The 72,089-nt window shown below is 45.1% G+C and overlaps 4 long non-coding RNA genes across 5 annotated transcripts; all 4 read right to left on the bottom strand.

The window, feature by feature from the left end:
* Positions 1 to 21,120: 21,120 nt before the first annotated feature.
* Positions 21,121 to 26,128, bottom strand: LOC140693088 (uncharacterized). Its single transcript, XR_012068744.1, has 3 exons — positions 25,956 to 26,128; positions 21,513 to 21,583; positions 21,121 to 21,304 (listed from the first exon to the last, which is right to left on the bottom strand). It is a non-coding gene; the product is annotated as an uncharacterized lncRNA (long non-coding RNA).
* A 5,529-nt stretch (positions 26,129 to 31,657) lies between these two features.
* LOC140693076 (uncharacterized) lies at positions 31,658 to 36,684 on the bottom strand. Its single transcript, XR_012068731.1, has 3 exons — positions 36,551 to 36,684; positions 32,108 to 32,220; positions 31,658 to 31,899 (listed from the first exon to the last, which is right to left on the bottom strand). It is a non-coding gene; the product is annotated as an uncharacterized lncRNA (long non-coding RNA).
* A 135-nt stretch (positions 36,685 to 36,819) lies between these two features.
* LOC140693085 (uncharacterized) lies at positions 36,820 to 37,626 on the bottom strand. 2 transcript variants are annotated; one of them, XR_012068740.1, is made up of 3 exons: positions 37,405 to 37,626; positions 37,106 to 37,196; positions 36,820 to 36,975 (listed from the first exon to the last, which is right to left on the bottom strand). It is a non-coding gene; the product is annotated as an uncharacterized lncRNA (long non-coding RNA). The 2 variants fall into 2 exon arrangements; XR_012068741.1 differs by having other exon boundaries at positions 36,824 to 37,023.
* Positions 37,627 to 63,497: 25,871 nt separating this feature from the next.
* LOC140693087 (uncharacterized) lies at positions 63,498 to 68,493 on the bottom strand. The gene is made up of 3 exons (XR_012068743.1): positions 68,333 to 68,493; positions 63,890 to 63,960; positions 63,498 to 63,681 (listed from the first exon to the last, which is right to left on the bottom strand). It is a non-coding gene; the product is annotated as an uncharacterized lncRNA (long non-coding RNA).
* Between the last annotated feature and the right edge of the window lie 3,596 nt (positions 68,494 to 72,089).

Here is a 72,089-nt window from a genome sequence, read left to right on the forward strand (position 1 = left end):
ATTCATGAGACCTATTGAAACTCACTGATACAGGCAGAAACATACGGAGTGCCAACGTGGACTTGAGGAAGTTCCTCAATTCTCTTCTCCAATAACGGGTCCAAGGTCCCTGACGTCTGAAGGAGAAGAAATGGCAGAGATGATCAAAACGCTCCTGTTCTTGGAAGAGGTCGTGAGAATCCACACGTCCCAAGGGGCATTCCCAAGCCATTCAGACCAAAATTCAACAAGCCCAGGTAAGCCTTTTCCCAGGTTTGGGCCTAGCTAGTGAGCACTTGCCCTTGCCTCCCCTCCACTCAGGCATCCATTTTGAAGGATCAGTACCTGAGCTGCAATGAAGCCATTACGAGAAGAGCAAGCCCCTCCTAGAATCAGAGTTCCTCCAGCTTCACTCTCTGTGAACAACAGTGAACACCTTAAAGGTCAAATAGTCTCGGCTGAAATAGATAAAATTGAATACTTAGCTCACACCTAGAAACGATGTCCTTCCGCTAGATTCAGCAAATGTTGTGTTTCTGTCTTCCCTGGGGTGAAGGGAGTGTGGTAAGTGAGGGGAATCTTTGACTGAACATGAATCTGTATTAGGCTTCAGTTTTTCAAGACAGTGAAGGTAAATAGTACAAGTCAGAAAGTGAACTGAACTGTAAAAGTCGCCAATGACATTAAAGACACAGCTTATGTGGATCGTCTTTCACTTGAGTCAAGCCCCCGGGGGCACTATATCATGGGGCTGCAGACTTGGTTGCGTTAAATGGCTTTAAACTACAGGATCGGATGATTAAGCGTTCTCAACACTGATAGAAAAACACCTGGTTCTCAATAGACTAGCATAACTGCAGCAGGATTCTCCTAGCTAGAATGCCTCTAGGTGCTTTTGGATTCAAACCTAAATGTATATATTTGGTTTGTTTCCTCTTGTATTTTCCTAGAGAGGGATGTTACCCCTTGAAATGCCAACATTGGCCAGTAGGTGTCATTGGGATACAGGGCACCACATGCACAAGTGTATCCAAGGTTGGGGGTTATTCCATGTTTCCAAAAGTTGTTTCATGGTTCCTGTTGGTTTCGGAGGCTTCAACCTTAAAGAGCTGACATGACCCCTTGAACACTTTGGACTGCTAGTTTGCATTCTATCTGTCTAGCTTTTCCGTAGAGCTGACAAAATGTTACCAAAATTGACAAGTCTGGCTTCTAGGTCGATTGAGTGTGTTTCAAAAAATAACTCCATTTTCGTATAACTCCCAAAACATGTAAATGAGTTCTGTTAAACTTCTTAAAGACTGCAAATGGGATATCAACACAATGTCAAAATAGTTGTCTTCGGACAATCCCTCCCACCACGGCTGTATAGAAACCAAGAGCTAAGCAAATATCACATTTCTGTGAAATGTATCTGGATAGTGTTGATTCATCGATGCCCAGTTGGCAGAGAAGAAGTGCAACCTGCACTCACTCGCTCCCATGTACAGAGCAATGGAAACATCCACTCACCCAGCCCTTAGCATAGGACACTGGCCGAAGAGAGGTCTGTTACTCCCAAAGACAGGATGAGGCCTCAGGACACCTGGAAGCAGGAGAATGCAAAGCAGGGAATGGAAACCAGTGCAGGTTCGGACCCCTGGTGATGGAGCAACAAGGGTGAAACTCTGTTTAACTTGGACGCACACTCTCAAGCGGACAGGAGACATGGGTTTGAAGGTGATGCGCTGAGATTTACAAGAGTGCACAGCAGATGCTTGGCTGAGAGAACTCAAAGAAACCAGCGCAAAATATCCCCACAGTTAATTCTGAGACCAAGATCCCAGCTGCCAAATTTGAGGTAGCAGAGGCAATGGTCAGTGAGGCATAGAGCTACGGATGATGGCACACGCTGAGTCTCAGGGATCTGGAGTGCGTTGTGGGATGTGGTGGGTCGAATCAAGAGAGCAAACCGAACTGTGTACCAATAATAAATCAACCACACTGGTCGCGCGGTTGCGATTACCGATATGTCCCATGGCCACACCCAGTACATCTGCAGGACCAGGGACCAATTGGGAATTTTGCCAATAGAGCACGTGTGGGGCTGAATCAGAGATATCGTGCATCTGGTCTGAGGGATCCAGGGGGCCTTGAATTTGAAATCAGAATGAAAAGCCTTAGGATATGCTACATTCATAACCTGGGCTGGGATTATGGTTTGGTTTGAGTCACAGGATGCGCAACAACTCTGTGGTTGCCTTCGTGCACCCGTGCCACAAGGATGAGAGGACAAGGGAGAGTGGTCCAAGTCCACAGCGTGAGAAGAGGAAGCATTCCCTTCAGCACTATCTCCCAAAAGCGGATGCTACATTTTGGATGGCACCGGCACGGTACGGCACCTAGGACAACAAGGAAGGTCTGCGGGATCATTCCAGCAGGCCCTGATATGTGACATCCATAGATATGCTTCCACTGGTGTTTCTGTAGACAGAGAAGCTCTGGAAAGAACTCATTTCATTGGGACATTGCCGTGGCAATAAAAAGCAGAAGAGCACTCTCAGTTTGCTGTTTTGGAAACACTCCAAAATGACATAGAGAAGAATGCAGAGCTGAGAACTTTTAGAAGCTTCATTTCCACAAGAGGAAGTGTCCTGTGCACTTTCAGAAGTGTGAGATAAGTATAATCAAAATGAAGTTATGCTAATCGAAGTAGAATGGGTTGTTCATCACAACTAATGCAACACCAGCAATTGGAGATATACCAAACAACACACACAGGTACAGGTTATGGCATCAATGCCTAGGAGAAATTGTCCTCACAGAAATCCCATGGAATTGCGTAGAGACAAGAGTCTAAATTTTTCAATTAACAAAGCCCTAGAAGTCTACAATAGATACCTGATATTACCTGACCAGTAGAGTTGAAGAAGAACAGTAAAAGAAACAGGAAGTACCATTTTCAGTTCCAAAGATATTGAAGGCGCAAAAGATAAGCTTTCAAACAACTAGTCTGCAAAACGCTATTCAGAACAAGTGTTGAAAATGAAGGTCAGGAAAACACTGAAGAACACCAGTGTCTCAGAATCACAAAAGGCAGAATACCAGAAAAGGGGAAGAGAAAGTCTCAACACGAGCCAAAAATATCAGGAAACTCAATGGTTGTGATAATATCAGGGCTAAAATTCAGTCCTTAGCAGACTAGATAATGCAGAGGGACGCGTGAATGACTGTGAAGACAGGGGAAGAGAAAAACCTCGGTCAGAAGCAGACATAGGAAAGCAAGTGCAAACAAATGAAAACATTGCAGTTGAACCCTGGGTTAAGACAGGGCATGAAAGAATAGAAATCATGAGTCCCAGATGGAAAAGCAAGAGATAAAGAAACAAAAAGTGTCTGAAAATTTATCTGTAGAAAAATCAGACTGAAACTTGCTGAAAGCCAAGAAAGAATCATCTATGCGAATTCAGGAATTACACAGCATCCGAAGGAGGTGGAATCCCAATAGACCTACCAGCAGCTGTATGATTCAAATCAACAAAGTTCACGAATATCCGAGTGATTTAAAATGCACCTGGAGGAAACAACATAGTCACAAGGAAACCTCCAGAGGGCTTTCAGCTGATATCTCGGCAGCAATATTGCAGGACAGGGAGGAGTGCCAGGACACAGACCATATCCTGAATGGCCAAATGCTGCCACCTAGGGTAGCCTATGCCACATGAACACCATTTCAAATAACGGCAGAGCTAGAGAATTCTACAGACCGGCAAATCTTAAAAGAATTCAGCAGTTCAAAAGTTTTTCTAAAAGAAAGGTTGAGAAAACTCCCCTGAATAGAAAAGCAGCAAGATGGAATGGAAAGAAGAAACCATTATTGGAAATGCAAGAAGAGCATGTGTGGCAGAGAAGAAAGAAGAAGAACTTAAGGAGGACATCAAAACCCTAAAGATGGGAGAGGGAAGCAGGAAATCATAGGTGATTGGAAGCACTCTCTTAAGTGAATCAGCTTATTTGACTCTGTTTGAAGCGAAAGGAGAGATGCATGGCCTGACGTGTTTGCAAAACAAGCGAGAAGAAGACCAACAAAGAATCAAACCAACAAACAAGCACCAAAATGGTATGGTTGGCTGACATATACAAAGGGAACCATGATTATTCAAAAGAAAATACTCAAGGTGAGGTCAAGGGTCATTCAGAACGCATCGACCCAGTATCGTGGCTTGCATGTACTCAGCACACTTGTATTCGGAAATCAGAAGCGTGCATTCATATTCGTAAATTTTGATTCATAAGAGCATATCGTGACCTAACACTAATGCCGATTTGGAATCAAATGGTTTCCTAGTCCGTGATGTAGACTTGTATGTCTTCCAACAGGATGAAGGAATGCCATATTCTAGGCTACGTAGAGAAGAAATGTAAGAAGCCTATAACAAAGGCAAGTAGCTCTGCCAAAGTGTACTAAGTGCAAAAGAGACCGACAGCAAAGTGCACATTGGGGTTGGTTTCATTTCTTGGAATTTCAGCCCCCATGAATCCAATGGATCCATGTCCTGAGAGTGTGGGTGTTTCAGCAGAAATCAGGCGACGCATATGTATTCCGGGTGTACGGATATTATAGGAACATAAGTCTCCTTTAGTGGGTCCCTGTGTACTGTGAACTGTTAGAAAGTTTAAAGACGTGTGAAACCATCAACTGAAAAGGGACACACTTCCCTCCATTGGTACGGTGCATAGAGCTCTGAACCAAAGGAAAGAGGGAAGAAGAAAGGCCCATGGGACGCTAGTGGGTAGAATCACATTTACCTTAGGAACCTCTCGTCGGATGCAGCCCCTCCCCCAACACTGACAAGATGCAGCAGCCATTGGGGATGGCAGTTAGCGGTTGGATTCCAGGTGGAATGTTGGTGTTTACCGCGAGGCTTGTTGTGGCTGTTGGATCCTAGGTAACCGGGCAGAGTTCTGTGGCTGGATCAGTGTGGTGGAGGGGCTGCCGCCCTCTGTGGAGCTTGGCTTAGGTGTTTGGTCCGGGAAGCTGTGTAAGTTCGAGATACTGCTGCTGCCCAAAGACCTGAGGTCACAGGTCAGTTTCCAGAACCTGAAAGGGCAGACAGTGGAAGATCTGCCTGTCATCAGCTTACTGGTCAGGCTCCGAGGTACTTTCAGACTTGCCCAGTCCTGGTGAAGTCGACTTTAGGGGAGACACGAAGAGAAGCTGGCCGATAAGCTGGCTGCACGGATTGAGGAGAGATGCGAACACATGGATGAGAGATGTTCTGCTACAATGGAGAATACTGGCGTGGAGACAGCTGTAGAGGATACCAGGCTCAAAAGACATTCATGAGACCTATTGAAACTCACTGATACAGGCAGAAACATACGGAGTGCCAACGTGGACTTGAGGAAGTTCCTCAATTCTCTTCTCCAATAACGGGTCCAAGGTCCCTGACGTCTGAAGGAGAAGAAATGGCAGAGATGATCAAAACGCTCCTGTTCTTGGAAGAGGTCGTGAGAATCCACACGTCCCAAGGGGCATTCCCAAGCCATTCAGACCAAAATTCAACAAGCCCAGGTAAGCCTTTTCCCAGGTTTGGGCCTAGCTAGTGAGCACTTGCCCTTGCCTCCCCTCCACTCAGGCATCCATTTTGAAGGATCAGTACCTGAGCTGCAATGAAGCCATTACGACAAGAGCAAGCCCCTCCTAGAATCAGAGTTCCTCCAGCTTCACTCTCTGTGAACAACAGTGAACACCTTAAAGGTCAAATAGTCTCGGCTGAAATAGATAAAATTGAATACTTAGCTCACACCTAGAAACGATGTCCTTCCGCTAGATTCAGCAAATGTTGTGTTTCTGTCTTCCCTGGGGTGAAGGGAGTGTGGTAAGTGAGGGGAATCTTTGACTGAACATGAATCTGTATTAGGCTTCAGTTTTTCAAGACAGTGAAGGTAAATAGTACAAGTCAGAAAGTGAACTGAACTGTAAAAGTCGCCAATGACATTAAAGACACAGCTTATGTGGATCGTCTTTCACTTGAGTCAAGCCCCCGGGGGCACTATATCATGGGGCTGCAGACTTGGTTGCGTTAAATGGCTTTAAACTACAGGATCGGATGATTAAGCGTTCTCAACACTGATAGAAAAACACCTGGTTCTCAATAGACTAGCATAACTGCAGCAGGATTCTCCTAGCCAGAATGCCTCTAGGTGCTTTTGGATTCAAACCTAAATGTATATATTTGGTTTGTTTCCTCTTGTATTTTCCTAGAGAGGGATGTTACCCCTTGAAATGCCAACATTGGCCAGTAGGTGTCATTGGGATACAGGGCACCACATGCACAAGTGTATCCAAGGTTGGGGGTTATTCCATGTTTCCAAAAGTTATTTCATGGTTCCTGTTGGTTTCGGAGGCTTCAACCTTAAAGAGCTGACATGACCCCTTGAACACTTTGGACTGCTAGTTTGCATTCTATCTGTCTAGCTTTTCCGTAGAGCTGACAAAATGTTACCAAAATTGACAAGTCTGGCTTCTAGGTCGATTGAGTGTGTTTCAAAAAATAACTCCATTTTCGTATAACTCCCAAAACATGTAAATGAGTTCTGTTAAACTTCTTAAAGACTGCAAATGGGATATCAACACAATGTCAAAATAGTTGTCTTCGGACAATCCCTCCCACCACGGCTGTATAGAAACCAAGAGCTAAGCAAATATCACATTTCTGTGAAATGTATCTGGATAGTGTTGATTCATCGATGCCCAGTTGGCAGAGAAGAAGTGCAACCTGCACTCACTCGCTCCCATGTACAGAGCAATGGAAACATCCACTCACCCAGCCCTTAGCATAGGACACTGGCCGAAGAGAGGTCTGTTACTCCCAAAGACAGGATGAGGCCTCAGGACACCTGGAAGCAGGAGAATGCAAAGCAGGGAATGGAAACCAGTGCAGGTTCGGACCCCTGGTGATGGAGCAACAAGGGTGAAACTCTGTTTAACTTGGACGCACACTCTCAAGCGGACAGGAGACATGGGTTTGAAGGTGATGTGCTGAGATTTACAAGAGTGCACAGCAGATGCTTGGCTGAGAGAACTCAAAGAAACCAGCGCAAAATATCCCCACAGTTAATTCTGAGACCAAGATCCCAGCTGCCAACTTTGAGGTAGCAGAGGCAACGGTCAGTGAGGCATAGAGCTACGGATGATGGCACACGCTGAGTCTCAGGGATCTGGAGTGCGTTGTGGGATGTGGTGGGTCGAATCAAGAGAGCAAACCGAACTGTGTACCAATAATAAATCAACCACACTGGTCGCGCGGTTGCGATTACCGATATGTCCCATGGCCACACCCAGTACATCTGCAGGACCAGGGACCAATTGGGAATTTTGCCAATAGAGCACGTGTGGGGCTGAATCAGAGATATCGTGCATCTGGTCTGAGGGATCCAGGGGGCCTTGAATTTGAAATCAGAATGAAAAGCCTTAGGATATGCTACATTCATAACCTGGGCTGGGATTATGGTTTGGTTTGAGTCACAGGATGCGCAACAACTCTGTGGTTGCCTTCGTGCACCCGTGCCACAAGGATGAGAGGACAAGGGAGAGTGGTCCAAGTCCACAGCGTGAGAAGAGGAAGCATTCCCTTCAGCACTATCTCCCAAAAGCGGATGCTACATTTTGGATGGCACCGGCACGGTACGGCACCTAGGACAACAAGGAAGGTCTGCGGGATCATTCCAGCAGGCCCTGATATGTGACATCCATAGATATGCTTCCACTGGTGTTTCTGTAGACAGAGAAGCTCTGGAAAGAACTCATTTCATTGGGACATTGCCGTGGCAATAAAAAGCAGAAGAGCACTCTCAGTTTGCTGTTTTGGAAACACTCCAAAATGACATAGAGAAGAATGCAGAGCTGAGAACTTTTAGAAGCTTCATTTCCACAAGAGGAAGTGTCCTGTGCACTTTCAGAAGTGTGAGATAAGTATAATCAAAATGAAGTTATGCTAATCGAAGTAGAATGGGTTGTTCATCACAACTAATGCAACACCAGCAATTGGAGATATACCAAACAACACACACAGGTACAGGTTATGGCATCAATGCCTAGGAGAAATTGTCCTCACAGAAATCCCATGGAATTGCGTAGAGACAAGAGTCTAAATTTTTCAATTAACAAAGCCCTAGAAGTCTACAATAGATACCTGATATTACCTGACCAGTAGAGTTGAAGAAGAACAGTAAAAGAAACAGGAAGTACCATTTTCAGTTCCAAAGATATTGAAGGCGCAAAAGATAAGCTTTCAAACAACTAGTCTGCAAAACGCTATTCAGAACAAGTGTTGAAAATGAAGGTCAGGAAAACACTGAAGAACACCAGTGTCTCAGAATCACAAAAGGCAGAATACCAGAAAAGGGGAAGAGAAAGTCTCAACACGAGCCAAAAATATCAGGAAACTCAATGGTTGTGATAATATCAGGGCTAAAATTCAGTCCTTAGCAGACTAGATAATGCAGAGGGACGCGTGAATGACTGTGAAGACAGGGGAAGAGAAAAACCTCGGTCAGAAGCAGACATAGGAAAGCAAGTGCAAACAAATGAAAACATTGCAGTTGAACCCTGGGTTAAGACAGGGCATGAAAGAATAGAAATCATGAGTCCCAGATGGAAAAGCAAGAGATAAAGAAACAAAAAGTGTCTGAAAATTTATCTGTAGAAAAATCAGACTGAAACTTGCTGAAAGCCAAGAAAGAATCATCTATGCGAATTCAGGAATTACACAGCATCCGAAGGAGGTGGAATCCCAATAGACCTACCAGCAGCTGTATGATTCAAATCAACAAAGTTCACGAATATCCGAGTGTTTTAAAATGCACCTGGAGGAAACAACATAGTCACAAGGAAACCTCCAGAGGGGTTTCAGCTGATATCTCGGCAGCAATATTGCAGGACAGGGAGGAGTGCCAGGACACAGACCATATCCTGAATGGCCAAATGCTGCCACCTAGGGTAGCCTATGCCACATGAACACCATTTCAAATAACGGCAGAGCTAGAGAATTCTACAGACCGGCAAATCTTAAAAGAATTCAGCAGTTCAAAAGTTTTTCTAAAAGAAAGGTTGAGAAAACTCCCCTGAATAGAAAAGCAGCAAGATGGAATGGAAAGAAGAAACCATTATTGGAAATGCAAGAAGAGCATGTGTGGCAGAGAAGAAAGAAGAAGAACTTAAGGAGGACATCAAAACCCTAAAGATGGGAGAGGGAAGCAGGAAATCATAGGTGATTGGAAGCACTCTCTTAAGTGAATCAGCTTATTTGACTCTGTTTGAAGCGAAAGGAGAGATGCATGGCCTGACGTGTTTGCAAAACAAGCGAGAAGAAGACCAACAAAGAATCAAACCAACAAACAAGCACCAAAATGGTATGGTTGGCTGACATATACAAAGGGAACCATGATTATTCAAAAGAAAATACTCAAGGTGAGGTCAAGGGTCATTCAGAACGCATCGACCCAGTATCGTGGCTTGCATGTACTCAGCACACTTGTATTCGGAAATCAGAAGCGTGCATTCATATTCGTAAATTTTGATTCATAAGAGCATATCGTGACCTAACACTAATGCCGATTTGGAATCAAATGGATTCCTAGTCCGTGATGTAGACTTGTATGTCTTCCAACAGGATGAAGGAATGCCATATTCTAGGCTACGTAGAGAAGAAATGTAAGAAGCCTATAACAAAGGCAAGTAGCTCTGCCAAAGTGTACTAAGTGCAAAAGAGACCGACAGCAAAGTGCACATTGGGGTTGGTTTCATTTCTTGGAATTTCAGCCCCCATGAATCCAATGGATCCATGTCCTGAGAGTGTGGGTGTTTCAGCAGAAATCAGGCGACGCATATGTATTCCGGGTGTACGGATATTATAGGAACATAAGTCTCCTTTAGTGGGTCCCTGTGTACTGTGAACTGTTAGAAAGTTTAAAGACGTGTGAAACCATCAACTGAAAAGGGACACACTTCCCTCCATTGGTACGGTGCATAGAGCTCTGAACCAAAGGAAAGAGGGAAGAAGAAAGGCCCATGGGACGCTAGTGGGTAGAATCACATTTACCTTAGGAACCTCTCGTCGGATGCAGCCCCTCCCCCAACACTGACAAGATGCAGCAGCCATTGGGGATGGCAGTTAGCGGTTGGATTCCAGGTGGAATGTTGGTGTTTACCGCAAGGCTTGTTGTGGCTGTTGGATCCTAGGTAACCGGGCAGAGTTCTGTGGGTGGATCAGTGTGGTGGAGGGGCTGCCGCCCTCTGTGGAGCTTGGCTTAGGTGTTTGGTCCGGGAAGCTGTGTAAGTTCGAGATACTGCTGCTGCCCAAAGACCTGAGGTCACAGGTCAGTTTCCAGAACCTGAAAGGGCAGACAGTGGAAGATCTGCCTGTCATCAGCTTACTGGTCAGGCTCCGAGGTACTTTCAGACTTGCCCAGTCCTGGTGAAGTCGACTTTAGGGGAGACACGAAGAGAAGCTGGCCGATAAGCTGGCTGCACGGATTGAGGAGAGATGCGAACACATGGATGAGAGATGTTCTGCTACAATGGAGAATACTGGCGTGGAGACAGCTGTAGAGGATACCAGGCTCAAAAGACATTCATGAGACCTATTGAAACTCACTGATACAGGCAGAAACATACGGAGTGCCAACGTGGACTTGAGGAAGTTCCTCAATTCTCTTCTCCAATAACGGGTCCAAGGTCCCTGACGTCTGAAGGAGAAGAAATGGCAGAGATGATCAAAACGCTCCTGTTCTTGGAAGAGGTCGTGAGAATCCACACGTCCCAAGGGGCATTCCCAAGCCATTCAGACCAAAATTCAACAAGCCCAGGTAAGCCTTTTCCCAGGTTTGGGCCTAGCTAGTGAGCACTTGCCCTTGCCTCCCCTCCACTCAGGCATCCATTTTGAAGGATCAGTACCTGAGCTGCAATGAAGCCATTACGAGAAGAGCAAGCCCCTCCTAGAATCAGAGTTCCTCCAGCTTCACTCTCTGTGAACAACAGTGAACACCTTAAAGGTCAAATAGTCTCGGCTGAAATAGATAAAATTGAATACTTAGCTCACACCTAGAAACGATGTCCTTCCGCTAGATTCAGCAAATGTTGTGTTTATGTCTTCCCTGGGGTGAAGGGAGTGTGGTAAGTGAGGGGAATCTTTGACTGAACATGAATCTGTATTAGGCTTCAGTTTTTCAAGACAGTGAAGGTAAATAGTACAAGTCAGAAAGTGAACTGAACTGTAAAAGTCGCCAATGACATTAAAGACACAGCTTATGTGGATCGTCTTTCACTTGAGTCAAGCCCCCGGGGGCACTATATCATGGGGGTGCAGACTTGGTTGCGTTAAATGGCTTTAAACTACAGGATCGGATGATTAAGCGTTCTCAACACTGATAGAAAAACACCTGGTTCTCAATAGACTAGCATAACTGCAGCAGGATTCTCCTAGCTAGAATGCCTCTAGGTGCTTTTGGATTCAAACCTAAATGTATATATTTGGTTTGTTTCCTCTTGTATTTTCCTAGAGAGGGATGTTACCCCTTGAAATGCCAACATTGGCCAGTAGGTGTCATTGGGATACAGGGCACCACATGCACAAGTGTATCCAAGGTTGGGGGTTATTCCATGTTTCCAAAAGTTATTTCATGGTTCCTGTTGGTTTCGGAGGCTTCAACCTTAAAGAGCTGACATGACCCCTTGAACACTTTGGACTGCTAGTTTGCATTCTATCTGTCTAGCTTTTCCGTAGAGCTGACAAAATGTTACCAAAATTGACAAGTCTGGCTTCTAGGTCGATTGAGTGTGTTTCAAAAAATAACTCCATTTTCGTATAACTCCCAAAACATGTAAATGAGTTCTGTTAAACTTCTTAAAGACTGCAAATGGGATATCAACACAATGTCAAAATAGTTGTCTTCGGACAATCCCTCCCACCACGGCTGTATAGAAACAAAGAGCTAAGCAAATATCACATTTCTGTGAAATGTATCTGGATAGTGTTGATTCATCGATGCCCAGTTGGCAGAGAAGAAGTGCAACCTGCACTCACTCGCTCCCATGTACAGAGCAATGGAAACATCCACTCACCCAGCCCTTAGCATAGGACACTGGCCGAAGAGAGGTCTGTTACTCCCAAAGACAGGATGAGGCCTCAGGACACCTGGAAGCAGGAGAATGCAAAGCAGGGAATGGAAACCAGTGCAGGTTCGGACCCCTGGTGATGGAGCAACAAGGGTGAAACTCTGTTTAACTTGGACGCACACTCTCAAGCGGACAGGAGACATGGGTTTGAAGGTGATGTGCTGAGATTTACAAGAGTGCACAGCAGATGCTTGGCTGAGAGAACTCAAAGAAACCAGCGCAAAATATCCCCACAGTTAATTCTGAGACCAAGATCCCAGCTGCCAACTTTGAGGTAGCAGAGGCAACGGTCAGTGAGGCATAGAGCTACGGATGATGGCACACGTTGAGTCTCAGGGATCTGGAGTGCGTTGTGGGATGTGGTGGGTCGAATCAAGAGAGCAAACCGAACTGTGTACCAATAATAAATCAACCACACTGGTCGCGCGGTTGCGATTACCGATATGTCCCATGGCCACACCCAGTACATCTGCAGGACCAGGGACCAATTGGGAATTTTGCCAATAGAGCACGTGTGGGGCTGAATCAGAGATATCGTGCATCTGCTCTGAGGGATCCAGGGGGCCTTGAATTTGAAATCAGAATGAAAAGCCTTAGGATATGCTACATTCATAACCTGGGCTGGGATTATGGTTTGGTTTGAGTCACAGGATGCGCAACAACTCTGTGGTTGCCTTCGTGCACCCGTGCCACAAGGATGAGAGGACAAGGGAGAGTGGTCCAAGTCCACAGCGTGAGAAGAGGAAGCATTCCCTTCAGCACTATCTCCCAAAAGCGGATGCTACATTTTGGATGGCACCGGCACGGTACGGCACCTAGGACAACAAGGAAGGTCTGCGGGATCATTCCAGCAGGCCCTGATATGTGACATCCATAGATATGCTTCCACTGGTGTTTCTGTAGACAGAGAAGCTCTGGAAAGAACTCATTTCATTGGGACATTGCCGTGGCAATAAAAAGCAGAAGAGCACTCTCAGTTTGCTGTTTTGGAAACACTCCAAAATGACATAGAGAAGAATGCAGAGCTGAGAACTTTTAGAAGCTTCATTTCCACAAGAGGAAGTGTCCTGTGCACTTTCAGAAGTGTGAGATAAGTATAATCAAAATGAAGTTATGCTAATCGAAGTAGAATGGGTTGTTCATCACAACTAATGCAACACCAGCAATTGGAGATATACCAAACAACACACACAGGTACAGGTTATGGCATCAATGCCTAGGAGAAATTGTCCTCACAGAAATCCCATGGAATTGCGTAGAGACAAGAGTCTAAATTTTTCAATTAACAAAGCCCTAGAAGTCTACAATAGATACCTGATATTACCTGACCAGTAGAGTTGAAGAAGAACAGTAAAAGAAACAGGAAGTACCATTTTCAGTTCCAAAGATATTGAAGGCGCAAAAGATAAGCTTTCAAACAACTAGTCTGCAAAACGCTATTCAGAACAAGTGTTGAAAATGAAGGTCAGGAAAACACTGAAGAACACCAGTGTCTCAGAATCACAAAAGGCAGAATACCAGAAAAGGGGAAGAGAAAGTCTCAACACGAGCCAAAAATATCAGGAAACTCAATGGTTGTGATAATATCAGGGCTAAAATTCAGTCCTTAGCAGACTAGATAATGCAGAGGGACGCGTGAATGACTGTGAAGACAGGGGAAGAGAAAAACCTCGGTCAGAAGCAGACATAGGAAAGCAAGTGCAAACAAATGAAAACATTGCAGTTGAACCCTGGGTTAAGACAGGGCATGAAAGAATAGAAATCATGAGTCCCAGATGGAAAAGCAAGAGATAAAGAAACAAAAAGTGTCTGAAAATTTATCTGTAGAAAAATCAGACTGAAACTTGCTGAAAGCCAAGAAAGAATCATCTATGCGAATTCAGGAATTACACAGCATCCGAAGGAGGTGGAATCCCAATAGACCTACCAGCAGCTGTATGATTCAAATCAACAAAGTTCACGAATATCCGAGTGATTTAAAATGCACCTGGAGGAAACAACATAGTCACAAGGAAACCTCCAGAGGGCTTTCAGCTGATATCTCGGCAGCAATATTGCAGGACAGGGAGGAGTGCCAGGACACAGACCATATCCTGAATGGCCAAATGCTGCCACCTAGGGTAGCCTATGCCACATGAACACCATTTCAAATAACGGCAGAGCTAGAGAATTCTACAGACCGGCAAATCTTAAAAGAATTCAGCAGTTCAAAAGTTTTTCTAAAAGAAAGGTTGAGAAAACTCCCCTGAATAGAAAAGCAGCAAGATGGAATGGAAAGAAGAAACCATTATTGGAAATGCAAGAAGAGCATGTGTGGCAGAGAAGAAAGAAGAAGAACTTAAGGAGGACATCAAAACCCTAAAGATGGGAGAGGGAAGCAGGAAATCATAGGTGATTGGAAGCACTCTCTTAAGTGAATCAGCTTATTTGACTCTGTTTGAAGCGAAAGGAGAGATGCATGGCCTGACGTGTTTGCAAAACAAGCGAGAAGAAGACCAACAAAGAATCAAACCAACAAACAAGCACCAAAATGGTATGGTTGGCTGACATATACAAAGGGAACCATGATTATTCAAAAGAAAATACTCAAGGTGAGGTCAAGGGTCATTCAGAACGCATCGACCCAGTATCGTGGCTTGCATGTACTCAGCACACTTGTATTCGGAAATCAGAAGCGTGCATTCATATTCGTAAATTTTGATTCATAAGAGCATATCGTGACCTAACACTAATGCCGATTTGGAATCAAATGGATTCCTAGTCCGTGATGTAGACTTGTATGTCTTCCAACAGGATGAAGGAATGCCATATTCTAGGCTACGTAGAGAAGAAATGTAAGAAGCCTATAACAAAGGCAAGTAGCTCTGCCAAAGTGTACTAAGTGCAAAAGAGACCGACAGCAAAGTGCACATTGGGGTTGGTTTCATTTCTTGGAATTTCAGCCCCCATGAATCCAATGGATCCATGTCCTGAGAGTGTGGGTGTTTCAGCAGAAATCAGGCGACGCATATGTATTCCGGGTGTACGGATATTATAGGAACATAAGTCTCCTTTAGTGGGTCCCTGTGTACTGTGAACTGTTAGAAAGTTTAAAGACGTGTGAAACCATCAACTGAAAAGGGACACACTTCCCTCCATTGGTACGGTGCATAGAGCTCTGAACCAAAGGAAAGAGGGAAGAAGAAAGGCCCATGGGACGCTAGTGGGTAGAATCACATTTACCTTAGGAACCTCTCGTCGGATGCAGCCCCTCCCCCAACACTGACAAGATGCAGCAGCCATTGGGGATGGCAGTTAGCGGTTGGATTCCAGGTGGAATGTTGGTGTTTACCGCAAGGCTTGTTGTGGCTGTTGGATCCTAGGTAACCGGGCAGAGTTCTGTGGGTGGATCAGTGTGGTGGAGGGGCTGCCGCCCTCTGTGGAGCTTGGCTTAGGTGTTTGGTCCGGGAAGCTGTGTAAGTTCGAGATACTGCTGCTGCCCAAAGACCTGAGGTCACAGGTCAGTTTCCAGAACCTGAAAGGGCAGACAGTGGAAGATCTGCCTGTCATCAGCTTACTGGTCAGGCTCCGAGGTACTTTCAGACTTGCCCAGTCCTGGTGAAGTCGACTTTAGGGGAGACACGAAGAGAAGCTGGCCGATAAGCTGGCTGCACGGATTGAGGAGAGATGCGAACACATGGATGAGAGATGTTCTGCTACAATGGAGAATACTGGCGTGGAGACAGCTGTAGAGGATACCAGGCTCAAAAGACATTCATGAGACCTATTGAAACTCACTGATACAGGCAGAAACATACGGAGTGCCAACGTGGACTTGAGGAAGTTCCTCAATTCTCTTCTCCAATAACGGGTCCAAGGTCCCTGACGTCTGAAGGAGAAGAAATGGCAGAGATGATCAAAACGCTCCTGTTCTTGGAAGAGGTCGTGAGAATCCACACGTCCCAAGGGGCATTCCCAAGCCATTCAGACCAAAATTCAACAAGCCCAGGTAAGCCTTTTCCCAGGTTTGGGCCTAGCTAGTGAGCACTTGCCCTTGCCTCCCCTCCACTCAGGCATCCATTTTGAAGGATCAGTACCTGAGCTGCAATGAAGCCATTACGAGAAGAGCAAGCCCCTCCTAGAATCAGAGTTCCCCCAGCTTCACTCTCTGTGAACAACAGTGAACACCTTAAAGGTCAAATAGTCTCGGCTGAAATAGATAAAATTGAATACTTAGCTCACACCTAGAAACGATGTCCTTCCGCTAGATTCAGCAAATGTTGTGTTTATGTCTTCCCTGGGGTGAAGGGAGTGTGGTAAGTGAGGGGAATCTTTGACTGAACATGAATCTGTATTAGGCTTCAGTTTTTCAAGACAGTGAAGGTAAATAGTACAAGTCAGAAAGTGAACTGAACTGTAAAAGTCGCCAATGACATTAAAGACACAGCTTATGTGGATCGTCTTTCACTTGAGTCAAGCCCCCGGGGGCACTATATCATGGGGGTGCAGACTTGGTTGCGTTAAATGGCTTTAAACTACAGGATCGGATGATTAAGCGTTCTCAACACTGATAGAAAAACACCTGGTTCTCAATAGACTAGCATAACTGCAGCAGGATTCTCCTAGCTAGAATGCCTCTAGGTGCTTTTGGATTCAAACCTAAATGTATATATTTGGTTTGTTTCCTCTTGTATTTTCCTAGAGAGGGATGTTACCCCTTGAAATGCCAACATTGGCCAGTAGGTGTCATTGGGATACAGGGCACCACATGCACAAGTGTATCCAAGGTTGGGGGTTATTCCATGTTTCCAAAAGTTATTTCATGGTTCCTGTTGGTTTCGGAGGCTTCAACCTTAAAGAGCTGACATGACCCCTTGAACACTTTGGACTGCTAGTTTGCATTCTATCTGTCTAGCTTTTCCGTAGAGCTGACAAAATGTTACCAAAATTGACAAGTCTGGCTTCTAGGTCGATTGAGTGTGTTTCAAAAAATAACTCCATTTTCGTATAACTCCCAAAACATGTAAATGAGTTCTGTTAAACTTCTTAAAGACTGCAAATGGGATATCAACACAATGTCAAAATAGTTGTCTTCGGACAATCCCTCCCACCACGGCTGTATAGAAACAAAGAGCTAAGCAAATATCACATTTCTGTGAAATGTATCTGGATAGTGTTGATTCATCGATGCCCAGTTGGCAGAGAAGAAGTGCAACCTGCACTCACTCGCTCCCATGTACAGAGCAATGGAAACATCCACTCACCCAGCCCTTAGCATAGGACACTGGCCGAAGAGAGGTCTGTTACTCCCAAAGACAGGATGAGGCCTCAGGACACCTGGAAGCAGGAGAATGCAAAGCAGGGAATGGAAACCAGTGCAGGTTCGGACCCCTGGTGATGGAGCAACAAGGGTGAAACTCTGTTTAACTTGGACGCACACTCTCAAGCGGACAGGAGACATGGGTTTGAAGGTGATGTGCTGAGATTTACAAGAGTGCACAGCAGATGCTTGGCTGAGAGAACTCAAAGAAACCAGCGCAAAATATCCCCACAGTTAATTCTGAGACCAAGATCCCAGCTGCCAAGTTTGAGGTAGCAGAGGCAACGGTCAGTGAGGCATAGAGCTACGGATGATGGCACACGCTGAGTCTCAGGGATCTGGAGTGCGTTGTGGGATGTGGTGGGTCGAATCAAGAGAGCAAACCGAACTGTGTACCAATAATAAATCAACCACACTGTTCGCGCGGTTGCGATTACCGATATGTCCCATGGCCACACCCAGTACATCTGCAGGACCAGGGACCAATTGGGAATTTTGCCAATAGAGCACATGTGGGGCTGAATCAGAGATATCATGCATCTGGTCTGAGGGATCCAGGGGGCCTTGAATTTGAAATCAGAATGAAAAGACTTAGGATATGCTGCATTCATAACCTGGGCTGGGATTATGGTTTGGTTTGAGTCACAGGATGCGCAACAACTCTGTGGTTGCCTTCGTGCACCCGTGCCACAAGGATGAGAGGACAAGGAAGAGTGGTCCAAGTCCACAGCGCGAGAAGAGGAAGCATTCCCTTCAGCACTATCTCCCAAAAGCGGATGCTACATTTTGGATGGCACCGGCACGGTACGGCACCTAGGACAACAAGGAAGGTCTGCGGGATCATTCCAGCAGGCCCTGATATGTGACATCCATAGATATGCTTCCACTGCTGTTTCTGTAGACAGAGAAGCTCTGGAAAGAACTGATTTCATTGGGACATTCCCGTGGCAATAAAAAGCAGAAGAGCACTCTCAGTTTGCTGTTTTGGAAACACTCCAAAATGACATAGAGAAGAATGCAGAGCTGAGAACTTTTAGAAGCTTCATTTCCACAAGAGGAAGTGTCCTGTGCACTTTCAGAAGTGTGAGATAAGTATAATCAAAATGAAGTTATGCTAATCGAAGTAGAATGGGTTGTTCATCACAACTAATGCAACACCAGCAATTGGAGATATACCAAACAACACACACAGGTACAGGTTATGGCATCAATGCCTAGGAGAAATTGTCCTCACAGAAATCCCATGGAATTGCGTAGAGACAAGAGTCTAAAATTTTCAATTAACAAAGCCCTAGAAGTCTACATTAGATACCTGATATTACCTGACCAGTAGAGATGAAGAAGAACAGTAAAAGAAACAGGAAGTACCATTTTCAGTTCCAAAGATATTGAAGGCACAAAAGATAAGCTTTCAAACAACTAGTCTGCAAAACGCTATCCAGAACAAGTGTTGAAAATGAAGGTCAGGAAAACACTGAAGAACACCAGTGTCTCAGAATCACAAAAGGCAGAATACCAGAAAAGGGGAAGAGAAAGTCTCAACACGAGCCAAAAATATCAGGAAACTCAATGGTTGTGATAATATCAGGGCTAGAATTCAGTCCTTAGCAGACTAGATAATGCAGAGGGACGCGTGAATGACTGTGAAGACAGGGGAAGAGAAAAACCTCGGTCAGAAGCAGACATAGGAAAGCAAGTGCAAACAAATGAAAACATTGCAGTTGAACCCTGGGTTAAGACAGGGCATGAAAGAATAGAAATCATGAGTCCCAGATGGAAAAGCAAGAGATAAAGAAACAAAAAGTGTCTGAAAATTTATCTGTAGAAAAATCAGACTGAAACTTGCTGAAAGCCAAGAAAGAATCATCTATGCGAATTCAGGAATTACACAGCATCCGAAGGAGGTGGAATCCCAATAGACCTACCAGCAGCTGTATGATTCAAATCAACAAAGTTCACGAATATCCGAGTGATTTAAAATGCACCTGGAGGAAACAACATAGTCACAAGGAAACCTCCAGAGGGCTTTCAGCTGATATCTCGGCAGCAATATTGCAGGACAGGGAGGAGTGCCAGGACACAGACCATATCCTGAATGGCCAAATGCTGCCACCTAGGGTAGCCTATGCCACATGAACACCATTTCAAATAACGGCAGAGCTAGAGAATTCTACAGACCGGCAAATCTTAAAAGAATTCAGCAGTTCAAAAGTTTTTCTAAAAGAAAGGTTGAGAAAACTCCCCTGAATAGAAAAGCAGCAAGATGGAATGGAAAGAAGAAACCATTATTGGAAATGCAAGAAGAGCATGTGTGGCAGAGAAGAAAGAAGAAGAACTTAAGGAGGACATCAAAACCCTAAAGATGGGAGAGGGAAGCAGGAAATCATAGGTGATTGGAAGCACTCTCTTAAGTGAATCAGCTTATTTGACTCTGTTTGAAGCGAAAGGAGAGATGCATGGCCTGACGTGTTTGCAAAACAAGCGAGAAGAAGACCAACAAAGAATCAAACCAACAAACAAGCACCAAAATGGTATGGTTGGCTGACATATACAAAGAGAACCATGATTATTCAAAAGAAAATACTCAAGGTGAGGTCAAGGGTCATTCAGAACGCATCGACCCAGTATCGTGGCTTGCATGTACTCAGCACACTTGTATTCGGAAATCAGAAGCGTGCATTCATTTTCGTAAATTTTGATTCATAAGAGCATATCGTGACCTAACACTAATGCCGATTTGGAATCAAATGGTTTCCTAGTCCGTGATGTAGACTTGTATGTCTTCCAACAGGATGAAGGAATGCCATATTCTAGGCTACGTAGAGAAGAAATGTAAGAAGCCTATAACAAAGGCAAGTAGCTCTGCCAAAGTGTACTAAGTGCAAAAGAGACCGACAGCAAAGTGCACATTGGGGTTGGTTTCATTTCTTGGAATTTCAGCCCCCATGAATCCAATGGATCCATGTCCTGAGAGTGTGGGTGTTTCAGCAGAAATCAGGCGACGCATATGTATTCCGGGTGTACGGATATTATAGGAACATAAGTCTCCTTTAGTGGGTCCCTGTGTACTGTGAACTGTTAGAAAGTTTAAAGACGTGTGAAACCATCAACTGAAAAGGGACACACTTCCCTCCACTGGTACGGTGCATAGAGCTCTGAACCAAAGGAAAGAGGGAAGAAGAAAGGCCCATGGGACGCTAGTGGGTAGAATCACATTTACCTTAGGAACCTCTCGTCGGATGCAGCCCCTCCCCCAACACTGACAAGATGCAGCAGCCATTGGGGATGGCAGTTAGCGGTTGGATTCCAGGTGGAATGTTGGTGTTTACCGCAAGGCTTGTTGTGGCTGTTGGATCCTAGGTAACCGGGCAGAGTTCTGTGGGTGGATCAGTGTGGTGGAGGGGCTGCCGCCCTCTGTGGAGCTTGGCTTAGGTGTTTGGTCCGGGAAGCTGTGTAAGTTCGAGATACTGCTGCTGCCCAAAGACCTGAGGTCACAGGTCAGTTTCCAGAACCTGAAAGGGCAGACAGTGGAAGATCTGCCTGTCATCAGCTTACTGGTCAGGCTCCGAGGTACTTTCAGACTTGCCCAGTCCTGGTGAAGTCGACTTTAGGGGAGACACGAAGAGAAGCTGGCCGATAAGCTGGCTGCACGGATTGAGGAGAGATGCGAACACATGGATGAGAGATGTTCTGCTACAATGGAGAATACTGGCGTGGAGACAGCTGTAGAGGATACCAGGCTCAAAAGACATTCATGAGACCTATTGAAACTCACTGATACAGGCAGAAACATACGGAGTGCCAACGTGGACTTGAGGAAGTTCCTCAATTCTCTTCTCCAATAACGGGTCCAAGGTCCCTGACGTCTGAAGGAGAAGAAATGGCAGAGATGATCAAAACGCTCCTGTTCTTGGAAGAGGTCGTGAGAATCCACACGTCCCAAGGGGCATTCCCAAGCCATTCAGACCAAAATTCAACAAGCCCAGGTAAGCCTTTTCCCAGGTTTGGGCCTAGCTAGTGAGCACTTGCCCTTGCCTCCCCTCCACTCAGGCATCCATTTTGAAGGATCAGTACCTGAGCTGCAATGAAGCCATTACGAGAAGAGCAAGCCCCTCCTAGAATCAGAGTTCCTCCAGCTTCACTCTCTGTGAACAACAGTGAACACCTTAAAGGTCAAATAGTCTCGGCTGAAATAGATAAAATTGAATACTTAGCTCACACCTAGAAACGATGTCCTTCCGCTAGATTCAGCAAATGTTGTGTTTATGTCTTCCCTGGGGTGAAGGGAGTGTGGTAAGTGAGGGGAATCTTTGACTGAACATGAATCTGTATTAGGCTTCAGTTTTTCAAGACAGTGAAGGTAAATAGTACAAGTCAGAAAGTGAACTGAACTGTAAAAGTCGCCAATGACATTAAAGACACAGCTTATGTGGATCGTCTTTCACTTGAGTCAAGCCCCCGGGGGCACTATATCATGGGGGTGCAGACTTGGTTGCGTTAAATGGCTTTAAACTACAGGATCGGATGATTAAGCGTTCTCAACACTGATAGAAAAACACCTGGTTCTCAATAGACTAGCATAACTGCAGCAGGATTCTCCTAGCTAGAATGCCTCTAGGTGCTTTTGGATTCAAACCTAAATGTATATATTTGGTTTGTTTCCTCTTGTATTTTCCTAGAGAGGGATGTTACCCCTTGAAATGCCAACATTGGCCAGTAGGTGTCATTGGGATACAGGGCACCACATGCACAAGTGTATCCAAGGTTGGGGGTTATTCCATGTTTCCAAAAGTTATTTCATGGTTCCTGTTGGTTTCGGAGGCTTCAACCTTAAAGAGCTGACATGACCCCTTGAACACTTTGGACTGCTAGTTTGCATTCTATCTGTCTAGCTTTTCCGTAGAGCTGACAAAATGTTACCAAAATTGACAAGTCTGGCTTCTAGGTCGATTGAGTGTGTTTCAAAAAATAACTCCATTTTCGTATAACTCCCAAAACATGTAAATGAGTTCTGTTAAACTTCTTAAAGACTGCAAATGGGATATCAACACAATGTCAAAATAGTTGTCTTCGGACAATCCCTCCCACCACGGCTGTATAGAAACAAAGAGCTAAGCAAATATCACATTTCTGTGAAATGTATCTGGATAGTGTTGATTCATCGATGCCCAGTTGGCAGAGAAGAAGTGCAACCTGCACTCACTCGCTCCCATGTACAGAGCAATGGAAACATCCACTCACCCAGCCCTTAGCATAGGACACTGGCCGAAGAGAGGTCTGTTACTCCCAAAGACAGGATGAGGCCTCAGGACACCTGGAAGCAGGAGAATGCAAAGCAGGGAATGGAAACCAGTGCAGGTTCGGACCCCTGGTGATGGAGCAACAAGGGTGAAACTCTGTTTAACTTGGACGCACACTCTCAAGCGGACAGGAGACATGGGTTTGAAGGTGATGTGCTGAGATTTACAAGAGTGCACAGCAGATGCTTGGCTGAGAGAACTCAAAGAAACCAGCGCAAAATATCCCCACAGTTAATTCTGAGACCAAGATCCCAGCTGCCAAGTTTGAGGTAGCAGAGGCAACGGTCAGTGAGGCATAGAGCTACGGATGATGGCACACGCTGAGTCTCAGGGATCTGGAGTGCGTTGTGGGATGTGGTGGGTCGAATCAAGAGAGCAAACCGAACTGTGTACCAATAATAAATCAACCACACTGTTCGCGCGGTTGCGATTACCGATATGTCCCATGGCCACACCCAGTACATCTGCAGGACCAGGGACCAATTGGGAATTTTGCCAATAGAGCACATGTGGGGCTGAATCAGAGATATCATGCATCTGGTCTGAGGGATCCAGGGGGCCTTGAATTTGAAATCAGAATGAAAAGACTTAGGATATGCTGCATTCATAACCTGGGCTGGGATTATGGTTTGGTTTGAGTCACAGGATGCGCAACAACTCTGTGGTTGCCTTCGTGCACCCGTGCCACAAGGATGAGAGGACAAGGAAGAGTGGTCCAAGTCCACAGCGCGAGAAGAGGAAGCATTCCCTTCAGCACTATCTCCCAAAAGCGGATGCTACATTTTGGATGGCACCGGCACGGTACGGCACCTAGGACAACAAGGAAGGTCTGCGGGATCATTCCAGCAGGCCCTGATATGTGACATCCATAGATATGCTTCCACTGCTGTTTCTGTAGACAGAGAAGCTCTGGAAAGAACTGATTTCATTGGGACATTCCCGTGGCAATAAAAAGCAGAAGAGCACTCTCAGTTTGCTGTTTTGGAAACACTCCAAAATGACATAGAGAAGAATGCAGAGCTGAGAACTTTTAGAAGCTTCATTTCCACAAGAGGAAGTGTCCTGTGCACTTTCAGAAGTGTGAGATAAGTATAATCAAAATGAAGTTATGCTAATCGAAGTAGAATGGGTTGTTCATCACAACTAATGCAACACCAGCAATTGGAGATATACCAAACAACACACACAGGTACAGGTTATGGCATCAATGCCTAGGAGAAATTGTCCTCACAGAAATCCCATGGAATTGCGTAGAGACAAGAGTCTAAAATTTTCAATTAACAAAGCCCTAGAAGTCTACATTAGATACCTGATATTACCTGACCAGTAGAGATGAAGAAGAACAGTAAAAGAAACAGGAAGTACCATTTTCAGTTCCAAAGATATTGAAGGCACAAAAGATAAGCTTTCAAACAACTAGTCTGCAAAACGCTATCCAGAACAAGTGTTGAAAATGAAGGTCAGGAAAACACTGAAGAACACCAGTGTCTCAGAATCACAAAAGGCAGAATACCAGAAAAGGGGAAGAGAAAGTCTCAACACGAGCCAAAAATATCAGGAAACTCAATGGTTGTGATAATATCAGGGCTAGAATTCAGTCCTTAGCAGACTAGATAATGCAGAGGGACGCGTGAATGACTGTGAAGACAGGGGAAGAGAAAAACCTCGGTCAGAAGCAGACATAGGAAAGCAAGTGCAAACAAATGAAAACATTGCAGTTGAACCCTGGGTTAAGACAGGGCATGAAAGAATAGAAATCATGAGTCCCAGATGGAAAAGCAAGAGATAAAGAAACAAAAAGTGTCTGAAAATTTATCTGTAGAAAAATCAGACTGAAACTTGCTGAAAGCCAAGAAAGAATCATCTATGCGAATTCAGGAATTACACAGCATCCGAAGGAGGTGGAATCCCAATAGACCTACCAGCAGCTGTATGATTCAAATCAACAAAGTTCACGAATATCCGAGTGATTTAAAATGCACCTGGAGGAAACAACATAGTCACAAGGAAACCTCCAGAGGGCTTTCAGCTGATATCTCGGCAGCAATATTGCAGGACAGGGAGGAGTGCCAGGACACAGACCATATCCTGAATGGCCAAATGCTGCCACCTAGGGTAGCCTATGCCACATGAACACCATTTCAAATAACGGCAGAGCTAGAGAATTCTACAGACCGGCAAATCTTAAAAGAATTCAGCAGTTCAAAAGTTTTTCTAAAAGAAAGGTTGAGAAAACTCCCCTGAATAGAAAAGCAGCAAGATGGAATGGAAAGAAGAAACCATTATTGGAAATGCAAGAAGAGCATGTGTGGCAGAGAAGAAAGAAGAAGAACTTAAGGAGGACATCAAAACCCTAAAGATGGGAGAGGGAAGCAGGAAATCATAGGTGATTGGAAGCACTCTCTTAAGTGAATCAGCTTATTTGACTCTGTTTGAAGCGAAAGGAGAGATGCATGGCCTGACGTGTTTGCAAAACAAGCGAGAAGAAGACCAACAAAGAATCAAACCAACAAACAAGCACCAAAATGGTATGGTTGGCTGACATATACAAAGAGAACCATGATTATTCAAAAGAAAATACTCAAGGTGAGGTCAAGGGTCATTCAGAACGCATCGACCCAGTATCGTGGCTTGCATGTACTCAGCACACTTGTATTCGGAAATCAGAAGCGTGCATTCATTTTCGTAAATTTTGATTCATAAGAGCATATCGTGACCTAACACTAATGCCGATTTGGAATCAAATGGTTTCCTAGTCCGTGATGTAGACTTGTATGTCTTCCAACAGGATGAAGGAATGCCATATTCTAGGCTACGTAGAGAAGAAATGTAAGAAGCCTATAACAAAGGCAAGTAGCTCTGCCAAAGTGTACTAAGTGCAAAAGAGACCGACAGCAAAGTGCACATTGGGGTTGGTTTCATTTCTTGGAATTTCAGCCCCCATGAATCCAATGGATCCATGTCCTGAGAGTGTGGGTGTTTCAGCAGAAATCAGGCGACGCATATGTATTCCGGGTGTACGGATATTATAGGAACATAAGTCTCCTTTAGTGGGTCCCTGTGTACTGTGAACTGTTAGAAAGTTTAAAGACGTGTGAAACCATCAACTGAAAAGGGACACACTTCCCTCCATTGGTACGGTGCATAGAGCTCTGAACCAAAGGAAAGAGGGAAGAAGAAAGGCCCATGGGACGCTAGTGGGTAGAATCACATTTACCTTAGGAACCTCTCGTCGGATGCAGCCCCTCCCCCAACACTGACAAGATGCAGCAGCCATTGGGGATGGCAGTTAGCGGTTGGATTCCAGGTGGAATGTTGGTGTTTACCGCGAGGCTTGTTGTGGCTGTTGGATCCTAGGTAACCGGGCAGAGTTCTGTGGGTGGATCAGTGTGGTGGAGGGGCTGCCGCCCTCTGTGGAGCTTGGCTTAGGTGTTTGGTCCGGGAAGCTGTGTAAGTTCGAGATACTGCTGCTGCCCAAAGACCTGAGGTCACAGGTCAGTTTCCAGAACCTGAAAGGGCAGACAGTGGAAGATCTGCCTGTCATCAGCTTACTGGTCAGGCTCCGAGGTACTTTCAGACTTGCCCAGTCCTGGTGAAGTCGACTTTAGGGGAGACACGAAGAGAAGCTGGCCGATAAGCTGGCTGCACGGATTGAGGAGAGATGCGAACACATGGATGAGAGATGTTCTGCTACAATGGAGAATACTGGCGTGGAGACAGCTGTAGAGGATACCAGGCTCAAAAGACATTCATGAGACCTATTGAAACTCACTGATACAGGCAGAAACATACGGAGTGCCAACGTGGACTTGAGGAAGTTCCTCAATTCTCTTCTCCAATAACGGGTCCAAGGTCCCTGACGTCTGAAGGAGAAGAAATGGCAGAGATGATCAAAACGCTCCTGTTCTTGGAAGAGGTCGTGAGAATCCACACGTCCCAAGGGGCATTCCCAAGCCATTCAGACCAAAATTCAACAAGCCCAGGTAAGCCTTTTCCCAGGTTTGGGCCTAGCTAGTGAGCACTTGCCCTTGCCTCCCCTCCACTCAGGCATCCATTTTGAAGGATCAGTACCTGAGCTGCAATGAAGCCATTACGAGAAGAGCAAGCCCCTCCTGGAATCAGAGTTCCTCCAGCTTCACTCTCTGTGAACAACAGTGAACACCTTAAAGGTCAAATAGTCTCGGCTGAAATAGATAAAATTGAATACTTAGCTCACACCTAGAAACGATGTCCTTCCGCTAGATTCAGCAAATGTTGTGTTTATGTCTTCCCTGGGGTGAAGGGAGTGTGGTAAGTGAGGGGAATCTTTGACTGAACATGAATCTGTATTAGGCTTCAGTTTTTCAAGACAGTGAAGGTAAATAGTACAAGTCAGAAAGTGAACTGAACTGTAAAAGTCGCCAATGACATTAAAGACACAGCTTATGTGGATCGTCTTTCACTTGAGTCAAGCCCCCGGGGGCACTATATCATGGGGCTGCAGACTTGGTTGCGTTAAATGGCTTTAAACTACAGGATCGGATGATTAAGCGTTCTCAACACTGATAGAAAAACACCTGGTTCTCAATAGACTAGCATAACTGCAGCAGGATTCTCCTAGCTAGAATGCCTCTAGGTGCTTTTGGATTCAAACCTAAATGTATATATTTGGTTTGTTTCCTCTTGTATTTTCCTAGAGAGGGATGTTACCCCTTGAAATGCCAACATTGGCCAGTAGGTGTCATTGGGATACAGGGCACCACATGCACAAGTGTATCCAAGGTTGGGGGTTATTCCATGTTTCCAAAAGTTATTTCATGGTTCCTGTTGGTTTCGGAGGCTTCAACCTTAAAGAGCTGACATGACCCCTTGAACACTTTGGACTGCTAGTTTGCATTCTATCTGTCTAGCTTTTCCGTAGAGCTGACACAATGTTACCAAAATTGACAAGTCTGGCTTCTAGGTCGATTGAGTGTATTTCAAAAAAATAACTCCATTTTCGTATAACTCCCAAAACATGTAAATGAGTTCTGTTAAACTTCTTAAAGACTGCAAATGGGATATCAACACAATGTCAAAATAGTTGTCTTCGGACAATCCCTCCCACCACGGCTGTATAGAAACAAAGAGCTAAGCAAATATCACATTTCTGTGAAATGTATCTGGATAGTGTTGATTCATCGATGCCCAGTTGGCAGAGAAGAAGTGCAACCTGCACTCACTCGCTCCCATGTACAGAGCAATGGAAACATCCACTCACCCAGCCCTTAGCATAGGACACTGGCCGAAGAGAGGTCTGTTACTCCCAAAGACAGGATGAGGCCTCAGGACACCTGGAAGCAGGAGAATGCAAAGCAGGGAATGGAAACCAGTGCAGGTTCGGACCCCTGGTGCTGGAGCAACAAGGGTGAAACTCTGTTTAACTTGGACGCACACTCTCAAGCGGACAGGAGACATGGGTTTGAAGGTGATGTGCTGAGATTTACAAGAGTGCACAGCAGATGCTTGGCTGAGAGAACTCAAAGAAACCAGCGCAAAATATCCCCACAGTTAATTCTGAGACCAAGATCCCAGCTGCCAAGTTTGAGGTAGCAGAGGCAACGGTCAGTGAGGCATAGAGCTACGGATGATGGCACACGCTGAGTCTCAGGGATCTGGAGTGCGTTGTGGGATGTGGTGGGTCGAATCAAGAGAGCAAACCGAACTGTGTACCAATAATAAATCAACCACACTGTTCGCGCGGTTGCGATTACCGATATGTCCCATGGCCACACCCAGTACATCTGCAGGACCAGGGACCAATTGGGAATTTTGCCAATAGAGCACATGTGGGGCTGAATCAGAGATATCGTGCATCTGGTCTGAGGGATCCAGGGGGCCTTGAATTTGAAATCAGAATGAAAAGACTTAGGATATGCTGCATTCATAACCTGGGCTGGGATTATGGTTTGGTTTGAGTCACAGGATGCGCAACAACTCTGTGGTTGCCTTCGTGCACCCGTGCCACAAGGATGAGAGGACAAGGAAGAGTGGTCCAAGTCCACAGCGCGAGAAGAGGAAGCATTCCCTTCAGCACTATCTCCCAAAAGCAGATGCTACATTTTGGATGGCACCGGCACGGTACGGCACCTAGGACAACAAGGAAGGTCTGCGGGATCATTCCAGCAGGCCCTGATATGTGACATCCATAGATATGCTTCCACTGCTGTTTCTGTAGACAGAGAAGCTCTGGAAAGAACTGATTTCATTGGGACATTCCCGTGGCAATAAAAAGCAGAAGAGCACTCTCAGTTTGCTGTTTTGGAAACACTCCAAAATGACATAGAGAAGAATGCAGAGCTGAGAACTTTTAGAAGCTTCATTTCCACAAGAGGAAGTGTCCTGTGCACTTTCAGAAGTGTGAGATAAGTATAATCAAAATGAAGTTATGCTAATCGAAGTAGAATGGGTTGTTCATCACAACTAATGCAACACCAGCAATTGGAGATATACCAAACAACACACACAGGTACAGGTTATGGCATCAATGCCTAGGAGAAATTGTCCTCACAGAAATCCCATGGAATTGCGTAGAGACAAGAGTCTAAAATTTTCAATTAACAAAGCCCTAGAAGTCTACATTAGATACCTGATATTACCTGACCAGTAGAGATGAAGAAGAACAGTAAAAGAAACAGGAAGTACCATTTTCAGTTCCAAAGATATTGAAGGCACAAAAGATAAGCTTTCAAACAACTAGTCTGCAAAACGCTATCCAGAACAAGTGTTGAAAATGAAGGTCAGGAAAACACTGAAGAACACCAGTGTCTCAGAATCACAAAAGGCAGAATACCAGAAAAGGGGAAGAGAAAGTCTCAACACGAGCCAAAAATATCAGGAAACTCAATGGTTGTGATAATATCAGGGCTAGAATTCAGTCCTTAGCAGACTAGATAATGCAGAGGGACGCGTGAATGACTGTGAAGACAGGGGAAGAGAAAAACCTCGGTCAGAAGCAGACATAGGAAAGCAAGTGCAAACAAATGAAAACATTGCAGTTGAACCCTGGGTTAAGACAGGGCATGAAAGAATAGAAATCATGAGTCCCAGATGGAAAAGCAAGAGATAAAGAAACAAAAAGTGTCTGAAAATTTATCTGTAGAAAAATCAGACTGAAACTTGCTGAAAGCCAAGAAAGAATCATCTATGCGAATTCAGGAATTACACAGCATCCGAAGGAGGTGGAATCCCAATAGACCTACCAGCAGCTGTATGATTCAAATCAACAAAGTTCACGAATATCCGAGTGATTTAAAATGCACCTGGAGGAAACAACATAGTCACAAGGAAACCTCCAGAGGGCTTTCAGCTGATATCTCGGCAGCAATATTGCAGGACAGGGAGGAGTGCCAGGACACAGACCATATCCTGAATGGCCAAATGCTGCCACCTAGGGTAGCCTATGCCACATGAACACCATTTCAAATAACGGCAGAGCTAGAGAATTCTACAGACCGGCAAATCTTAAAAGAATTCAGCAGTTCAAAAGTTTTTCTAAAAGAAAGGTTGAGAAAACTCCCCTGAATAGAAAAGCAGCAAGATGGAATGGAAAGAAGAAACCATTATTGGAAATGCAAGAAGAGCATGTGTGGCAGAGAAGAAAGAAGAAGAACTTAAGGAGGACATCAAAACCCTAAAGATGGGAGAGGGAAGCAGGAAATCATAGGTGATTGGAAGCACTCTCTTAAGTGAATCAGCTTATTTGACTCTGTTTGAAGCGAAAGGAGAGATGCATGGCCTGACGTGTTTGCAAAACAAGCGAGAAGAAGACCAACAAAGAATCAAACCAACAAACAAGCACCAAAATGGTATGGTTGGCTGACATATACAAAGAGAACCATGATTATTCAAAAGAAAATACTCAAGGTGAGGTCAAGGGTCATTCAGAACGCATCGACCCAGTATCGTGGCTTGCATGTACTCAGCACACTTGTATTCGGAAATCAGAAGCGTGCATTCATTTTCGTAAATTTTGATTCATAAGAGCATATCGTGACCTAACACTAATGCCGATTTGGAATCAAATGGTTTCCTAGTCCGTGATGTAGACTTGTATGTCTTCCAACAGGATGAAGGAATGCCATATTCTAGGCTACGTAGAGAAGAAATGTAAGAAGCCTATAACAAAGGCAAGTAGCTCTGCCAAAGTGTACTAAGTGCAAAAGAGACCGACAGCAAAGTGCACATTGGGGTTGGTTTCATTTCTTGGAATTTCAGCCCCCATGAATCCAATGGATCCATGTCCTGAGAGTGTGGGTGTTTCAGCAGAAATCAGGCGACGCATATGTATTCCGGGTGTACGGATATTATAGGAACATAAGTCTCCTTTAGTGGGTCCCTGTGTACTGTGAACTGTTAGAAAGTTTAAAGACGTGTGAAACCATCAACTGAAAAGGGACACACTTCCCTCCATTGGTACGGTGCATAGAGCTCTGAACCAAAGGAAAGAGGGAAGAAGAAAGGCCCATGGGACGCTAGTGGGTAGAATCACATTTACCTTAGGAACCTCTCGTCGGATGCAGCCCCTCCCCCAACACTGACAAGATGCAGCAGCCATTGGGGATGGCAGTTAGCGGTTGGATTCCAGGTGGAATGTTGGTGTTTACCGCGAGGCTTGTTGTGGCTGTTGGATCCTAGGTAACCGGGCAGAGTTCTGTGGGTGGATCAGTGTGATGGAGGGGCTGCCGCCCTCTGTGGAGCTTGGCTTAGGTGTTTGGTCCGGGAAGCTGTGTAAGTTCGAGATACTGCTGCTGCCCAAAGACCTGAGGTCACAGGTCAGTTTCCAGAACCTGAAAGGGCAGACAGTGGAAGATCTGCCTGTCATCAGCTTACTGGTGAGGCTCCGAGGTACTTTCAGACTTGCCCAGTCCTGGTGAAGTCGACTTTAGGGGAGACACGAAGAGAAGCTGGCCGATAAGCTGGCTGCACGGATTGAGGAGAGATGCGAACACATGGATGAGAGATGTTCTGCTACAATGGAGAATACTGGCGTGGAGACAGCTGTAGAGGATACCAGGCTCAAAAGACATTCATGAGACCTATTGAAACTCACTGATACAGGCAGAAACATACGGAGTGCCAACGTGGACTTGAGGAAGTTCCTCAATTCTCTTCTCCAATAACGGGTCCAAGGTCCCTGACGTCTGAAGGAGAAGAAATGGCAGAGATGATCAAAACGCTCCTGTTCTTGGAAGAGGTCGTGAGAATCCACATGTCCCAAGGGGCATTCCCAAGCCATTCAGACCAAAATTCAACAAGCCCAGGTAAGCCTTTTCCCAGGTTTGGGCCTAGCTAGTGAGCACTTGCCCTTGCCTCCCCTCCACTCAGGCATCCATTTTGAAGGATCAGTACCTGAGCTGCAATGAAGCCATTACGAGAAGAGCAAGCCCCTCGTAGAATCAGAGTTCCTCCAGCTTCACTCTCTGTGAACAACAGTGAACACCTTAAAGGTCAAATAGTCTCGGCTGAAATAGATAAAATTGAATACTTAGCTCACACCTAGAAACGATGTCCTTCCGCTAGATTCAGCAAATGTTGTGTTTCTGTCTTCCCTGGGGTGAAGGGAGTGTGGTAAGTGAGGGGAATCTTTGACTGAACATGAATCTGTATTAGGCTTCAGTTTTTCAAGACAGTGAAGGTAAATAGTACAAGTCAGAAAGTGAACTGAACTGTAAAAGTCGCCAATGACATTAAAGACACAGCTTATGTGGATCGTCTTTCACTTGAGTCAAGCCCCCGGGGGCACTATATCATGGGGCTGCAGACTTGGTTGCGTTAAATGGCTTTAAACTACAGGATCGGATGATTAAGCGTTCTCAACACTGATAGAAAAACACCTGGTTCTCAATAGACTAGCATAACTGCAGCAGGATTCTCCTAGCTAGAATGCCTCTAGGTGCTTTTGGATTCAAACCTAAATGTATATATTTGGTTTGTTTCCTCTTGTATTTTCCTAGAGAGGGATGTTACCCCTTGAAATGCCAACATTGGCCAGTAGGTGTCATTGGGATACAGGGCACCACATGCACAAGTGTATCCAAGGTTGGGGGTTATTCCATGTTTCCAAAAGTTATTTCATGGTTCCTGTTGGTTTCGGAGGCTTCAACCTTAAAGAGCTGACATGACCCCTTGAACAGTTTGGACTGCTAGTTTGCATTCTATCTGTCTAGCTTTTCCGTCGAGCTGACACAATGTTACCAAAATTGACAAGTCTGGCTTCTAGGTCGATTGAGTGTGTTTCAAAAAATAACTCCATTTTCGTATAACTCCCAAAACATGTAAATGAGTTCTGTTAAACTTCTTAAAGACTGCAAATGGGATATCAACACAATGTCAAAATAGTTGTCTTCGGACAATCCCTCCCACCACGGCTGTATAGAAACAAAGAGCTAAGCAAATATCACATTTCTGTGAAATGTATCTGGATAGTGTTGATTCATCGATGCCCAGTTGGCAGAGAAGAAGTGCAACCTGCACTCACTCGCTCCCATGTACAGAGCAATGGAAACATCCACTCACCCAGCCCTTAGCATAGGACACTGGCCGAAGAGAGGTCTGTTACTCCCAAAGACAGGATGAGGCCTCAGGACACCTGGAAGCAGGAGAATGCAAAGCAGGGAATGGAAACCAGTGCAGGTTCGGACCCCTGGTGATGGAGCAACGAGGGTGAAACTCTGTTTAACTTGGACGCACACTCTCAAGCGGACAGGAGACATGGGTTTGAAGGTGATGTGCTGAGATTTACAAGAGTGCACAGCAGATGCTTGGCTGAGAGAACTCAAAGAAACCAGCGCAAAATATCCCCACAGTTAATTCTGAGACCAAGATCCCAGCTGCCAAATTTGAGGTAGCAGAGGCAACGGTCAGTGAGGCATAGAGCTACGGATGATGGCACACGCTGAGTCTCAGGGATCTGGAGTGCGTTGTGGGATGTGGTGGGTCGAATCAAGAGAGCAAACCGAACTGTGTACCAATAATAAATCAACCACACTGTTCGCGCGGTTGCGATTACCGATATGTCCCATGGCCACACCCAGTACATCTGCAGGACCAGGGACCAATTGGGAATTTTGCCAATAGAGCACGTGTGGGGCTGAATCAGAGATATCGTGCATCTGGTCTGAGGGATCCAGGGGGCCTTGAATTTGAAATCAGAATGAAAAGCCTTAGGATATACTACATTCATAACCTGGGCTGGGATTATGGTTTGGTTTGAGTCACAGGATGCGCAACAACTCTGTGGTTGCCTTCGTGCACCCATGCCACAAGGATGAGAGGACAAGGAAGAGTGGTCCAAGTCCACAGCGCGAGAAGAGGAAGCATTCCCTTCAGCACTATCTCCCAAAAGCGGATGCTACATTTTGGATGGCACCGGCACGGTACGGCACCTAGGACAACAAGGAAGGTCTGCGGGATCATTCCAGCAGGCCCTGATATGTGACATCCATAGATATGCTTCCACTGGTGTTTCTGTAGACAGAGAAGCTCTGGAAAGAACTCATTTCATTGGGACATTCCCGTGGCAATAAAAAGCAGAAGAGCACTCTCAGTTTGCTGTTTTGGAAACACTCCAAAATGACATAGAGAAGAATGCAGAGCTGAGAACTTTTAGAAGCTTCATTTCCACAAGAGGAAGTGTCCTGTGCACTTTCAGAAGTGTGAGATAAGTATAATCAAAATGAAGTTATGCTAATCGAAGTAGAATGGGTTGTTCATCACAACTAATGCAACACCAGCAATTGGAGATATACCAAACAACACACACAGGTACAGGTTATGGCATCAATGCCTAGGAGAAATTGTCCTCACAGAAATCCCATGGAATTGCATAGAGACAAGAGTCTAAAATTTTCAATTAACAAAGCCCTAGAAGTCTACATTAGATACCTGATATTACCTGACCAGTAGAGATGAAGAAGAACAGTAAAAGAAACAGGAAGTACCATTTTCAGTTCCAAGGATATTGAAGGCGCAAAAGATAAGCTTTCAAACAACTAGTCTGCAAAACGCTATCCAGAACAAGTGTTGAAAATGAAGGTCAGGAAAACACTGAAGAACACCAGTGTCTCAGAATCACAAAAGGCAGAATACCAGAAAAGGGGAAGAGAAAGTCTCAACACGAGCCAAAAATATCAGGAAACTCAATGGTTGTGATAATATCAGGGCTAGAATTCAGTCCTTAGCAGACTAGATAATGCAGAGGGACGCGTGAATGACTGTGAAGACAGGGGAAGAGAAAAACCTCGGTCAGAAGCAGACATAGGAAAGCAAGTGCAAACAAATGAAAACATTGCAGTTGAACCCTGGGTTAAGACAGGGCATGAAAGAATAGAAATCATGAGTCCCAGATGGAAAAGCAAGATATAAAGAAACAAAAAGTGTCTGAAAATTTATCTGTAGAAAAATCAGACTGAAACTTGCTGAAAGCCAAGAAAGAATCATCTATGCGAATTCAGGAATTACACAGCATCCGAAGGAGGTGGAATCCCAATAGACCTACCAGCAGCTGTATGATTCAAATCAACAAAGTTCACGAATATCCGAGTGATTTAAAATGCACCTGGAGGAAACAACATAGTCACAAGGAAACCTCCAGAGGGCTTTCAGCTGATATCTCGGCAGCAATATTGCAGGACAGGGAGGAGTGCCAGGACACAGACCATATCCTGAATGGCCAAATGCTGCCACCTAGGGTAGCCTATGCCACATGAACACCATTTCAAATAACGGCAGAGCTAGAGAATTCTACAGACCGGCAAATCTTAAAAGAATTCAGCAGTTCAAAAGTTTTTCTAAAAGAAAGGTTGAGAAAACTCCCCTGAATAGAAAAGCAGCAAGATGGAATGGAAAGAAGAAACCATTATTGGAAATGCAAGAAGAGCATGTGTGGCAGAGAAGAAAGAAGAAGAACTTAAGGAGGACATCAAAACCCTAAAGATGGGAGAGGGAAGCAGGAAATCATAGGTGATTGGAAGCACTCTCTTAAGTGAATCAGCTTATTTGACTCTGTTTGAAGCGAAAGGAGAGATGCATGGCCTGACGTGTTTGCAAAACAAGCGAGAAGAAGACCAACAAAGAATCAAACCAACAAACAAGCACCAAAATGGTATGGTTGGCTGACATATACAAAGGGAACCATGATTATTCAAAAGAAAATACTCAAGGTGAGGTCAAGGGTCATTCAGAACGCATCGACCCAGTATCGTGGCTTGCATGTACTCAGCACACTTGTATTCGGAAATCAGAAGCGTGCATTCATATTCGTAAATTTTGATTCATAAGAGCATATCGTGACCTAACACTAATGCCGATTTGGAATCAAATGGTTTCCTAGTCCGTGATGTAGACTTGTATGTCTTCCAACAGGATGAAGGAATGCCATATTCTAGGCTACGTAGAGAAGAAATGTAAGAAGCCTATAACAAAGGCAAGTAGCTCTGCCAAAGTGTACTAAGTGCAAAAGAGACCGACAGCAAAGTGCACATTGGGGTTGGTTTCATTTCTTGGAATTTCAGCCCCCATGAATCCAATGGATCCATGTCCTGAGAGTGTGGGTGTTTCAGCAGAAATCAGGCGACGCATATGTATTCCGGGTGTACGGATATTATAGGAACATAAGTCTCCTTTAGTGGGTCCCTGTGTACTGTGAACTGTTAGAAAGTTTAAAGACGTGTGAAACCATCAACTGAAAAGGGACACACTTCCCTCCATTGGTACGGTGCATAGAGCTCTGAACCAAAGGAAAGAGGGAAGAAGAAAGGCCCATGGGACGCTAGTGGGTAGAATCACATTTACCTTAGGAACCTCTCGTCGGATGCAGCCCCTCCCCCAACACTGACAAGATGCAGCAGCCATTGGGGATGGCAGTTAGCGGTTGGATTCCAGGTGGAATGTTGGTGTTTACCGCGAGGCTTGTTGTGGCTGTTGGATCCTAGGTAACCGGGCAGAGTTCTGTGGGTGGATCAGTGTGATGGAGGGGCTGCCGCCCTCTGTGGAGCTTGGCTTAGGTCTTTGGTCCGGGAAGCTGTGTAAGTTCGAGATACTGCTGCTGCCCAAAGACCTGAGGTCACAGGTCAGTTTCCAGAACCTGAAAGGGCAGACAGTGGAAGATCTGCCTGTCATCAGCTTACTGGTCAGGCTCCGAGGTACTTTCAGACTTGCCCAGTCCTGGTGAAGTCGACTTTAGGGGAGACACGAAGAGAAGCTGGCCGATAAGCTGGCTGCACGGATTGAGGAGAGATGCGAACACATGGATGAGAGATGTTCTGCTACAATGGAGAATACTGGCGTGGAGACAGCTGTAGAGGATACCAGGCTCAAAAGACATTCATGAGACCTATTGAAACTCACTGATACAGGCAGAAACATACGGAGTGCCAACGTGGACTTGAGGAAGTTCCTCAATTCTCTTCTCCAATAACGGGTCCAAGGTCCCTGACGTCTGAAGGAGAAGAAATGGCAGAGATGATCAAAACGCTCCTGTTCTTGGAAGAGGTCGTGAGAATCCACACGTCCCAAGGGGCATTCCCAAGCCATTCAGACCAAAATTCAACAAGCCCAGGTAAGCCTTTTCCCAGGTTTGGGCCTAGCTAGTGAGCACTTGCCCTTGCCTCCCCTCCACTCAGGCATCCATTTTGAAGGATCAGTACCTGAGCTGCAATGAAGCCATTACGAGAAGAGCAAGCCCCTCGTAGAATCAGAGTTCCTCCAGCTTCACTCTCTGTGAACAACAGTGAACACCTTAAAGGTCAAATAGTCTCGGCTGAAATAGATAAAATTGAATACTTAGCTCACACCTAGAAACGATGTCCTTCCGCTAGATTCAGCAAATGTTGTGTTTCTGTCTTCCCTGGGGTGAAGGGAGTGTGGTAAGTGAGGGGAATCTTTGACTGAACATGAATCTGTATTAGGCTTCAGTTTTTCAAGACAGTGAAGGTAAATAGTACAAGTCAGAAAGTGAACTGAACTGTAAAAGTCGCCAATGACATTAAAGACACAGCTTATGTGGATCGTCTTTCACTTGAGTCAAGCCCCCGGGGGCACTATATCATGGGGGTGCAGACTTGGTTGGGTTAAATGGCTTTAAACTACAGGATCGGATGATTAAGCGTTCTCAACACTGATAGAAAAACACCTGGTTCTCAATAGACTAGCATAACTGCAGCAGGATTCTCCTAGCTAGAATGCCTCTAGGTGCTTTTGGATTCAAACCTAAATGTATATATTTGGTTTGTTTCCTCTTGTATTTTCCTAGAGAGGGATGTTACCCCTTGAAATGCCAACATTGGCCAGTAGGTGTCATTGGGATACAGGGCACCACATGCACAAGTGTATCCAAGGTTGGGGGTTATTCCATGTTTCCAAAAGTTATTTCATGGTTCCTGTTGGTTTCGGAGGCTTCAACCTTAAAGAGCTGACATGACCCCTTGAACACTTTGGACTGCTAGTTTGCATTCTATCTGTCTAGCTTTTCCGTCGAGCTGACACAATGTTACCAAAATTGACAAGTCTGGCTTCTAGGTCGATTGAGTGTGTTTCAAAAAATAACTCCATTTTCGTATAACTCCCAAAACATGTAAATGAGTTCTGTTAAACTTCTTAAAGACTGCAAATGGGATATCAACACAATGTCAAAATAGTTGTCTTCGGACAATCCCTCCCACCACGGCTGTATAGAAACAAAGAGCTAAGCAAATATCACATTTCTGTGAAATGTATCTGGATAGTGTTGATTCATCGATGCCCAGTTGGCAGAGAAGAAGTGCAACCTGCACTCACTCGCTCCCATGTACAGAGCAATGGAAACATCCACTCACCCAGCCCTTAGCATAGGACACTGGCCGAAGAGAGGTCTGTTACTCCCAAAGACAGGATGAGGCCTCAGGACACCTGGAAGCAGGAGAATGCAAAGCAGGGAATGGAAACCAGTGCAGGTTCGGACCCCTGGTGATGGAGCAACGAGGGTGAAACTCTGTTTAACTTGGACGCACACTCTCAAGCGGACAGGAGACATGGGTTTGAAGGTGATGTGCTGAGATTTACAAGAGTGCACAGCAGATGCTTGGCTGAGAGAACTCAAAGAAACCAGCGCAAAATATCCCCACAGTTAATTCTGAGACCAAGATCCCAGCTGCCAAATTTGAGGTAGCAGAGGCAATGGTCAGTGAGGCATAGAGCTACGGATGATGGCACACGCTGAGTCTCAGGGATCTGGAGTGCGTTGTGGGATGTGGTGGGTCGAATCAAGAGAGCAAACCGAACGGTGTACCAATAATAAATCAACCACACTGTTCGCGCGGTTGCGATTACCGATATGTCCCATGGCCACACCCAGTACATCTGCAGGACCAGGGACCAATTGGGAATTTTGCCAATAGAGCACGTGTGGGGCTGAATCAGAGATATCGTGCATCTGGTCTGAGGGATCCAGGGGGCCTTGAATTTGAAATCAGAATGAAAAGCCTTAGGATATGCTACATTCATAACCTGGGCTGGGATTATGGTTTGGTTTGAGTCACAGGATGCGCAACAACTCTGTGGTTGCCTTCGTGCACCCGTGCCACAAGGATGAGAGGACAAGGAAGAGTGGTCCAAGTCCACAGCGCAAGAAGAGGAAGCATTCCCTTCAGCACTATCTCCCAAAAGCGGATGCTACATTTTGGATGGCACCCGCACGGTACGGCACCTTGGACAACAAGGAAGGTCTGCGGGATCATTCCAGCAGGCCCTGATATGTGACATCCATAGATATGCTTCCACTGGTGTTTCTGTAGACAGAGAAGCTCTGGAAAGAACTGATTTCATTGGGACATTCCCGTGGCAATAAAAAGCAGAAGAGCACTCTCAGTTTGCTGTTTTGGAAACACTCCAAAATGACATAGAGAAGAATGCAGAGCTGAGAACTTTTAGAAGCTTCATTTCCACAAGAGGAAGTGTCCTGTGCACTTTCAGAAGTGTGAGATAAGTATAATCAAAATGAAGTTATGCTAATCGAAGTAGAATGGGTTGTTCATCACAACTAATGCAACACCAGCAATTGGAGATATACCAAACAACACACACAGGTACAGGTTATGGCATCAATGCCTAGGAGAAATTGTCCTCACAGAAATCCCATGGAATTGCGTAGAGACAAGAGTCTAAAATTTTCAATTAACAAAGCCCTAGAAGTCTACATTAGATACCTGATATTACCTGACCAGTAGAGATGAAGAAGAACAGTAAAAGAAACAGGAAGTACCATTTTCAGTTCCAAAGATATTGAAGGCGCAAAAGATAAGCTTTCAAACAACTAGTCTGCAAAACGCTATCCAGAACAAGTGTTGAAAATGAAGGTCAGGAAAACACTGAAGAACACCAGTGTCTCAGAATCACAAAAGGCAGAATACCAGAAAAGGGGAAGAGAAAGTCTCAACACGAGCCAAAAATATCAGGAAACTCAATGGTTGTGATAATATCAGGGCTAGAATTCAGTCCTTAGCAGACTAGATAATGCAGAGGGACGCGTGAATGACTGTGAAGACAGGGGAAGAGAAAAACCTCGGTCAGAAGCAGACATAGGAAAGCAAGTGCAAACAAATGAAAACATTGCAGTTGAACCCTGGGTTAAGACAGGGCATGAAAGAATAGAAATCATGAGTCCCAGATGGAAAAGCAAGAGATAAAGAAACAAAAAGTGTCTGAAAATTTATCTGTAGAAAAATCAGACTGAAACTTGCTGAAAGCCAAGAAAGAATCATCTATGCGAATTCAGGAATTACACAGCATCCGAAGGAGGTGGAATCCCAATAGACCTACCAGCAGCTGTATGATTCAAATCAACAAAGTTCACGAATATCCGAGTGATTTAAAATGCACCTGGAGGAAACAACATAGTCACAAGGAAACCTCCAGAGGGCTTTCAGCTGATATCTCGGCAGCAATATTGCAGGACAGGGAGGAGTGCCAGGACACAGACCATATCCTGAATGGCCAAATGCTGCCACCTAGGGTAGCCTATGCCACATGAACACCATTTCAAATAACGGCAGAGCTAGAGAATTCTACAGACCGGCAAATCTTAAAAGAATTCAGCAGTTCAAAAGTTTTTCTAAAAGAAAGGTTGAGAAAACTCCCCTGAATAGAAAAGCAGCAAGATGGAATGGAAAGAAGAAACCATTATTGGAAATGCAAGAAGAGCATGTGTGGCAGAGAAGAAAGAAGAAGAACTTAAGGAGGACATCAAAACCCTAAAGATGGGAGAGGGAAGCAGGAAATCATAGGTGATTGGAAGCACTCTCTTAAGTGAATCAGCTTATTTGACTCTGTTTGAAGCGAAAGGAGAGATGCATGGCCTGACGTGTTTGCAAAACAAGCGAGAAGAAGACCAACAAAGAATCAAACCAACAAACAAGCACCAAAATGGTATGGTTGGCTGACATATACAAAGAGAACCATGATTATTCAAAAGAAAATACTCAAGGTGAGGTCAAGGGTCATTCAGAACGCATCGACCCAGTATCGTGGCTTGCATGTACTCAGCACACTTGTATTCGGAAATCAGAAGCGTGCATTCATTTTCGTAAATTTTGATTCATAAGAGCATATCGTGACCTAACACTAATGCCGATTTGGAATCAAATGGTTTCCTAGTCCGTGATGTAGACTTGTATGTCTTCCAACAGGATGAAGGAATGCCATATTCTAGGCTACGTAGAGAAGAAATGTAAGAAGCCTATAACAAAGGCAAGTAGCTCTGCCAAAGTGTACTAAGTGCAAAAGAGACCGACAGCAAAGTGCACATTGGGGTTGGTTTCATTTCTTGGAATTTCAGCCCCCATGAATCCAATGGATCCATGTCCTGAGAGTGTGGGTGTTTCAGCAGAAATCAGGCGACGCATATGTATTCCGGGTGTACGGATATTATAGGAACATAAGTCTCCTTTAGTGGGTCCCTGTGTACTGTGAACTGTTAGAAAGTTTAAAGACGTGTGAAACCATCAACTGAAAAGGGACACACTTCCCTCCATTGGTACGGTGCATAGAGCTCTGAACCAAAGGAAAGAGGGAAGAAGAAAGGCCCATGGGACGCTAGTGGGTAGAATCACATTTACCTTAGGAACCTCTCGTCGGATGCAGCCCCTCCCCCAACACTGACAAGATGCAGCAGCCATTGGGGATGGCAGTTAGCGGTTGGATTCCAGGTGGAATGTTGGTGTTTACCGCGAGGCTTGTTGTGGCTGTTGGATCCTAGGTAACCGGGCAGAGTTCTGTGGGTGGATCAGTGTGATGGAGGGGCTGCCGCCCTCTGTGGAGCTTGGCTTAGGTGTTTGGTCCGGGAAGCTGTGTAAGTTCGAGATACTGCTGCTGCCCAAAGACCTGAGGTCACAGGTCAGTTTCCAGAACCTGAAAGGGCAGACAGTGGAAGATCTGCCTGTCATCAGCTTACTGGTGAGGCTCCGAGGTACTTTCAGACTTGCCCAGTCCTGGTGAAGTCGACTTTAGGGGAGACACGAAGAGAAGCTGGCCGATAAGCTGGCTGCACGGATTGAGGAGAGATGCGAACACATGGATGAGAGATATTCTGCTACAATGGAGAATACTGGCGTGGAGACAGCTGTAGAGGATACCAGGCTCAAAAGACATTCATGAGACCTATTGAAACTCACTGATACAGGCAGAAACATACGGAGTGCCAACGTGGACTTGAGGAAGTTCCTCAATTCTCTTCTCCAATAACGGGTCCAAGGTCCCTGACGTCTGAAAGAGAAGAAATGGCAGAGATGATCAAAACGCTCCTGTTCTTGGAAGAGGTCGTGAGAATCCACACGTCCCAAGGGGCATTCCCAAGCCATTCAGACCAAAATTCAACAAGCCCAGGTAAGCCTTTTCCCAGGTTTGGGCCTAGCTAGTGAGCACTTGCCCTTGCCTCCCCTCCACTCAGGCATCCATTTTGAAGGATCAGTACCTGAGCTGCAATGAAGCCATTACAAGAAGAGCAAGCCCCTCGTAGAATCAGAGTTCCTCCAGCTTCACTCTCTGTGAACAACAGTGAACACCTTAAAGGTCAAATAGTCTCGGCTGAAATAGATAAAATTGAATACTTAGCTCACACCTAGAAACGATGTCCTTCCGCTAGATTCAGCAAATGTTGTGTTTCTGTCTTCCCTGGGGTGAAGGGAGTGTGGTAAGTGAGGGGAATCTTTGACTGAACATGAATCTGTATTAGGCTTCAGTTTTTCAAGACAGTGAAGGTAAATAGTACAAGTCAGAAAGTGAACTGAACTGTAAAAGTCGCCAATGACATTAAAGACACAGCTTATGTGGATCGTCTTTCACTTGAGTCAAGCCCCCGGGGGCACTATATCATGGGGCTGCAGACTTGGTTGCGTTAAATGGCTTTAAACTACAGGATCGGATGATTAAGTGTTCTCAACACTGATAGAAAAACACCTGGTTCTCAATAGACTAGCATAACTGCAGCAGGATTCTCCTAGCTAGAATGCCTCTAGGTGCTTTTGGATTCAAACCTAAATGTATATATTTGGTTTGTTTCCTCTTGTATTTTCCTAGAGAGGGATGTTACCCCTTGAAATGCCAACATTGGCCAGTAGGTGTCATTGGGATACAGGGCACCACATGCACAAGTGTATCCAAGGTTGGGGGTTATTCCATGTTTCCAAAAGTTATTTCATGGTTCCTGTTGGTTTCGGAGGCTTCAACCTTAAAGAGCTGACATGACCCCTTGAACACTTTGGACTGCTAGTTTGCATTCTATCTGTCTAGCTTTTCCGTCGAGCTGACACAATGTTACCAAAATTGACAAGTCTGGCTTCTAGGTCGATTGAGTGTGTTTCAAAAAATAACTCCATTTTCGTATAACTCCCAAAACATGTAAATGAGTTCTGTTAAACTTCTTAAAGACTGCAAATGGGATATCAACACAATGTCAAAATAGTTGTCTTCGGACAATCCCTCCCACCACGGCTGTATAGAAACAAAGAGCTAAGCAAATATCACATTTCTGTGAAATGTATCTGGATAGTGTTGATTCATCGATGCCCAGTTGGCAGAGAAGAAGTGCAACCTGCACTCACTCGCTCCCATGTACAGAGCAATGGAAACATCCACTCACCCAGCCCTTAGCATAGGACACTGGCCGAAGAGAGGTCTGTTACTCCCAAAGACAGGATGAGGCCTCAGGACACCTGGAAGCAGGAGAATGCAAAGCAGGGAATGGAAACCAGTGCAGGTTCGGACCCCTGGTGCTGGAGCAACAAGGGTGAAACTCTGTTTAACTTGGACGCACACTCTCAAGCGGACAGGAGACATGGGTTTGAAGGTGATGTGCTGAGATTTACAAGAGTGCACAGCAGATGCTTGGCTGAGAGAACTCAAAGAAACCAGCGCAAAATATCCCCACAGTTAATTCTGAGACCAAGATCCCAGCTGCCAAGTTTGAGGTAGCAGAGGCAACGGTCAGTGAGGCATAGAGCTACGGATGATGGCACACGCTGAGTCTCAGGGATCTGGAGTGCGTTGTGGGATGTGGTGGGTCGAATCAAGAGAGCAAACCGAACTGTGTACCAATAATAAATCAACCACACTGTTCGCGCGGTTGCGATTACCGATATGTCCCATGGCCACACCCAGTACATCTGCAGGACCAGGGACCAATTGGGAATTTTGCCAATAGAGCACATGTGGGGCTGAATCAGAGATATCATGCATCTGGTCTGAGGGATCCAGGGGGCCTTGAATTTGAAATCAGAATGAAAAGACTTAGGATATGCTGCATTCATAACCTGGGCTGGGATTATGGTTTGGTTTGAGTCACAGGATGCGCAACAACTCTGTGGTTGCCTTCGTGCACCCGTGCCACAAGGATGAGAGGACAAGGAAGAGTGGTCCAAGTCCACAGCGCGAGAAGAGGAAGCATTCCCTTCAGCACTATCTCCCAAAAGCAGATGCTACATTTTGGATGGCACCGGCACGTTACGGCACCTAGGACAACAAGGAAGGTCTGCGGGATCATTCCAGCAGGCCCTGATATGTGACATCCATAGATATGCTTCCACTGCTGTTTCTGTAGACAGAGAAGCTCTGGAAAGAACTGATTTCATTGGGACATTCCCGTGGCAATAAAAAGCAGAAGAGCACTCTCAGTTTGCTGTTTTGGAAACACTCCAAAATGACATAGAGAAGAATGCAGAGCTGAGAACTTTTAGAAGCTTCATTTCCACAAGAGGAAGTGTCCTGTGCACTTTCAGAAGTGTGAGATAAGTATAATCAAAATGAAGTTATGCTAATCGAAGTAGAATGGGTTGTTCATCACAACTAATGCAACACCAGCAATTGGAGATATACCAAACAACACACACAGGTACAGGTTATGGCATCAATGCCTAGGAGAAATTGTCCTCACAGAAATCCCATGGAATTGCGTAGAGACAAGAGTCTAAAATTTTCAATTAACAAAGCCCTAGAAGTCTACATTAGATACCTGATATTACCTGACCAGTAGAGATGAAGAAGAACAGTAAAAGAAACAGGAAGTACCATTTTCAGTTCCAAAGATATTGAAGGCACAAAAGATAAGCTTTCAAACAACTAGTCTGCAAAACGCTATCCAGAACAAGTGTTGAAAATGAAGGTCAGGAAAACACTGAAGAACACCAGTGTCTCAGAATCACAAAAGGCAGAATACCAGAAAAGGGGAAGAGAAAGTCTCAACACGAGCCAAAAATATCAGGAAACTCAATGGTTGTGATAATATCAGGGCTAGAATTCAGTCCTTAGCAGACTAGATAATGCAGAGGGACGCGTGAATGACTGTGAAGACAGGGGAAGAGAAAAACCTCGGTCAGAAGCAGACATAGGAAAGCAAGTGCAAACAAATGAAAACATTGCAGTTGAACCCTGGGTTAAGACAGGGCATGAAAGAATAGAAATCATGAGTCCCAGATGGAAAAGCAAGAGATAAAGAAACAAAAAGTGTCTGAAAATTTATCTGTAGAAAAATCAGACTGAAACTTGCTGAAAGCCAAGAAAGAATCATCTATGCGAATTCAGGAATTACACAGCATCCGAAGGAGGTGGAATCCCAATAGACCTACCAGCAGCTGTATGATTCAAATCAACAAAGTTCACGAATATCCGAGTGATTTAAAATGCACCTGGAGGAAACAACATAGTCACAAGGAAACCTCCAGAGGGCTTTCAGCTGATATCTCGGCAGCAATATTGCAGGACAGGGAGGAGTGCCAGGACACAGACCATATCCTGAATGGCCAAATGCTGCCACCTAGGGTAGCCTATGCCACATGAACACCATTTCAAATAACGGCAGAGCTAGAGAATTCTACAGACCGGCAAATCTTAAAAGAATTCAGCAGTTCAAAAGTTTTTCTAAAAGAAAGGTTGAGAAAACTCCCCTGAATAGAAAAGCAGCAAGATGGAATGGAAAGAAGAAACCATTATTGGAAATGCAAGAAGAGCATGTGTGGCAGAGAAGAAAGAAGAAGAACTTAAGGAGGACATCAAAACCCTAAAGATGGGAGAGGGAAGCAGGAAATCATAGGTGATTGGAAGCACTCTCTTAAGTGAATCAGCTTATTTGACTCTGTTTGAAGCGAAAGGAGAGATGCATGGCCTGACGTGTTTGCAAAACAAGCGAGAAGAAGACCAACAAAGAATCAAACCAACAAACAAGCACCAAAATGGTATGGTTGGCTGACATATACAAAGAGAACCATGATTATTCAAAAGAAAATACTCAAGGTGAGGTCAAGGGTCATTCAGAACGCATCGACCCAGTATCGTGGCTTGCATGTACTCAGCACACTTGTATTCGGAAATCAGAAGCGTGCATTCATTTTCGTAAATTTTGATTCATAAGAGCATATCGTGACCTAACACTAATGCCGATTTGGAATCAAATGGTTTCCTAGTCCGTGATGTAGACTTGTATGTCTTCCAACAGGATGAAGGAATGCCATATTCTAGGCTACGTAGAGAAGAAATGTAAGAAGCCTATAACAAAGGCAAGTAGCTCTGCCAAAGTGTACTAAGTGCAAAAGAGACCGACAGCAAAGTGCACATTGGGGTTGGTTTCATTTCTTGGAATTTCAGCCCCCATGAATCCAATGGATCCATGTCCTGAGAGTGTGGGTGTTTCAGCAGAAATCAGGCGACGCATATGTATTCCGGGTGTACGGATATTATAGGAACATAAGTCTCCTTTAGTGGGTCCCTGTGTACTGTGAACTGTTAGAAAGTTTAAAGACGTGTGAAACCATCAACTGAAAAGGGACACACTTCCCTCCATTGGTACGGTGCATAGAGCTCTGAACCAAAGGAAAGAGGGAAGAAGAAAGGCCCATGGGACGCTAGTGGGTAGAATCACATTTACCTTAGGAACCTCTCGTCGGATGCAGCCCCTCCCCCAACACTGACAAGATGCAGCAGCCATTGGGGATGGCAGTTAGCGGTTGGATTCCAGGTGGAATGTTGGTGTTTACCGCGAGGCTTGTTGTGGCTGTTGGATCCTAGGTAACCGGGCAGAGTTCTGTGGGTGGATCAGTGTGATGGAGGGGCTGCCGCCCTCTGTGGAGCTTGGCTTAGGTCTTTGGTCCGGGAAGCTGTGTAAGTTCGAGATACTGCTGCTGCCCAAAGACCTGAGGTCACAGGTCAGTTTCCAGAACCTGAAAGGGCAGACAGTGGAAGATCTGCCTGTCATCAGCTTACTGGTCAGGCTCCGAGGTACTTTCAGACTTGCCCAGTCCTGGTGAAGTCGACTTTAGGGGAGACACGAAGAGAAGCTGGCCGATAAGCTGGCTGCACGGATTGAGGAGAGATGCGAACACATGGATGAGAGATGTTCTGCTACAATGGAGAATACTGGCGTGGAGACAGCTGTAGAGGATACCAGGCTCAAAAGACATTCATGAGACCTATTGAAACTCACTGATACAGGCAGAAACATACGGAGTGCCAACGTGGACTTGAGGAAGTTCCTCAATTCTCTTCTCCAATAACGGGTCCAAGGTCCCTGACGTCTGAAGGAGAAGAAATGGCAGAGATGATCAAAACGCTCCTGTTCTTGGAAGAGGTCGTGAGAATCCACACGTCCCAAGGGGCATTCCCAAGCCATTCAGACCAAAATTCAACAAGCCCAGGTAAGCCTTTTCCCAGGTTTGGGCCTAGCTAGTGAGCACTTGCCCTTGCCTCCCCTCCACTCAGGCATCCATTTTGAAGGATCAGTACCTGAGCTGCAATGAAGCCATTACGACAAGAGCAAGCCCCTCCTAGAATCAGAGTTCCTCCAGCTTCACTCTCTGTGAACAACAGTGAACACCTTAAAGGTCAAATAGTCTCGGCTGAAATAGATAAAATTGAATACTTAGCTCACACCTAGAAACGATGTCCTTCCGCTAGATTCAGCAAATGTTGTGTTTCTGTCTTCCCTGGGGTGAAGGGAGTGTGGTAAGTGAGGGGAATCTTTGACTGAACATGAATCTGTATTAGGCTTCAGTTTTTCAAGACAGTGAAGGTAAATAGTACAAGTCAGAAAGTGAACTGAACTGTAAAAGTCACCAATGACATTAAAGACACAGCTTATGTGGATCGTCTTTCACTTGAGTCAAGCCCCCGGGGGCACTATATCATGGGGCTGCAGACTTGGTTGCGTTAAATGGCTTTAAACTACAGGATCGGATGATTAAGCGTTCTCAACACTGATAGAAAAACACCTGGTTCTCAATAGACTAGCATAACTGCAGCAGGATTCTCCTAGCTAGAATGCCTCTAGGTGCTTTTGGATTCAAACCTAAATGTATATATTTGGTTTGTTTCCTCTTGTATTTTCCTAGAGAGGGATGTTACCCCTTGAAATGCCAACATTGGCCAGTAGGTGTCATTGGGATACAGGGCACCACATGCACAAGTGTATCCAAGGTTGGGGGTTATTCCATGTTTCCAAAAGTTATTTCATGGTTCCTGTTGGTTTCGGAGGCTTCAACCTTAAAGAGCTGACATGACCCCTTGAACAGTTTGGACTGCTAGTTTGCATTCTAACTGTCTAGCTTTTCCATAGAGCTGACACAATGTTACCAAAATTGACAAGTCTGGCTTCTAGGTCGATTGAGTGTGTTTCAAAAAATAACTCCATTTTCGTATAACTCCCAAAACATGTAAATGAGTTCTGTTAAACTTCTTAAAGACTGCAAATGGGATATCAACACAATGTCAAAATAGTTGTCTTCGGACAATCCCTCCCACCACGGCTGTATAGAAACAAAGAGCTAAGCAAATATCACATTTCTGTGAAATGTATCTGGATAGTGTTGATTCATCGATGCCCAGTTGGCAGAGAAGAAGTGCAACCTGCACTCACTCGCTCCCATGTACAGAGCAATGGAAACATCCACTCACCCAGCCCTTAGCATAGGACACTGGCCGAAGAGAGGTCTGTTACTCCCAAAGACAGGATGAGGCCTCAGGACACCTGGAAGCAGGAGAATGCAAAGCAGGGAATGGAAACCAGTGCAGGTTCGGACCCCTGGTGATGGAGCAACGAGGGTGAAACTCTGTTTAACTTGGACGCACACTCTCAAGCGGACAGGAGACATGGGTTTGAAGGTGATGTGCTGAGATTTACAAGAGTGCACAGCAGATGCTTGGCTGAGAGAAATCAAAGAAACCAGCGCAAAATATCCCCACAGTTAATTCTGAGACCAAGATCCCAGCTGCCAAATTTGAGGTAGCAGAGGCAATGGTCAGTGAGGCATAGAGCTACGGATGATGGCACACGCTGAGTCTCAGGGATCTGGAGTGCGTTGTGGGATGTGGTGGGTCGAATCAAGAGAGCAAACCGAACGGTGTACCAATAATAAATCAACCACACTGTTCGCGCGGTTGCGATTACCGATATGTCCCATGGCCACACCCAGTACATCTGCAGGACCAGGGACCAATTGGGAATTTTGCCAATAGAGAACGTGTGGGGCTGAATCAGAGATATCGTGCATCTGGTCTGAGGGATCCAGGGGGCCTTGAATTTGAAATCAGAATGAAAAGCCTTAGGATATGCTACATTCATAACCTGGGCTGGGATTATGGTTTGGTTTGAGTCACAGGATGCGCAACAACTCTGTGGTTGCCTTCGTGCACCCGTGCCACAAGGATGAGAGGACAAGGAAGAGTGGTCCAAGTCCACAGCGCAAGAAGAGGAAGCATTCCCTTCAGCACTATCTCCCAAACGCGGATGCTACATTTTGGATGGCACCGGCACGGTACGGCACCTAGGACAACAAGGAAGGTCTGCGGGATCATTCCAGCAGGCCCTGATATGTGACATCCATAGATATGCTTCCACTGGTGTTTCTGTAGACAGAGAAGCTCTGGAAAGAACTGATTTCATTGGGACATTGCCGTGGCAATAAAAAGCAGAAGAGCACTCTCAGTTTGCTGTTTTGGAAACACTCCAAAATGACATAGAGAAGAATGCAGAGCTGAGAACTTTTAGAAGCTTCATTTCCACAAGAGGAAGTGTCCTGTGCACTTTCAGAAGTGTGAGATAAGTATAATCAAAATGAAGTTATGCTAATCGAAGTAGAATGGGTTGTTCATCACAACTAATGCAACACCAGCAATTGGAGATATACCAAACAACACACACAGGTACAGGTTATGGCATCAATGCCTAGGAGAAATTGTCCTCACAGAAATCCCATGGAATTGTGTAGAGACAAGAGTCTAAAATTTTCAATTAACAAAGCCCTAGAAGTCTACATTAGATACCTGATATTACCTGACCAGTAGAGATGAAGAAGAACAGTAAAAGAAACAGGAAGTACCATTTTCAGTTCCAAAGATATTGAAGGCACAAAAGATAAGCTTTCAAACAACTAGTCTGCAAAACGCTATCCAGAACAAGTGTTGAAAATGAAGGTCAGGAAAACACTGAAGAACACCAGTGTCTCAGAATCACAAAAGGCAGAATACCAGAAAAGGGGAAGAGAAAGTCTCAACACGAGCCAAAAATATCAGGAAACTCAATGGTTGTGATAATATCAGGGCTAAAATTCAGTCCTTAGCAGACTAGATAATGCAGAGGGACGCGTGAATGACTGTGAAGACAGGGGAAGAGAAAAACCTCGGTCAGAAGCAGACATAGGAAAGCAAGTGCAAACAAATGAAAACATTGCAGTTGAACCCTGGGTTAAGACAGGGCATGAAAGAATAGAAATCATGAGTCCCAGATGGAAAAGCAAGAGATAAAGAAACAAAAAGTGTCTGAAAATTTATCTGTAGAAAAATCAGACTGAAACTTGCTGAAAGCCAAGAAAGAATCATCTATGCGAATTCAGGAATTACACAGCATCCGAAGGAGGTGGAATCCCAATAGACCTACCAGCAGCTGTATGATTCAAATCAACAAAGTTCACGAATATCCGAGTGATTTAAAATGCACCTGGAGGAAACAACATAGTCACAAGGAAACCTCCAGAGGGCTTTCAGCTGATATCTCGGCAGCAATATTGCAGGACAGGGAGGAGTGCCAGGACACAGACCATATCCTGAATGGCCAAATGCTGCCACCTAGGGTAGCCTATGCCACATGAACACCATTTCAAATAACGGCAGAGCTAGAGAATTCTACAGACCGGCAAATCTTAAAAGAATTCAGCAGTTCAAAAGTTTTTCTAAAAGAAAGGTTGAGAAAACTCCCCTGAATAGAAAAGCAGCAAGATGGAATGGAAAGAAGAAACCATTATTGGAAATGCAAGAAGAGCATGTGTGGCAGAGAAGAAAGAAGAAGAACTTAAGGAGGACATCAAAACCCTAAAGATGGGAGAGGGAAGCAGGAAATCATAGGTGATTGGAAGCACTCTCTTAAGTGAATCAGCTTATTTGACTCTGTTTGAAGCGAAAGGAGAGATGCATGGCCTGACGTGTTTGCAAAACAAGCGAGAAGAAGACCAACAAAGAATCAAACCAACAAACAAGCACCAAAATGGTATGGTTGGCTGACATATACAAAGAGAACCATGATTATTCAAAAGAAAATACTCAAGGTGAGGTCAAGGGTCATTCAGAACGCATCGACCCAGTATCGTGGCTTGCATGTACTCAGCACACTTGTATTCGGAAATCAGAAGCGTGCATTCATTTTCGTAAATTTTGATTCATAAGAGCATATCGTGACCTAACACTAATGCCGATTTGGAATCAAATGGTTTCCTAGTCCGTGATGTAGACTTGTATGTCTTCCAACAGGATGAAGGAATGCCATATTCTAGGCTACGTAGAGAAGAAATGTAAGAAGCCTATAACAAAGGCAAGTAGCTCTGCCAAAGTGTACTAAGTGCAAAAGAGACCGACAGCAAAGTGCACATTGGGGTTGGTTTCATTTCTTGGAATTTCAGCCCCCATGAATCCAATGGATCCATGTCCTGAGAGTGTGGGTGTTTCAGCAGAAATCAGGCGACGCATATGTATTCCGGGTGTACGGATATTATAGGAACATAAGTCTCCTTTAGTGGGTCCCTGTGTACTGTGAACTGTTAGAAAGTTTAAAGACGTGTGAAACCATCAACTGAAAAGGGACACACTTCCCTCCATTGGTACGGTGCATAGAGCTCTGAACCAAAGGAAAGAGGGAAGAAGAAAGGCCCATGGGACGCTAGTGGGTAGAATCACATTTACCTTAGGAACCTCTCGTCGGATGCAGCCCCTCCCCCAACACTGACAAGATGCAGCAGCCATTGGGGATGGCAGTTAGCGGTTGGATTCCAGGTGGAATGTTGGTGTTTACCGCGAGGCTTGTTGTGGCTGTTGGATCCTAGGTAACCGGGCAGAGTTCTGTGGGTGGATCAGTGTGATGGAGGGGCTGCCGCCCTCTGTGGAGCTTGGCTTAGGTGTTTGGTCCGGGAAGCTGTGTAAGTTCGAGATACTGCTGCTGCCCAAAGACCTGAGGTCACAGGTCAGTTTCCAGAACCTGAAAGGGCAGACAGTGGAAGATCTGCCTGTCATCAGCTTACTGGTCAGGCTCCGAGGTACTTTCAGACTTGCCCAGTCCTGGTGAAGTCGACTTTAGGGGAGACACGAAGAGAAGCTGGCCGATAAGCTGGCTGCACGGATTGAGGAGAGATGCGAACACATGGATGAGAGATGTTCTGCTACAATGGAGAATACTGGCGTGGAGACAGCTGTAGAGGATACCAGGCTCAAAAGACATTCATGAGACCTATTGAAACTCACTGATACAGGCAGAAACATACGGAGTGCCAACGTGGACTTGAGGAAGTTCCTCAATTCTCTTCTCCAATAACGGGTCCAAGGTCCCTGACGTCTGAAGGAGAAGAAATGGCAGAGATGATCAAAACGCTCCTGTTCTTGGAAGAGGTCGTGAGAATCCACACGTCCCAAGGGGCATTCCCAAGCCATTCAGACCAAAATTCAACAAGCCCAGGTAAGCCTTTTCCCAGGTTTGGGCCTAGCTAGTGAGCACTTGCCCTTGCCTCCCCTCCACTCAGGCATCCATTTTGAAGGATCAGTACCTGAGCTGCAATGAAGCCATTACGACAAGAGCAAGCCCCTCCTAGAATCAGAGTTCCTCCAGCTTCACTCTCTGTGAACAACAGTGAACACCTTAAAGGTCAAATAGTCTCGGCTGAAATAGATAAAATTGAATACTTAGCTCACACCTAGAAACGATGTCCTTCCGCTAGATTCAGCAAATGTTGTGTTTCTGTCTTCCCTGGGGTGAAGGGAGTGTGGTAAGTGAGGGGAATCTTTGACTGAACATGAATCTGTATTAGGCTTCAGTTTTTCAAGACAGTGAAGGTAAATAGTACAAGTCAGAAAGTGAACTGAACTGTAAAAGTCGCCAATGACATTAAAGACACAGCTTATGTGGATCGTCTTTCACTTGAGTCAAGCCCCCGGGGGCACTATATCATGGGGCTGCAGACTTGGTTGCGTTAAATGGCTTTAAACTACAGGATCGGATGATTAAGCGTTCTCAACACTGATAGAAAAACACCTGGTTCTCAATAGACTAGCATAACTGCAGCAGGATTCTCCTAGCTAGAATGCCTCTAGGTGCTTTTGGATTCAAACCTAAATGTATATATTTGGTTTGTTTCCTCTTGTATTTTCCTAGAGAGGGATGTTACCCCTTGAAATGCCAACATTGGCCAGTAGGTGTCATTGGGATACAGGGCACCACATGCACAAGTGTATCCAAGGTTGGGGGTTATTCCATGTTTCCAAAAGTTATTTCATGGTTCCTGTTGGTTTCGGAGGCTTCAACCTTAAAGAGCTGACATGACCCCTTGAACAGTTTGGACTGCTAGTTTGCATTCTAACTGTCTAGCTTTTCCATAGAGCTGACACAATGTTACCAAAATTGACAAGTCTGGCTTCTAGGTCGATTGAGTGTGTTTCAAAAAATAACTCCATTTTCGTATAACTCCCAAAACATGTAAATGAGTTCTGTTAAACTTCTTAAAGACTGCAAATGGGATATCAACACAATGTCAAAATAGTTGTCTTCGGACAATCCCTCCCACCACGGCTGTATAGAAACAAAGAGCTAAGCAAATATCACATTTCTGTGAAATGTATCTGGATAGTGTTGATTCATCGATGCCCAGTTGGCAGAGAAGAAGTGCAACCTGCACTCACTCGCTCCCATGTACAGAGCAATGGAAACATCCACTCACCCAGCCCTTAGCATAGGACACTGGCCGAAGAGAGGTCTGTTACTCCCAAAGACAGGATGAGGCCTCAGGACACCTGGAAGCAGGAGAATGCAAAGCAGGGAATGGAAACCAGTGCAGGTTCGGACCCCTGGTGATGGAGCAACGAGGGTGAAACTCTGTTTAACTTGGACGCACACTCTCAAGCGGACAGGAGACATGGGTTTGAAGGTGATGTGCTGAGATTTACAAGAGTGCACAGCAGATGCTTGGCTGAGAGAAATCAAAGAAACCAGCGCAAAATATCCCCACAGTTAATTCTGAGACCAAGATCCCAGCTGCCAAATTTGAGGTAGCAGAGGCAATGGTCAGTGAGGCATAGAGCTACGGATGATGGCACACGCTGAGTCTCAGGGATCTGGAGTGCGTTGTGGGATGTGGTGGGTCGAATCAAGAGAGCAAACCGAACGGTGTACCAATAATAAATCAACCACACTGTTCGCGCGGTTGCGATTACCGATATGTCCCATGGCCACACCCAGTACATCTGCAGGACCAGGGACCAATTGGGAATTTTGCCAATAGAGAACGTGTGGGGCTGAATCAGAGATATCGTGCATCTGGTCTGAGGGATCCAGGGGGCCTTGAATTTGAAATCAGAATGAAAAGCCTTAGGATATGCTACATTCATAACCTGGGCTGGGATTATGGTTTGGTTTGAGTCACAGGATGCGCAACAACTCTGTGGTTGCCTTCGTGCACCCGTGCCACAAGGATGAGAGGACAAGGAAGAGTGGTCCAAGTCCACAGCGCAAGAAGAGGAAGCATTCCCTTCAGCACTATCTCCCAAACGCGGATGCTACATTTTGGATGGCACCGGCACGGTACGGCACCTAGGACAACAAGGAAGGTCTGCGGGATCATTCCAGCAGGCCCTGATATGTGACATCCATAGATATGCTTCCACTGGTGTTTCTGTAGACAGAGAAGCTCTGGAAAGAACTGATTTCATTGGGACATTGCCGTGGCAATAAAAAGCAGAAGAGCACTCTCAGTTTGCTGTTTTGGAAACACTCCAAAATGACATAGAGAAGAATGCAGAGCTGAGAACTTTTAGAAGCTTCATTTCCACAAGAGGAAGTGTCCTGTGCACTTTCAGAAGTGTGAGATAAGTATAATCAAAATGAAGTTATGCTAATCGAAGTAGAATGGGTTGTTCATCACAACTAATGCAACACCAGCAATTGGAGATATACCAAACAACACACACAGGTACAGGTTATGGCATCAATGCCTAGGAGAAATTGTCCTCACAGAAATCCCATGGAATTGTGTAGAGACAAGAGTCTAAAATTTTCAATTAACAAAGCCCTAGAAGTCTACATTAGATACCTGATATTACCTGACCAGTAGAGATGAAGAAGAACAGTAAAAGAAACAGGAAGTACCATTTTCAGTTCCAAAGATATTGAAGGCACAAAAGATAAGCTTTCAAACAACTAGTCTGCAAAACGCTATCCAGAACAAGTGTTGAAAATGAAGGTCAGGAAAACACTGAAGAACACCAGTGTCTCAGAATCACAAAAGGCAGAATACCAGAAAAGGGGAAGAGAAAGTCTCAACACGAGCCAAAAATATCAGGAAACTCAATGGTTGTGATAATATCAGGGCTAAAATTCAGTCCTTAGCAGACTAGATAATGCAGAGGGACGCGTGAATGACTGTGAAGACAGGGGAAGAGAAAAACCTCGGTCAGAAGCAGACATAGGAAAGCAAGTGCAAACAAATGAAAACATTGCAGTTGAACCCTGGGTTAAGACAGGGCATGAAAGAATAGAAATCATGAGTCCCAGATGGAAAAGCAAGAGATAAAGAAACAAAAAGTGTCTGAAAATTTATCTGTAGAAAAATCAGACTGAAACTTGCTGAAAGCCAAGAAAGAATCATCTATGCGAATTCAGGAATTACACAGCATCCGAAGGAGGTGGAATCCCAATAGACCTACCAGCAGCTGTATGATTCAAATCAACAAAGTTCACGAATATCCGAGTGATTTAAAATGCACCTGGAGGAAACAACATAGTCACAAGGAAACCTCCAGAGGGCTTTCAGCTGATATCTCGGCAGCAATATTGCAGGACAGGGAGGAGTGCCAGGACACAGACCATATCCTGAATGGCCAAATGCTGCCACCTAGGGTAGCCTATGCCACATGAACACCATTTCAAATAACGGCAGAGCTAGAGAATTCTACAGACCGGCAAATCTTAAAAGAATTCAGCAGTTCAAAAGTTTTTCTAAAAGAAAGGTTGAGAAAACTCCCCTGAATAGAAAAGCAGCAAGATGGAATGGAAAGAAGAAACCATTATTGGAAATGCAAGAAGAGCATGTGTGGCAGAGAAGAAAGAAGAAGAACTTAAGGAGGACATCAAAACCCTAAAGATGGGAGAGGGAAGCAGGAAATCATAGGTGATTGGAAGCACTCTCTTAAGTGAATCAGCTTATTTGACTCTGTTTGAAGCGAAAGGAGAGATGCATGGCCTGACGTGTTTGCAAAACAAGCGAGAAGAATACCAACAAAGAATCAAACCAACAAACAAGCACCAAAATGGTATGGTTGGCTGACATATACAAAGGGAACCATGATTATTCAAAAGAAAATACTCAAGGTGAGGTCAAGGGTCATTCAGAACGCATCGACCCAGTATCGTGGCTTGCATGTACTCAGCACACTTGTATTCGGAAATCAGAAGCGTGCATTCATTTTCGTAAATTTTGATTCATAAGAGCATATCGTGACCTAACACTAATGCCGATTTGGAATCAAATGGTTTCCTAGTCCGTGATGTAGACTTGTATGTCTTCCAACAGGATGAAGGAATGCCATATTCTAGGCTACGTAGAGAAGAAATGTAAGAAGCCTATAACAAAGGCAAGTAGCTCTGCCAAAGTGTACTAAGTGCAAAAGAGACCGACAGCAAAGTGCACATTGGGGTTGGTTTCATTTCTTGGAATTTCAGCCCCCATGAATCCAATGGATCCATGTCCTGAGAGTGTGGGTGTTTCAGCAGAAATCAGGCGACGCATATGTATTCCGGGTGTACGGATATTATAGGAACATAAGTCTCCTTTAGTGGGTCCCTGTGTACTGTGAACTGTTAGAAAGTTTAAAGACGTGTGAAACCATCAACTGAAAAGGGACACACTTCCCTCCATTGGTACGGTGCATAGAGCTCTGAACAAAAGGAAAGAGGGAAGAAGAAAGGCCCATGGGACGCTAGTGGGTAGAATCACATTTACCTTAGGAACCTCTCGTCGGATGCAGCCCCTCCCCCAACACTGACAAGATGCAGCAGCCATTGGGGATGGCAGTTAGCGGTTGGATTCCAGGTGGAATGTTGGTGTTTACCGCGAGGCTTGTTGTGGCTGTTGGATCCTAGGTAACCGGGCAGAGTTCTGTGGGTGGATCAGTGTGATGGAGGGGCTGCCGCCCTCTGTGGAGCTTGGCTTAGGTGTTTGGTCCGGGAAGCTGTGTAAGTTCGAGATACTGCTGCTGCCCAAAGACCTGAGGTCACAGGTCAGTTTCCAGAACCTGAAAGGGCAGACAGTGGAAGATCTGCCTGTCATCAGCTTACTGGTGAGGCTCCGAGGTACTTTCAGACTTGCCCAGTCCTGGTGAAGTCGACTTTAGGGGAGACACGAAGAGAAGCTGGCCGATAAGCTGGCTGCACGGATTGAGGAGAGATGCGAACACATGGATGAGAGATATTCTGCTACAATGGAGAATACTGGCGTGGAGACAGCTGTAGAGGATACCAGGCTCAAAAGACATTCATGAGACCTATTGAAACTCACTGATACAGACAGAGACATACGGAGTGCCAACGTGGACTTGAGGAAGTTCCTCAATTCTCTTCTCCAATAACGCGTCCAAGGTCCCTGATGTCAGAAGGAGAAGAAATGGCAGAGATGATCAAAACGCTCCTGTTCTTGGAAGAGGTCGTGAGAATCCACACGTCCCAAGGGGCATTCCCAAGCCATTCAGACCAAAATTCAACAAGCCCAGGTAAGCCTTTTCCCAGGTTTGGGCCTAGCTAGTGAGCACTTGCCCTTGCCTCCCCTCCACTCAGGCATCCATTTTGAAGGATCAGTACCTGAGCTGCAATGAAGCCATTACGAGAAGAGCAAGCCCCTCCTAGAATCAGAGTTCCTCCAGCTTCACTCTCTGTGAACAACAGTGAACACCTTAAAGGTCAAATAGTCTCGGCTGAAATAGATAAAATTGAATACTTAGCTCACACCTAGAAACGATGTCCTTCCGCTAGATTCAGCAAATGTTGTGTTTCTGTCTTCCCTGGGGTGAAGGGAGTGTGGTAAGTGAGGGGAATCTTTGACTGAACATGAATCTGTATTAGGCTTCAGTTTTTCAAGACAGTGAAGGTAAATAGTACAAGTCAGAAAGTGAACTGAACTGTAAAAGTCGCCAATGACATTAAAGACACAGCTTATGTGGATCGTCTTTCACTTGAGTCAAGCCCCCGGGGGCACTATATCATGGGGCTGCAGACTTGGTTGCGTTAAATGGCTTTAAACTACAGGATCGGATGATTAAGCGTTCTCAACACTGATAGAAAAACACCTGGTTCTCAATAGACTAGCATAACTGCAGCAGGATTCTCCTAGCTAGAATGCCTCTAGGTGCTTTTGGATTCAAACCTAAATGTATATATTTGGTTTGTTTCCTCTTGTATTTTCCTAGAGAGGGATGTTACCCCTTGAAATGCCAACATTGGCCAGTAGGTGTCATTGGGATACAGGGCACCACATGCACAAGTGTATCCAAGGTTGGGGGTTATTCCATGTTTCCAAAAGTTATTTCATGGTTCCTGTTGGTTTCGGAGGCTTCAACCTTAAAGAGCTGACATGACCCCTTGAACAGTTTGGACTGCTAGTTTGCATTCTAACTGTCTAGCTTTTCCATAGAGCTGACACAATGTTACCAAAATTGACAAGTCTGGCTTCTAGGTCGATTGAGTGTGTTTCAAAAAATAACTCCATTTTCGTATAACTCCCAAAACATGTAAATGAGTTCTGTTAAACTTCTTAAAGACTGCAAATGGGATATCAACACAATGTCAAAATAGTTGTCTTCGGACAATCCCTCCCACCACGGCTGTATAGAAACAAAGAGCTAAGCAAATATCACATTTCTGTGAAATGTATCTGGATAGTGTTGATTCATCGATGCCCAGTTGGCAGAGAAGAAGTGCAACCTGCACTCACTCGCTCCCATGTACAGAGCAATGGAAACATCCACTCACCCAGCCCTTAGCATAGGACACTGGCCGAAGAGAGGTCTGTTACTCCCAAAGACAGGATGAGGCCTCAGGACACCTGGAAGCAGGAGAATGCAAAGCAGGGAATGGAAACCAGTGCAGGTTCGGACCCCTGGTGATGGAGCAACAAGGGTGAAACTCTGTTTAACTTGGACGCACACTCTCAAGCGGACAGGAGACATGGGTTTGAAGGTGATGCGCTGAGATTTACAAGAGTGCACAGCAGATGCTTGGCTGAGAGAACTCAAAGAAACCAGCGCAAAATATCCCCACAGTTAATTCTGAGACCAAGATCCCAGCTGCCAAATTTGAGGTAGAAGAGGCAATGGTCAGTGAGGCATAGAGCTACGGATGATGGCACACGCTGAGTCTCAGGGATCTGGAGTGCGTTGTGGGATGTGGTGGGTCGAATCAAGAGAGCAAACCGAACTGTGTACCAATAATAAATCAACCACACTGTTCGTGCGGTTGCGATTACCGATATGTCCCATGGCCACACCCAGTACATCTGCAGGACCAGGGACCAATTGGGAATTTTGCCAATAGAGCACGTGTGGGGCTGAATCAGAGATATCGTGCATCTGGTCTGAGGGATCCAGGGGGCCTTGAATTTGAAATCAGAATGAAAAGCCTTAGGATATGCTACATTCATAACCTGGGCTGGGATTATGGTTTGGTTTGAGTCACAGGATGCGCAACAACTCTGTGGTTGCCTTCGTGCACCCGTGCCACAAGGATGAGAGGACAAGGAAGAGTGGTCCAAGTCCACAGCGCGAGAAGAGGAAGCATTCCCTTCAGCACTATCTCCCAAAAGCGGATGCTACATTTTGGATGGCACCGGCACGGTACGGCACCTAGGACAACAAGGAAGGTCTGCGGGATCATTCCAGTAGGCCCTGATATGTGACATCCATAGATATGCTTCCACTGGTGTTTCTGTAGACAGAGAAGCTCTGGAAAGAACTGATTTCATTGGGACATTGCCGTGGCAATAAAAAGCAGAAGAGCACTCTCAGTTTGCTGTTTTGGAAACACTCCAAAATGACATAGAGAAGAATGCAGAGCTGAGAACTTTTAGAAGCTTCATTTCCACAAGAGGAAGTGTCCTGTGCACTTTCAGAAGTGTGAGATATGTATAATCAAAATGAAGTTATGCTAATCGAAGTAGAATGGGTTGTTCATCACAACTAATGCAACACCAGCAATTGGAGATATACCAAACAACACACACAGGTACAGGTTATGGCATCAATGCCTAGGAGAAATTGTCCTCACAGAAATCCCATGGAATTGCGTAGAGACAAGAGTCTAAAATTTTCAATTAACAAAGCCCTAGAAGTCTACATTAGATACCTGATATTACCTGACCAGTAGAGATGAAGAAGAACAGTAAAAGAAACAGGAAGTACCATTTTCAGTTCCAAAGATATTGAAGGCGCAAAAGATAAGCTTTCAAACAACTAGTCTGCAAAACGCTATCCAGAACAAGTGTTGAAAATGAAGGTCAGGAAAACACTGAAGAACACCAGTGTCTCAGAATCACAAAAGGCAGAATACCAGAAAAGGGGAAGAGAAAGTCTCAACACGAGCCAAAAATATCAGGAAACTCAATGGTTGTGATAATATCAGGGCTAAAATTCAGTCCTTAGCAGACTAGATAATGCAGAGGGACGCGTGAATGACTGTGAAGACAGGGGAAGAGAAAAACCTCGGTCAGAAGCAGACATAGGAAAGCAAGTGCAAACAAATGAAAACATTGCAGTTGAACCCTGGGTTAAGACAGGGCATGAAAGAATAGAAATCATGAGTCCCAGATGGAAAAGCAAGAGATAAAGAAACAAAAAGTGTCTGAAAATTTATCTGTAGAAAAATCAGACTGAAACTTGCTGAAAGCCAAGAAAGAATCATCTATGCGAATTCAGGAATTACACAGCATCTGAAGGAGGTGGAATCCCAATAGACCTACCAGCAGCTGTATGATTCAAATCAACAAAGTTCACGAATATCCGAGTGATTTAAAATGCACCTGGAGGAAACAACATAGTCACAAGGAAACCTCCAGAGGGGTTTCAGCTGATATCTCGGCAGCAATATTGCAGGACAGGGAGGAGTGCCAGGACACAGACCATATCCTGAATGGCCAAATGCTGCCACCTAGGGTAGCCTATGCCACATGAACACCATTTCAAATAACGGCAGAGCTAGAGAATTCTACAGACTGGCAAATCTTAAAAGAATTCAGCAGTTCAAAAGTTTTTCCAAAAGAAAGGTTGAGAAAACTCCCCTGAATAGAAAAGCAGCAAGATGGAATGGAAAGAAGAAACCATTATTGGAAATGCAAGAAGAGCATGTGTGGCAGAGAAGAAAGAAGAAGAACTTAAGGAGGACATCAAAACCCTAAAGATGGGAGAGGGAAGCAGGAAATCATAGGTGATTGGAAGCACTCTCTTAAGTGAATCAGCTTATTTGACTCTGTTTGAAGCGAAAGGAGAGATGCATGGCCTGACGTGTTTGCAAAACAAGCGAGAAGAAGACCAACAAAGAATCAAACCAACAAACAAGCACCAAAATGGTATGGTTGGCTGACATATACAAAGGGAACCATGATTATTCAAAAGAAAATACTCAAGGTGAGGTCAAGGGTCATTCAGAACGCATCGACCCAGTATCGTGGCTTGCATGTACTCAGCACACTTGTATTCGGAAATCAGAAGCGTGCATTCATATTCGTAAATTTTGATTCATAAGAGCATATCGTGACCTAACACTAATGCCGATTTGGAATCAAATGGTTTCCTAGTCCGTGATGTAGACTTGTATGTCTTCCAACAGGATGAAGGAATGCCATATTCTAGGCTACGTAGAGAAGAAATGTAAGAAGCCTATAACAAAGGCAAGTAGCTCTGCCAAAGTGTACTAAGTGCAAAAGAGACCGACAGCAAAGTGCACATTGGGGTTGGTTTCATTTCTTGGAATTTCAGCCCCCATGAATCCAATGGATCCATGTCCTGAGAGTGTGGGTGTTTCAGCAGAAATCAGGCGACGCATATGTATTCCGGGTGTACGGATATTATAGGAACATAAGTCTCCTTTAGTGGGTCCCTGTGTACTGTGAACTGTTAGAAAGTTTAAAGACGTGTGAAACCATCAACTGAAAAGGGACACACTTCCCTCCATTGGTACGGTGCATAGAGCTCTGAACCAAAGGAAAGAGGGAAGAAGAAAGGCCCATGGGACGCTAGTGGGTAGAATCACATTTACCTTAGGAACCTCTCGTCGGATGCAGCCCCTCCCCCAACACTGACAAGATGCAGCAGCCATTGGGGATGGCAGTTAGCGGTTGGATTCCAGGTGGAATGTTGGTGTTTACCGCGAGGCTTGTTGTGGCTGTTGGATCCTAGGTAACCGGGCAGAGTTCTGTGGGTGGATCAGTGTGATGGAGGGGCTGCCGCCCTCTGTGGAGCTTGGCTTAGGTGTTTGGTCCGGGAAGCTGTGTAAGTTCGAGATACTGCTGCTGCCCAAAGACCTGAGGTCACAGGTCAGTTTCCAGAACCTGAAAGGGCAGACAGTGGAAGATCTGCCTGTCATCAGCTTACTGGTGAGGCTCCGAGGTACTTTCAGACTTGCCCAGTCCTGGTGAAGTCGACTTTAGGGGAGACACGAAGAGAAGCTGGCCGATAAGCTGGCTGCACGGATTGAGGAGAGATGCGAACACATGGATGAGAGATGTTCTGCTACAATGGAGAATACTGGCGTGGAGACAGCTGTAGAGGATACCAGGCTCAAAAGACATTCATGAGACCTATTGAAACTCACTGATACAGGCAGAAACATACGGAGTGCCAACGTGGACTTGAGGAAGTTCCTCAATTCTCTTCTCCAATAACGGGTCCAAGGTCCCTGACGTCTGAAGGAGAAGAAATGGCAGAGATGATCAAAACGCTCCTGTTCTTGGAAGAGGTCGTGAGAATCCACACGTCCCAAGGGGCATTCCCAAGCCATTCAGACCAAAATTCAACAAGCCCAGGTAAGCCTTTTCCCAGGTTTGGGCCTAGCTAGTGAGCACTTGCCCTTGCCTCCCCTCCACTCAGGCATCCATTTTGAAGGATCAGTACCTGAGCTGCAATGAAGCCATTACGAGAAGAGCAAGCCCCTCCTAGAATCAGAGTTCCTCCAGCTTCACTCTCTGTGAACAACAGTGAACACCTTAAAGGTCAAATAGTCTCGGCTGAAATAGATAAAATTGAATACTTAGCTCACACCTAGAAACGATGTCCTTCCGCTAGATTCAGCAAATGTTGTGTTTATGTCTTCCCTGGGGTGAAGGGAGTGTGGTAAGTGAGGGGAATCTTTGACTGAACATGAATCTGTATTAGGCTTCAGTTTTTCAAGACAGTGAAGGTAAATAGTACAAGTCAGAAAGTGAACTGAACTGTAAAAGTCGCCAATGACATTAAAGACACAGCTTATGTGGATCGTCTTTCACTTGAGTCAAGCCCCCGGGGGCACTATATCATGGGGGTGCAGACTTGGTTGCGTTAAATGGCTTTAAACTACAGGATCGGATGATTAAGCGTTCTCAACACTGATAGAAAAACACCTGGTTCTCAATAGACTAGCATAACTGCAGCAGGATTCTCCTAGCTAGAATGCCTCTAGGTGCTTTTGGATTCAAACCTAAATGTATATATTTGGTTTGTTTCCTCTTGTATTTTCCTAGAGAGGGATGTTACCCCTTGAAATGCCAACATTGGCCAGTAGGTGTCATTGGGATACAGGGCACCACATGCACAAGTGTATCCAAGGTTGGGGGTTATTCCATGTTTCCAAAAGTTATTTCATGGTTCCTGTTGGTTTCGGAGGCTTCAACCTTAAAGAGCTGACATGACCCCTTGAACAGTTTGGACTGCTAGTTTGCATTCTAACTGTCTAGCTTTTCCGTCGAGCTGACACAATGTTACCAAAATTGACAAGTCTGGCTTCTAGGTCGATTGAGTGTGTTTCAAAAAATAACTCCATTTTCGTATAACTCCCAAAACATGTAAATGAGTTCTGTTAAACTTCTTAAAGACTGCAAATGGGATATCAACACAATGTCAAAATAGTTGTCTTCGGACAATCCCTCCCACCACGGCTGTATAGAAACAAAGAGCTAAGCAAATATCACATTTCTGTGAAATGTATCTGGATAGTGTTGATTCATCGATGCCCAGTTGGCAGAGAAGAAGTGCAACCTGCACTCACTCGCTCCCATGTACAGAGCAATGGAAACATCCACTCACCCAGCCCTTAGCATAGGACACTGGCCGAAGAGAGGTCTGTTACTCCCAAAGACAGGATGAGGCCTCAGGACACCTGGAAGCAGGAGAATGCAAAGCAGGGAATGGAAACCAGTGCAGGTTCGGACCCCTGGTGATGGAGCAACGAGGGTGAAACTCTGTTTAACTTGGACGCACACTCTCAAGCGGACAGGAGACATGGGTTTGAAGGTGATGTGCTGAGATTTACAAGAGTGCACAGCAGATGCTTGGCTGAGAGAACTCAAAGAAACCAGCGCAAAATATCCCCACAGTTAATTCTGAGACCAAGATCCCAGCTGCCAAATTTGAGGTAGCAGAGGCAATGGTCAGTGAGGCATAGAGCTACGGATGATGGCACACGCTGAGTCTCAGGGATCTGGAGTGCGTTGTGGGATGTGGTGGGTCGAATCAAGAGAGCAAACCGAACTGTGTACCAATAATAAATCAACCACACTGTTCGTGCGGTTGCTATTACCGATATGTCCCATGGCCACACCCAGTACATCTGCAGGACCAGGGACCAATTGGGAATTTTGCCAATAGAGCACGTGTGGGGCTGAATCAGAGATATCGTGCATCTGGTCTGAGGGATCCAGGGGGCCTTGAATTTGAAATCAGAATGAAAAGCCTTAGGATATGCTACATTCATAACCTGGGCTGGGATTATGGTTTGGTTTGAGTCACAAGATGCGCAACAACTCTGTGGTTGCCTTCGTGCACCCGTGCCACAAGGATGAGAGGACAAGGAAGAGTGGTCCAAGTCCACAGCGCGAGAAGAGGAAGCATTCCCTTCAGCACTATCTCCCAAAAGCGGATGCTACATTTTGGATGGCACCGGCACGGTACGGCACCTAGGACAACAAGGAAGGTCTGCGGGATCATTCCAGTAGGCCCTGATATGTGACATCCATAGATATGCTTCCACTGGTGTTTCTGTAGACAGAGAAGCTCTGGAAAGAACTGATTTCATTGGGACATTGCCGTGGCAATAAAAAGCAGAAGAGCACTCTCAGTTTGCTGTTTTGGAAACACTCCAAAATGACATAGAGAAGAATGCAGAGCTGAGAACTTTTAGAAGCTTCATTTCCACAAGAGGAAGTGTCCTGTGCACTTTCAGAAGTGTGAGATAAGTATAATCAAAATGAAGTTATGCTAATCGAAGTAGAATGGGTTGTTCATCACAACTAATGCAACACCAGCAATTGGAGATATACCAAACAACACACACAGGTACAGGTTATGGCATCAATGCCTAGGAGAAATTGTCCTCACAGAAATCCCATGGAATTGCGTAGAGACAAGAGTCTAAAATTTTCAATTAACAAAGCCCTAGAAGTCTACATTAGATACCTGATATTACCTGACCAGTAGAGATGAAGAAGAACAGTAAAAGAAACAGGAAGTACCATTTTCAGTTCCAAAGATATTGAAGGCGCAAAAGATAAGCTTTCAAACAACTAGTCTGCAAAACGCTATCCAGAACAAGTGTTGAAAATGAAGGTCAGGAAAACACTGAAGAACACCAGTGTCTCAGAATCACAAAAGGCAGAATACCAGAAAAGGGGAAGAGAAAGTCTCAACACGAGCCAAAAATATCAGGAAACTCAATGGTTGTGATAATATCAGGGCTAAAATTCAGTCCTTAGCAGACTAGATAATGCAGAGGGACGCGTGAATGACTGTGAAGACAGGGGAAGAGAAAAACCTCGGTCAGAAGCAGACATAGGAAAGCAAGTGCAAACAAATGAAAACATTGCAGTTGAACCCTGGGTTAAGACAGGGCATGAAAGAATAGAAATCATGAGTCCCAGATGGAAAAGCAAGAGATAAAGAAACAAAAAGTGTCTGAAAATTTATCTGTAGAAAAATCAGACTGAAACTTGCTGAAAGCCAAGAAAGAATCATCTATGCGAATTCAGGAATTACACAGCATCCGAAGGAGGTGGAATCCCAATAGACCTACCAGCAGCTGTATGATTCAAATCAACAAAGTTCACGAATATCCGAGTGATTTAAAATGCACCTGGAGGAAACAACATAGTCACAAGGAAACCTCCAGAGGGCTTTCAGCTGATATCTCGGCAGCAATATTGCAGGACAGGGAGGAGTGCCAGGACACAGACCATATCCTGAATGGCCAAATGCTGCCACCTAGGGTAGCCTATGCCACATGAACACCATTTCAAATAACGGCAGAGCTAGAGAATTCTACAGACCGGCAAATCTTAAAAGAATTCAGCAGTTCAAAAGTTTTTCTAAAAGAAAGGTTGAGAAAACTCCCCTGAATAGAAAAGCAGCAAGATGGAATGGAAAGAAGAAACCATTATTGGAAATGCAAGAAGAGCATGTGTGGCAGAGAAGAAAGAAGAAGAACTTAAGGAGGACATCAAAACCCTAAAGATGGGAGAGGGAAGCAGGAAATCATAGGTGATTGGAAGCACTCTCTTAAGTGAATCAGCTTATTTGACTCTGTTTGAAGCGAAAGGAGAGATGCATGGCCTGACGTGTTTGCAAAACAAGCGAGAAGAAGACCAACAAAGAATCAAACCAACAAACAAGCACCAAAATGGTATGGTTGGCTGACATATACAAAGGGAACCATGATTATTCAAAAGAAAATACTCAAGGTGAGGTCAAGGGTCATTCAGAACGCATCGACCCAGTATCGTGGCTTGCATGTACTCAGCACACTTGTATTCGGAAATCAGAAGCGTGCATTCATATTCGTAAATTTTGATTCATAAGAGCATATCGTGACCTAACACTAATGCCGATTTGGAATCAAATGGTTTCCTAGTCCGTGATGTAGACTTGTATGTCTTCCAACAGGATGAAGGAATGCCATATTCTAGGCTACGTAGAGAAGAAATGTAAGAAGCCTATAACAAAGGCAAGTAGCTCTGCCAAAGTGTACTAAGTGCAAAAGAGACCGACAGCAAAGTGCACATTGGGGTTGGTTTCATTTCTTGGAATTTCAGCCCCCATGAATCCAATGGATCCATGTCCTGAGAGTGTGGGTGTTTCAGCAGAAATCAGGCGACGCATATGTATTCCGGGTGTACGGATATTATAGGAACATAAGTCTCCTTTAGTGGGTCCCTGTGTACTGTGAACTGTTAGAAAGTTTAAAGACGTGTGAAACCATCAACTGAAAAGGGACACACTTCCCTCCATTGGTACGGTGCATAGAGCTCTGAACCAAAGGAAAGAGGGAAGAAGAAAGGCCCATGGGACGCTAGTGGGTAGAATCACATTTACCTTAGGAACCTCTCGTCGGATGCAGCCCCTCCCCCAACACTGACAAGATGCAGCAGCCATTGGGGATGGCAGTTAGCGGTTGGATTCCAGGTGGAATGTTGGTGTTTACCGCGAGGCTTGTTGTGGCTGTTGGATCCTAGGTAACCGGGCAGAGTTCTGTGGGTGGATCAGTGTGATGGAGGGGCTGCCGCCCTCTGTGGAGCTTGGCTTAGGTCTTTGGTCCGGGAAGCTGTGTAAGTTCGAGATACTGCTGCTGCCCAAAGACCTGAGGTCACAGGTCAGTTTCCAGAACCTGAAAGGGCAGACAGTGGAAGATCTGCCTGTCATCAGCTTACTGGTCAGGCTCCGAGGTACTTTCAGACTTGCCCAGTCCTGGTGAAGTCGACTTTAGGGGAGACACGAAGAGAAGCTGGCCGATAAGCTGGCTGCACGGATTGAGGAGAGATGCGAACACATGGATGAGAGATGTTCTGCTACAATGGAGAATACTGGCGTGGAGACAGCTGTAGAGGATACCAGGCTCAAAAGACATTCATGAGACCTATTGAAACTCACTGATACAGGCAGAAACATACGGAGTGCCAACGTGGACTTGAGGAAGTTCCTCAATTCTCTGCTCCAATAACGGGTCCAAGATCCCTGACGTCTAAAGAGAAGAGATGGCAGAGATGATAAAAACGCTCATGTTCTTGAAAGAGGTCAGATAATCCACACGACCCAAGGGGCAATTCCAAGCCATTCAGATCAAAGTGCACCAAGCCCAGGTAAGCCTTTTCCCAGGTTTGGGCCTAGCTATCAAGCACTTGCTCTTCCCTCCCCTCCACTCAGGCATCCATTTTGAGGGATCAGTACCTGAGCTGCAATGAAGCCAGTAAGAGAAGAGCAAGCCCCTCCTAGAATCAGAGTTCCTCTAGCTTCATCCTCTGTGAACAACAGGGAACCCCATAAAGGTCAAATACTCTCGTATGAAATAGATAGGAATTGAATACTTAGCTCCCACAAAGAAACGATGGCCTTCCGCTAGATTCAGCAAATGCTGGGATTATGTCCTCTCTGGGGTGAAGGGAGTGTGGTAAGTGAGGGGAATCTTTGACTGAACTTGAATCTGTATTAGGCCTCCGTTTTTCAAGACAGTCTAGGTAAATATTAGAAGTCAGATAGTGAACAGAACTGTAAAAGTCGCCAATGACATGAAAGACACAGCTTATGTGGACCGTCTTTCAATTGAGTCAAGCCCCGGGGGCAATCTATCATGGGGGTGCAGACTTGGTTGCATTCAAGTGCTTTACCCAACATGATCGGATGATTAAGCGTTCTCATCACTGATAGAAGAACACCTGGTTCTCAGTAGCCTAGCATAGCTGCAGCAGGGTTCTCATAGCTATAATGCCTCTAGGTTCTTTGGATTCAAAGCTAAATGTATATATTTAGTTCGTTTCCTCTTGTATTTTCCTTGAGAGGGATGTTACACCTTGAAATGCCAACATTGACCAGTAGGTGTCATCGGGACTAAAGGGCACCACATGCACAAGGGAATCCAAGCTTGGGGGTTATTTCATGTTTCCATTAGTTATTTCATGGTTCCTGTTGGTTTCGGAGGCTTCAACAGTAAAGAGCTGACATGACCCCTTTAACAGTTCGGACAGCTAGTTTGCATTCTATCTGTCTATGTTTTCCTTAGAGCTGATAAAATGTTACCGAAATTGACAAGTCTGGCTTCTAGGTCGATTTAGTATGTTTCAGAAACTAACTTCATTTTCGTATAACTCCCAAAACATTTATATCAATTCTATTAAATTTTTAAAGACTGCAAATGAGATATCAACACAATGTCAAAACTGGAGTCTTCGGACAATCCCTCCCACCACGGCTGTATAGAAACAAAGAGATAAAAAAAAATCACATTTCTGTGAAATGTATCTGGAAAGTGTTGATTCATCGATGCCCAGTTGACAGAGAAGCAGTGCAACCTGCGCTCACTCGCTCCCATGAACACAGCAATGGAAACATCCACTCACCCAGCCCTTGGCACCGGACACTTGCCGAAGAGAGGTCTGTTACTTCCAAAGACAGGATGAGGCCTCAGAACACCTGGAAGCAGGAGAAGGAAAAGCAGGGAATGGATACCAGTGCATGGTCTGAGCCCTGTTGATGGAGCAGTAAAGGTGAAACTCTCTTTAACTTGGACGCACACTCTCAAGCGGACAGGAGACATGGGATTGAAGGTGATGCGCTGAGTGTTAGAAGAGTGCACAGCAGATGCTTGGCTGACAGAACTCAAAGAATCCAGTGCAAAATATCCCCACAGTTGATTCTGAGACCAAGCTCCGAGCTGCCAAATTTGAGGTAGCAGAGGCAGCGTTCAGGGAGGGATAGGGCTACGGATGGTGGCACACGCTGAGTCTCAGGGATCTGGAGTGCGTTGTGGGATGTGGTGGGTCCTATCAAGAGAGCAAACCGACCTGGGACCCCAATGAGCAAGCAACCACCCTGGCGCGCGCAGTTGAAATTATCGATATGTCCCATGGCCACACCCAGTGCATCTGCAGGACCAGAGACCAATTTGTCATTTTGCCAATAGAGCATGTGTGGGGCTGAATCAGAGATATTGTGCATCGGGTCTGAGGGATCCAGGGGGCCTTGGGTTTGAATTCAGAATGAAAAGCCTTAGGATCTGCTACATTCATAACCTGGGCTGTGATTATGGTTTGGTTTGAGGCACCGGATGTGCAACAGCTCTGTGGTTGGCTTCGTGCACCCGTGCCACAAGGATGAGAGGACAAGGAAGTGTGGTCCAAGACCACAGCGTGAGAAGAGGAAGGATTTCCTTCAGTTTATCTCTCAAAAGCGGATGCTACATTTTGGATGGCACCGGCACGGTTCGGCAGCGAGGACACCAAGTTCGGGCTGCGGGATCATTCCAGCAGGCCCTGATGTGTGACATCCATAGATATGCTTCCACTGGTGTTTCTGTAGACAGAGAAGCTCTTGGAAGAACTGGTTTCAGTGGGACATTCCCGTGGCACTACAAAGCACAAGCGCACTCACACTCTGCTCTTCTGGAAACACTCCAAAATAACAGAGAGTAGAATGCAGAGCTGAGAACCTTTAGAAGCTCCATTTCCACCAGAGGAAGTGTCCTGTGCTCTTTCAGATTTGTGAGATAAGCGTAATCAAAATGAGGTTATCCTAATCGAAATAGTATGGGGGGTTCATCACAACAAAGGCAACACCAGCAATTGGAGATAGACCAGACAACACACACAGGAACAGGACATGGCATCAATGTCTAGGAAAATTTGTCCTCACAGAAATCCCATGCAATTGTGTAGAGCCAAGTGTCTAAAGTTTTCACTTAACCAAGCCCTAGAAGTCTACATTAGATACCTGAAATTACCTGACCAGTAGAGATGAAGAAATACAGTAAAAGGAAAAGGAAGTACCATTTTCAGTTCCAAAGAGATTGAAGGCCCTAAAGATAAGCTTTCAGACAACTAGACTGCAAAACGCTCTCCAGAGCAAGTATTGAAAATGGAGGTGAGGGAAACACTGAAGAACAGCAGTGTCTCAGAATCACAAAAGGCAGAATACCAGAAAAGGGGAAGAGAAAGCCTAAAGACGAGCCAAATAATCTCAGAAAACTCAGTGGATGAGAAAATATCAGGGCTAACATTCCGTCCTAAGCAGACGAGATATTGCAGAGGGACGCGTGAATGACTTTGAAGACAGGGGAACAGAAATCCCTCGGTCAGAAGCA

The sequence above is a fragment of the Vicugna pacos genome, unplaced genomic scaffold, assembly GCF_048564905.1.
Source record: "Vicugna pacos unplaced genomic scaffold, VicPac4 scaffold_19, whole genome shotgun sequence".
Lineage (NCBI taxonomy): Eukaryota > Metazoa > Chordata > Mammalia > Artiodactyla > Camelidae > Vicugna > Vicugna pacos.